Consider the following 72,089-nt stretch of genomic DNA (forward strand, 5'->3'; position numbering starts at 1 on the left):
TGTAGTTTTTTTAAGGAACTTCCATACTGTTCTCCATAGTGGCTGTATCAATTTACATTCCCACCAGCAGCACAAGAGTGTTCCCTTTTCTCCACATCCTCTCCAGAATTATTTTAAAGCAATAGTATACCAGTTGAAGAAAAAAAAAAGTTTTTAATTAGAGATACAGAATACACATATGTAAGTTAAACTTGATCTTCATTCTCCTAGGCAAAGTCAGCTAGGTCTGAGGAACGTTGGTCCTTCAGAGAAGACTAGCCTCACCAGGTGGGCACAGATCTCCTGACTCCAATCTGCCTCATTCAATTGGTGTATTCCTTGGTCTACTGGTACTTAAATTGTGGCACCTGACCCAGATCTATGTATATATTAAATCATGGCACACATATAAGCTACTAGTGAAAAATGTGATTCCTCAAACCTTCTAAGAACTTTTTCCTTTTTTTTTTTTGATATGGACAATTTTTAATTCTTTATTGAATTTGGTACAATATTGCTTCTGTTTTATGAGTTTTTTTGGCCACAAGACATGTGAGACCTTAGCTCCCCAACCAGGGATCGAACCTGCACCCCTGCATTGGAAGGTGAAGTCTTAACCACTGAACCACCAGGGAAGTCTCAAATTTTGTTTTCTTTAGTTTTAATTGTTAAAACGTTTACCAAGTATTAAGGACTAACATCTGTATTAGTGTCTAGATTTTACTCCAGTTTTCAACAAATATGTTAAAGCAGCTGGCCACATGGAATGTATTTATGGGATACCAAATTATTTGTGCTATAAAGGTCAGTGACTTTCTTGTTGCAGCCTTTATGGCACCTCAATATATAATTCAAATCACCCAAAGATTTTTGGCTCCCCCTATTTCTTCTCCTTATGTGTATTACTCTTAACACAAAGTATTTTGTATGCAATTAATAAGTATTTCTGTCTCTCCCATTGTAATGCACATTATGTTAGGGCAGAATTTTTGTCAATTTAATTATTGCTTTAAAGTATCATTAGCATGTATAATAGCATCTAGCACACAGAATTAATTCTGAATATATATTCATGTTGAATACTTATGTTGAATGATTTAATAAGAGGAATGGGTTTGTTACATGAACACACATAATAGTATTTTTTGAGCACTTCCCCTAAGCTAGGTACTATTGATATTTTAATGGCTTGTTAAATACACATATGAAATAACAGTGCAATATAGGAATTATCATGAAACCCATTTGACAGACGGGGAAACCAAGGCATAGTTAAGTTTTTTACCTGAGGTCAGCAATTAAAATGTTAATTCAACCATTCTGGTTTGTTCAGAATCTGCTTCCTCAGTCTCTGTCAGACATTGTCCCTTTAAACGGAGCCAACTTAAGAGGAAGAGCCTTGGATAAGAAAACACTATCATTTCTAAAACCAAAACTGCTTCACAGGGACAGCTTCACAGCATTCCTGTGGCTGGAGACTTCCCAGAGCTTGGAAGAAGCACGATGGAAAGAGGTCAAGAAGTCTCAGTCGACCTCACGCACATTAGGGTGTGTACTAACAAAACAAACAAAAAGCCAGAAAAATAACAGTATTGGAAAGAATGTGGAGAAATTGCAACCATCATGCACTGTTGGTGGGAAAGTAAAATGGTGTAGCCACTTTGGAAAGCAATGTAACTCCTCCTCAAAAAAATTAAAAAGAATCATACTGTGATCTGGCAATTCCACTTCTGGGTATATGTATCCACAAGAATGAAAGCAGAGTTTTGAACAGATATTTGTACACTCATGTTTATAGCAGGATTATTCACAATAGCCAAAATGTAGAAGTGGCTTAAGTACCCATTGATTGATAAATGAATAAGCGAATTGTGTGTGTGTGTTTGTGTGTGTGTATATATATATATTTGTATTATTACATATGTATATATATTGCAAAAATATTGTAATATTATTACATACATATATATTGTAATAATAATGTAATATTATTCAGCCTTAAAAAGAAGGAAATTCTGACATATGCTACAACATGGGTAAACATTGAGGATGTTATGATGAGTTAAATGTCAGTCATAAAAGGAAAAATACAGTATGATTCCACTTATATGAACTAGCTAAAGTAGTCAAATTCATATAAACAGAAAGTAGGATGGTGGTTGCCAGGTGCTGGTAGAAAAGGAAAATAAAGAGTTATTGTATAATGGTACAGTTTCAGTTTTCTAATATGAAAAGAGTTCTAGAGTTATGGTGATGATAGTTGCACAACAGTGTGAATGTATGTACTTAATGCCTCTGAACTGGACACAAAATTGGTTAAGATGGTAAATTTTATGTTATGTGTATTTTGGCCACAATTTAGAAAAAGAAGTGTTGGTACCTGATTTAGGTGGCAAAACTTCCTTATATTCTGGTTTTACCTACTATTTAAACCTCAGTGAATTGAAGATTTTTAATTGCATACATTTAACTGTATATGCTTTCTCATTTGTTCTATATTTTTACTTCTCACTTCCCAAGGAATGGTGAAGCAAATGTCTTATGGGCACAGTACGTGCTACAATCCAAAGTTCAGTGACCCAAAAATGTCTTGGGAAATGACAATAATTAAAAACTTCTTAGGAAATCATAATTATAAACATATATATAGGAAGGTATAATCATTATTTCTCAATCTGTGCACACATCCTACCTAAAAAAATAGGATCACCTTGTTTCCCATTCAACTGCACAACAAAGGTGAATGTAAGGAGCCATGGCTAGTGAGTCTTTCTCAGTTTAAGAGGAAAAGTCATGGGAAAAGAAATAGTTTCTAAAAGGACTACATTCCTCATTAGGTTTGGTGAAGATTTATGTGAACAACCTTGAAGTGAAAGCGGGAATAGGAGGAAGAAAGGACAGAGCTCAGAGAGCCTTTCACAGCATTTCTGAGATAAAAGGTAAAGGCCAGGAAGAATCTGGGACTCTACTGGCCTCCTGCTATTATGATACTAAGCTTATCTGAATTTGTAGCTATGAATCACCTGAGAATTAAATTGGGCACAGGATGGGTATCAGCACTCTTTTTCTTAAAGGAAACAGTCTGTCAATCTCTTTCAGAGTTCAATAATTGGGGTGTGTCAGAGCAGAATGACCTCTGATTTTTCAGGAGGCTAACAGAAAAATCATGAAACCAGTCTCCCAGGTCATCCTTTAGCATTTCTTGTAAGTCAGGTCTAGTAATGGTGAGCTCCTTCATCTTTGGTTTATCTGAGAAAGTTTTTATTTTTCCCTCATTTTTGAAAGACATTTTTGTCTGACAATTATTTTTTTTCAGCACTTTAAATATGTCATTCTACTACCTTCTTGCCTGTAAGGTTTGTGATGAGAAATCCACTGATAATTTTATGGGATCTCCCTGGTACATGATAAGTCAATTTTATCTTGCTGCTTTCAAGATTTTCTACTTGTTTTTGACTTTTGACCATCTGATTATAATGTGTTTTGGTGTGGGTCTCTTTGGATACATCCTAGTTAGAATCCATTGAAATTTTTGAATTTAGATGTCAATTTCCATCTTCAGATATGGAAATGTTCAGCCACATTTCTTCAAATAGACTACCTGCTCCTTCGCTTCTCATTTCTGCTACTCACATAATGTGTATATTGGTCTATTTGATGATTTTTCATAAGTACCTTAGACTTTCTTCATTTTTCTTTTCTTGTCATTGTTTTCCTTTTACTTTGTGCTCCTGTGACTCGAGAATTTCAAATAACTTACCTTTGAGTTTGATGATTCTTTCTTCTCTTTCAAGTCTACTATTAAACCCGTTGAGTGAATTTCTTTATTCAGTTACTGTATTCTTTAGCTTCAGAATTTGTTTTGTTATTTTTAATAGTTTCTATCTGTTGATATTCTCATTATATACATACATCATTTTCCTGATTTTATTTAGTTTTCAATCTGTGTTTGAGTTTCTTTAAGACAGTTATTTTGAATTCTTTATCAGGTAATTTATAGATTTCCTTTTTTTCTAGAGTCAGTTTATGGAGATTTATTTTGTTCCTTTGATTGGGCCACATTTCCTTGTTTCTTTGTACATGTCATTTTCTTTCCCTCAGGATTTGGGCATTTGAAAAAATAGACATTTCTATCACTTTTTCTGGGTTGGGTTTGGATAAGAGAAGACCTTCACCAATAAGCCTCACTAGAAATTCTAGGGGCATCACAACCTCTTCTGGGGTTGTGTTTTCTTTGGGCATATATATATAATTTCCCAGTTAGAGGAGACTACTGGTTTCTTTTTCGAAGTCATAATCTCTTCCTCCCTTTGGTGTCTGTCTGCAATACTGCAGCTTCTTCAGTGCTGAACTTTCCTTTATTCTCAAAGACCCTCAAGCATCCAAAGTATGCTGTTTCCCTGTCAGGTCTCTGAGTCAAATAAGACAGAAAACAGTCCCTTGGGAGTGCCCCCGAAAACCATAATGTTAGATATATGTTCCACTCTTCTCTTTCACATCTGGGAGAGAATCTGATCTGTGAGCTGCGCATTTTCTTCCTATCCCACTGAGGTGTCTCAGCTTGGGGTATGTGACAGTTCCTTGAAATTCTTACCCATTTCAATGTAAAATAGCTCTTCTTAACTTTGCACTTGCCTGGAGTATTATGACTTCTTAACTGATTTCTAGAGATGTCATAAAGTCTTTCTGGTCTCAATAGCTGCAGTTAGCAACTTACATAAACGACCAGAGTACAAGATGCAATTCATGGCAAATTGGTTCCTAATGGACCACCAGTGATATGGCGGTCATAGCATTTAAATTCTGCTTTTTGCTTGTGTGTTCTCCTGACATCTGTTTAAAAAAATAAAGCAAGGATACTTTTGTAATGAAAAGGGAATTATATTCAAATAGTTATTTAGTCATACATAGCCATGTGACAAACCCACGCACATTATTGTTTATCAATGAGAATGAGCAGACTCTGATTTAACAGAGATGGTCAACCATAGAGAAACCAAGTCTTTGATTAACTGAATGCAGAAGTAGCTTTAAGTGACTCTGATCTAAAATCATAGTGAAGTATCCTAGGATATATCTAACTTTGACACTGGTCTGATTGTTTCCCTATTCAAGGATGTTCTCCCAGTGCAGAACACAGGTACTTAAAATACTACCTCATCACTAAATTACTATTCAAACACTTCTCCAACTTCTTATGCTAAGCCAAACCTCTTTGCAGTCAAAATCATTGTTTGAATATGTATGTTAAGTTCAGTCAATTATTCATTTATTCATTTCAAAGGTAGCTATTACATCTAAGAAACTTATGTACATTTTAGTACACTTTGAATTACCAACACTCTTAAAATTTATGTTATGAAATTAACTCAGTATCACAATTAATAAGCCAACTAATATTTGACTCTTAGTACCTGTCATCAGTCACTCAGTCACAGAAATTATCAGCCTAGAAGAACACGCATTATCACTTACGTCAAATTTTTTGACCATTCCTAGTCATTTGAGAGTAATGTTGCTGTGCACCACTACCAATGTCTCTTTGCAGTTTCTTATCGTTCTTCATCAAATAAAAACACACTTGGTGATTGGAGACTAATAGTGGACATGATAAGGCTACTATTATTTCAGGAAATGTCTTAGGGTAGCATTTGCCAAACTGTTCTTCTCTTTCTCTCTCTCTTTTTTTTTTTTTTTTCTTGTAGAAAATGTCAGACAGTCTAGCCTTATGGACTAAAAGAACATTTGCCAGTCCCCCACATTTGTTATTTCTTGTAATATCCCAATAAATCTAAAAATAATTAACTCTTTGTTTTTTGAGTTCATTAATGGGAAATACACTTGACTGTCAATGAGGAAGTAGGTAAGTGGAAATTACTTTGAGAGTAAAGCAAAGGATTTGTTCATTTAAGATTCATTTACTATGAATTTTCTTTAATGAGTAAGCTGTACTTCAACTGAATCCAAATTCAGTGGCTTTGAAATATTTTCAAAATATGATTTCAGTTTAATTTTTTTGCTGCCTGCTCAGAACCTTGGATTGCTGCTGGTAACTTTTCTTGTGTTTATATCTTGTAGTAACTCAGAGAGTTTCAGTGGGAAGAAACATTTAGAGCAATATTTCCAAACTTAAATGCATTCCAAACTTAAACACATTTAAGGTGGTTACCTGGTGATCTTACTACAATGCAAACTCAAATTCAGCAAGTCTGCATAGGAGTGAGATTCTGCATTTCTTATGATCTACAGGTAATTCTAGTATTTATGGAATAAGCACAGACTTTAACTATTAGGGGTCTAGTGAATACTTCAATATTGCTGCATTACTGTCTTACAATTATGGGACAACTGGAGCTTTTCCTAATTTTAAGGACAAACTGAAGATCATCATCTAGGCCTACTGTTGAGTGAGTGCTATGTTGTGTTAGCACAAGGGACATAGAATTTCAAATTTCTTGTTGTCATCCAGTGTTTTTCACTTGACTCAATTGTACTTAGCAGCCTGGTAAAAGTCAAAGAATGTGTTCAGTGCCTCTTGGGACCTTACATTCTTACTGCTTTTATCTTGCTATTAAGTGACTGAGCAACTTGGAGATGAATGTTTAATACAATATTTTATTGCTGAAAAAAGAGGTTTCTTTTTAAATCTGTTTTCAAAGACTTTGGGGCTAAATTGTTTTTTTTTAAGAAGAAGCAAAATATAGATTTCACTATTTGTGTGGGGGGTGGGGGCAGTGTGTTGTGAATGAATGTGTGTGTTCTGTGTGGGTGTGTGAGAGAGAGAGGGAGAGGTGGGGTATAATGATAGAGAGGAAAGGAGGCTATAAGATTAAAAAATATGTTAGAATGACATTTTCTTGATTTTTTTCAGTGACTACTAGCAATAAATGCAATTCTCTCTGTGAAAGAACATACATGGGTGAAGAAATCACTAGAATACCTGGGATTACTTCTTTACTGGACCCAGATAATTCCACTAACAAAGCCCAAGGAAGGAAGATTTTTCTTGCTTTCTACACTTCAATCTCAAGGACATAGTTTTCTAGACATTTTTTATGAGTTGAGCTCACCAATTCCCAGACTTCAATAAATCAAAAAGTGGAGAGAGCAGGTGGCCATGCAATATGCAGACCTAAGTGAAGAAATTTAGACAGCTGAAATACGTCTTAATTTTTATAGTGATTTTTCCATATTGTTTTATGTATTCCTCTCTGTGTTATCTCCAGTTCCACTTATCCATGGAAAATAAGTCTATACATTCCTGCCACATGTAGTTTACCTGTCACTTAATGATCTCTTCAAGGAGTAGTGAAAGAATAACTGAGGGATATGTAGACATTCCTCAGACAAAAACAAAACAAAACTCAAAAAACAGAAAGCTTGTAGTCTGACCAAGCTGACAAGATGAATACTTTAGGGATTATTTAGTGGCTTGCTTTGCCTAAAGTTAGTGAATATATATCCTGGGGAATAAGTCTGGTAAGACACATCAGGAACATAGTTTCAGGCTTTAAAAATTAAGGTAAAAAGATTGATGCACAAGCTATTAAAAATAAATGAACTTAGTACTCTGTTTAGACTGGTTTCAGGGAGTTAAAATAATTTAGATATGCATTCAAATCTAACTTGTTATAAGATGTGTGATTATATGTGTAATTAAACTTAGCTACAGATTTTTATCCAAGAGGAGAGATAATACTACCAATGTCAGTGTAGTAAGAATTACATTAGATGAATATGTAGGAAATTAAGCATGGCACTTTCCACACAGAAAGTGCTCAGTTAAGATGATGTTAACAACAACAAGGGTGATGATGATAATGATGATGATGGTGATGGTGACAGAGATATTTTCTCAATTTGGATGCCCCTGGAAGCAGAGTGGGAAAGGGAGATGAAAGGGAGAAAATCACCTGAAAAAGTTGCATTAATGAATTCATAACTATACTGAGCAACTGGATTTCAATATTCCTTGGGGATCCTCTGGGATCCAGTAGAATCTACCTTCTGAGAACATGAGAAATTGGAGATATTTATCAACTGACTATTGCTGTCCATAAGTTGAAGTTTGCTGGGGGCACACCTTTACTCACACTTAAATTTCTAGGTGTACGTGCTCACAGCTGAGCAGCCCACGGTACTTTGGTGAAAATCTCCAGACAGCAAAACAGAAAAAACCTGATGCACAGTGGCTTGATGTGGGACACTAGCCACATGCAAGGAAATCTCCACCATAAAGGCATTCAAATCAGGTGGGCTAAAGGGCTATGGCATGTGATGATAATATTCTCCTCAAATTCATAATGAAAATTAGTATTGCATACCACATTGCTTATGAAATTTATGTAATACCATTTATGCCTTAAATATTTTTTTGTCTTAATCAATATAATCTCCATGTCTCTTCATACAACCCTCCTCCACCCTTGAAACAGATGCAATTTTTCACTCTTTTGAACTCCTTGCAGAAATATACTGTTTTTCTCTTATGAAAACCTTTGTCTTATGGCCCTTCTCATTTTCTACTAGCATTACAGATATTTGAAGAATTAAGTAAAGGCAATAATTACACTAATGGCTGTCCACTATTCAACAAGTGATATTGGGTTTTGAGCATTAAATTTAATCCACCAACTTCTCCAAGGCAGACATTTTACAGGCAGGGAAATTGAGACTTGAGTAATTATCACACCAATCATTACACCAATGTGAAGTGTTCCTATTATTAAGAATGGCTAAGAGAAGGACATGCTCTCCCTCCCTCTTGTGAGAACACCAGAATCACAACTAACTGCTGAACAATCATCAACAAGAAGACACAGTACTCACCAAAAAAAAATACCCCACATCCAATGACAAAGGAGAAGCCACAATGAGATGGTGGGAAGGGTGCAATTTCAATAAAGTCAAATACAATAACTGCTGGGTGGGTGACTCACAAACTGGAGATCACTTATACCACATAAGTCCACCCACTGGAGTGAAGGTTCTGAGCCCCATGTCAGGCTTCCCAACCCAGGGGTTCGGCAATGGGAGGAGGAATTCTTAAGGATCAGACTTTGAAGGCTAGTGGGATTTGACTGCAAGACTTTGACAAGACTGCAGGAAACAAAGACTCCACTCTTGGAGCGCACAGACAAAATGGTGTGTACATCGGGACCCAGGGCAAGGATCAGTGACCCCATAGGAGACTGAACCAGACCTATATGCTAGGGTTGGAGGGTGTCCTTCAGAGGCAGGGGGTGGTTGTCTCTCACTGTGAGGACAAGAACACTGGCAGCATATGTTTTGGGAAGTACTCCTTGGAGTGAGCCCTCCCAGAGTCTGCCATTTGCCCCACCAAAGAGCACAGGTAGGCTCCAGTGTTGGGTCACCTCAGGTCAAGCAACCAACAGGGAGGGAATCCAGCCCAACCTATCAGCAGACAAGCGGATTAAATTCTTACTGAGCTCTGCCCCCCAGAGCAACAGTCAGCTCTACCCACCACCAGTCTCTCCCATCAAGAAACTTGAAAAAGCCTCTTAGATAGCCTCATCCACCAGAGGGAAGACAGCAGAAGAAGAAGAAATACAATCCTGCAGGCTGTGGAAAAAAATCACATTCACAGAAGGGAGACAAGATGAAAAGGCAGAGGGCTATATACCAGATGAAGGAACAAGATAAAACCCCAGAAAAACAACTCCATGAAGTAGAGACAGGCAACCTTCCAGAGAAAGAATTCAGAATAATGATAGTGAAGATGATCCAGAGCCGTGGAAAAAGAATGGAGGCAAAGATTGAGAAGATGCAAGAAATGTTTAACAAAGACCTAGAAGAATTACAGAACAAACAAACAGAGATGAACAATACAATAACTGAAATGAAAATTACACTAGAAGGAATCAATAGCAGAATAACTGAGGCAGAAGAACGGATAAATGACCTGGAAGACAGAATGGTAGAATTCACTGCTCTGAAATAGAATAAGGAAAAAAGAATGAAAAGAAATGAAGACAGCCTAAGGGACATCTGGGACAACATTAAATGTACCTACATTCACATTACAAGCGTCCCAGAAGGAGAAGAGAGAGAGAAAGGACCCAAAAAAATATTTGAAGTGATTATAGTCGAAAACTTCCCTAACATGGGAAAGGAAATAGTCATCCAAGTCCAGGAAGCACAGAGAGTCCCATACAGGGTAAGCCCAAGGAGAAACACACCAAGACACATAGTAATCAAATTGGCAAAAATTAAAGACAAAGAAAAATTATTGAAAGCAGCAATGCAAAAATGACAAATAACATACAAGGGAACTCCCATAAGGTTAACAACTGCTTTCACAGCAGAAACTCTACAAGCCAGAAGGGAGTGGCATTACATATTTAAAGTGATGAAAGGGAACAACCTGCAACCAAGATTACTCTACCTGGCAAGGATCTCATTCAGCTAAGAGAATTCAGCACCACCAAACCAGCTCTACAGCAAATGCTAAAGGAACTTCTCTAAGTGGGAAAAACAAGAGAAGAAAAGGACCTACAAAAACAAACCCAAAACAATTAAGAAAATGGTAATAAGAACATAAATATCAATAATTGCCTTAAGTGAATGGATTAAATGCTCCAACCAAAAGACACAGGCTCGTTGAATGGATAAAAAACAAGACTCATATATATGCTGTCTACAAGAGATGCACTTCAGACCTAGGGACACATACAGATTGAAAGTGAGAGGATGGAAAAAGGTATTCCATGCAAATGGAAATTGAAAGAAAGCTGGAGTAGCAAGGCTCATATCAGACAAAATAGACCTTAAAAAAAGAATGTGACAAGAGACAAGGAAGGGCACTACATAAAGATCAAGGGATCAATCCAAGAAGAAGACATAACAATTATAAATATATATGAACCCAACATAGGAGCACCACAATAATATAAGGCAACTGCTAACAGCTATAAAAGAGGAAATCAACACTAAGACATTAATAGTGGGGGACTTTAATACCTCATTTACACCAAGGGACAGATAATCCAGACAAATTAATATGGAAACACAAGGCTTAAACACACAATAGACAAGATAGATTTAATTGATATTTATAGGACATTATATCCAAAAACAGCAGATTACACTTTCTTCTCAAGTGCGTACAGAACATTCACCAGGATAGATCACATCTTGGGTCACAAATCAAGCCTCAGTAAATTTAAGAATACTGAAATCATATCAGCATCTTTTCTGACCACAATGCTATGAAATTAGAAACCAGTTACAAGGAAAATACAGTAAAATCTCAAATACATGGAGGCTAAATAATACGTTACTAAATAACCAAAAGATCACCGAAGAAATCAAAGAGGAAATCAAAAAAATATCTAGAGACAAATGACAGTGAAAACATGACTATGCAAAACGTGTGGGATGCAGCAAAAACAGTTCTAAGTGGAAAGTTTACATCAATACAAGCCTACCTCAAGAAACAAGAAAAATCTCAAATGAACAATCTAACTTTATGTCTAAAGGAACTAGAGAATGAAGAAAAACAAAACCCAAAGTTGGCAGAAGGAAAGAAATCATAAAGATCAGAGCAGAAATAAATGAAAAAGAAACAAAGAAAACAACAGCAAAGATCAATAAGACTAAAAGCTGGTTCTTTGAGAAGATAAACAAAATTGATAAACCATTAGCCACACTCATCAAGAAAGAGAGGGAGAGGATTTAAATCAATAATATTAGAAATGAAAAAGGAGAAATTACAACAGACACTGCAGAAATGCAAAGCATCCTAAGAGACTACTACAAGGAACTCTATGCCAATAAAATGGACAACATAGAAGAAATGGACAAATTCTTAGAAAGGTAGAAACTTCCAATAATGAACCAGAAGTATAACCTTCAAATAATGAAACAGAAAGAAATAGAAAATATGAACAGAGCAATCACAAGTAATGAGGGTGTAACTGTGATTAAAAATCTCCCAACAAACAGAAGTCCAGGACCAGATAGCTTCACAGGTGAACTCTATCAAACATTTAGAGAAGAGCTAACATGCATCCTTCTCAAAGTCTTCCAAAAAATTGCCGAGGAAGGAATGCTCCTTTCATAGAATGAGAAAATTCATTCTATGGGGCCACCATCACCCTGTTAACAAAACCAGACAAAGATAGTACAAAAAAACGAAAATTACAGACCAATATCACTGATGAATATAGATGCAAAAGTCCTCAACAAAATATTCGCAAACAGAATCCAAAAACACATTGAAAGGATCATACACCAGGATCAAGTGGGATATACCCCAAGGATGCAAAGATTCTTCAGTATATGCAAATCAATCAATGTGATACACCATATTAACAAATTGAAGAATAAAAACCATATGATCATCTCAATAGATGTAGGAAATTTTTTTGACAAAATTCAACACACATTTATGATAAAAACTCTCCAGAAAGTGGGCATAGAGGGAACATACCTCAACATATTAAAGGCCATATATGACAAACCCACAGCAAACATCATTCTCAATGGTAAAAAACTGAAAGCATTTCCTCTAAGATCAGGAAAAAGCAAAGATTGCCCACTCTCACCACTATTATTCAACATAGTTTTGGAAGTCCTCGCCATGGCAATCGGAGAAGAAAAAGAAATAAAAGGAATACAAATTGGAAAAGAAGAAGTAAAACTGTCACTGTTTGCAGATGACCTGATACTATACAGAGAGTATCCTAAAGATGCCATCAGAAAACTACTAGAGCTAATCAATGAATTTGGTAAAGTTGAAGCATAGAAAGTTAATGCACAGAAATCTCTTGCATTCCTATACACTAATGGTGAAAAATATGAAAGAGAAATTAAGGAAACACTCCCATTTACCATTGCAACAAAAAGAATAAAATACCTAGGAATAAACCTACCTAGGGAGACAAAAGACCTGTATGCAGAAAACTATAAGGCACTGATGAAAGAAATTAAAAATGGTACAAACAGATGGAGAGATCTACCATGTTCTCAGATTAGAAGAATCAATATTGTGAAAATGATTATACTACCCAAAGCAATCTACAGATTCAACGCAATCCCTATCAAATTACCAATGGCATTTTTTACAGAACTAGAACATAAAATCTTAAAATTTGTATGGAGACAAAAAAGGCCCTGAATAGCTAAAGCAGTCTTGAGGGAAAAAAAAATGGAGATGGAGGAATCAGACTCCCTGACTTCAGACTATATATACTACAAAGTTACAGTAATCATAACAATATGGTACCGGCACAAAAACAGAAATATAGAGCAATGGAACAGGATAGAAAGCCCAGAGATAAACTCACGCACTGATAGTCAACTAATCTATGACAAAGGAGGCAAGAATATACAATGGAGAAAAGACAGTCTCTTCAATAAGTGGTGCTGGGAAAACTGGACAGCTACATGTAAAAGAATGAAATTAGAACAGTCCCTAACACCATACACAAAAATAAACTCAAAATGGGTTAAAGACTTAAAGGTAAGGCTGGACACTTTAAAACTCCTAGAGGAGAACATAGGAAAAATGCTCTTTGACATTGATCACAGCAAGATATTTTTTGATCCACCTCCCAGAGTAATGGAAATAAAAACAAAAATCATGAATGGGACCTACTGAAACTTAAACGCTTTTGAAAAGCAAAGGAAACTACAAAGAAGACGAAAAGACAACCCTCGAATCAGAGAAAATATTTGCAAACGAATCAATGGACAAAGGATTAATCTCCAAAATGTATAAACAGCTCATGCAGCTCAGTATTAAAAAAACAAACAACCCAATCTAAAAATTCACAGAAGACCTAAATAGACATTTCTCCAAAGGAGGCATACAGATGACCAAGAAGCACATGAAAAGCTGCTCAACATCACTAATTAATAGAGAAATGCAGATCAATACTACAATGAGGTATCACCTCACACCAGTTAGAATGGGTATCATCAGAAAATCTACAAACAACAAATGCTGGAGAGGGTGTGGAGAAAAGAAAATCCTCTTGCACTGTTGGTGGAAATGTTAATTGATACAGCCACTATGGAGAACAGTATGGAGGTTCCTTAAAAAACTAAGTATAGAATTACCATATGACCCAGCAATCCCACTACTGGGCATATACCGAGAGAAAACCGTAATTCAAAAAGATACATGCACCCCAATGTTCATTGCAGCACTATATACAATAGCCAGGTCATGGAAGCAACCTAAATGTCCATTGACAGATGATTGGATAAAGAAGAAGTGGTACATATATACAATGGAATATTACTCAGCCATAAAAAGGAACAAAATTAGGTCATCTGTAGAAATGTGGATCAATCTAGATACTGTCATACAGAGTGAAGTAAGTTAGAGAAAAACAAATATCGTATATTAATGCATATATGTGGAACCTAGAAAAATGGTACAGATGAACGGGTTTGCAGGGCAGAAATTGAGACACAGATGTAGAGAACAAACGTATGGACACCAAGGAGGGGAAGGGGCGGGGGTGGTAGCAGTGGTGTGATGAATTGGGAGCTTGGGATTGATATATATACACTACTATGTCTAAAATGGATAACTAATAAGAATTTGCTGTATAAAAATAAATAAAATAAAATTCAAAAATTCAAAACAAATTAGTAAGTAAAAATAAAAATATGACAGGGAAAAAAAAAAAGAATGGCTAAGTCCAAAATCTAGCCTTTAATCCCTGAATCAGAGGTCACAAATGTAAACAAGACCATGGGCTTGGCAAGGAACAGAAACTGTGATAATCTGGTTAGGTGGGAACAGGGAAAATAGGAAAGACTATAAATGTAGCTCTATGGATTTGGTTCCAGCTAATTATTGTCATGTGGAAATTCAGGCAAGAGACCGACCACTATAGTCCAAAATTTTATTTGAAATCTCATAACTTTTAACTTCTGTTAAATAATCAGTGCCATAAAATTACATCTGTGAGTGTCAAAAATGTACATGATGCTCATGATGCAGTCTGTGAGGGCCACCAATTTTTGACTTCTGTTTTAACTCATGTGGTCTCTGTTCTACCACTAGATTATAAATCCTTGTGGATGATATCGCCCCTCACTTATGTGACCAAGTAGTTCATCTCTCTGAGACTGTTTTCTCATCTGCAAAATGGAATCAGCAATGTCTTTATTCGTTTCCTAGGGCTGCTATAACAAAGTATCATAAACAGGGAGACTCAAAACTGAAATTTATTCTCTTATACTTCTGGAGCCTAGAAGTCTGAAATCAAGGTTTCAGCAGGGCCATGATATCACTGATAGCTTCCGGTTGTTTCTGACAATCCTTGATGTTCCTTGGTTTACAGGTGCATAACTCTAATCTTTGCATTCAGTATAATATTGCTGCCTTCTTTTTGTGTGTCTGTGTTTTCATATGTTTGTCTCTGTTCCTGAGTCTCTTTCTTTTTTAAAGGTCACTGGTCATATTGAATTAAGGGCCAACCCTACTCTAATATGTCCTCATCTTAACTAATTGCATTTTCAAGAACACTTTTTCCAAATAAGAGCATACTCTGAGTTACTGTGGGTTAGGACTTCAACATATATTTTTGTGGCACACAGTTCAACCCATAAAGATACCTAACTCACAGGGCTGTCATAAAGCAGTCATTTTTTGGATTTATCCTGTTTGGGGTATGTCATTTTTCCTCATTCAGTGGATTCATTTTTCCTTATTTCCAGAAAATTATTTTTAAATTTTGTCTCTCTTCCATTTTCTCAATTATGTCTTTCTAGATTTTAATAAGATATATATTAGAATTTCTCATTCCATCTTTCTTATCTCTGAATCCCTCTTTCAAAATTTCCAGCTCCTCATCTCTGTTTATTGTATTCTAAATAAATTGTTGTATATGTCTCCAGATCATTTATGCTCTCACAAAGTTTGTGTGTCTTCCTTTTTTACCTATCAATTATTAATTACAATTGATGTATGTCCTTTATACATGTTCCATTTTCATTAAATTGTTCTGACTATTCCTTTTTATAAAATAATTGCTTTCTTCCCTTTATTTGAATCCCTCATACACTGACATTATATACCCTATATTTGATTAACCCAACACTTGCATATCCTTGGAGATATAAATTTGTAGCTTCTTGTTTCTGCTGATATATTGACACAGTGGCTTGCATTCTAGTGTGTTTGTATAGTTCTTATTTTGAGTTGAAAATTTGAGGGGCAAAATTGGAAAATAATTCCTTCTGCTTGAGCTGCCATGTGACAACACGAGATTCAAGGCCTACATTCCTCCTCAAGGATTTGGCCCCAGTGTGATTCCAAGGTCAGCCTTTCCACTTTGTGGAGGTTCCATAGGTCAGTATTTTCATAGTACTGTTGGAATAGAAACAAGGAGAACACACTCCTCCTGACTGCTGCCAGTCCATTCAAGCTCTGCGCTGTTCCACTCCAGCCCACAACCTCTGCAGCTTCTTTTCCCAGCCAACCCTAAATCCCAGGTGCTGCCATCCCATATCTTGGTCTGAATGCCCTGGTTTCTCAAGGCCCAGCTCCTGATTCATATGTGACCAGCAATGCCTCAGTGAATATGTGCTATTAAATTCTCAATGCTGTGGAGCATGGGTGTCTCAGAGAGCTCTTATTTATCCCTGATGCTACTAGATTAGGACATTCAGCAATGATATTCATAGAGGATATATATCCAAAATACCTAAGATTATTTTTATATAGTCATAACCCTCACTCTTGGAGATTCTGGTTCAATAATCTGGAGTAAACTTGAATATTAGTTTTTTCAAAAGTTTCCACAAGCAGAACAAATATAGATTAAGTACTCATTCCAATGTCTATTTCTCCTTAAACCCTCAATACAAAATAGCTACTTTAGAGGCATGTTCATGTGACTCTCCTACTCAAGAAGCTACATTGGCTCCCTATTACCTGTCACATCAGTTAAAATTCCACACTGAGGCTGATTACTGTAAATCATCATAATCTAGATCCAGTCTATCTCTCAAAACATGCCTTTGACTGATCTCAAACAAATGTCCTTTGATTCAAACAAAATTAAAAAAAAAATTCCCTCCTTCCTTGATTTTGGCCTTGAAATTTTGTTTATATTATTCTCCCCATCAGATTGCTCTGGTCTCACATTTCTATGCTCTGTAGTTTTTTAAATTTTTATTTATTTATTTATTTATTTATTTATTTATTTTTAAATCATGGACTTTAGAGTTAAGCAATCAAATTAAATTTTGTACTCATGGACTCTGCTATTGACAAAGAGATGTATCCACTCAGAACCTCAATTTCTGATCTTTAAAATTGGGATACTAGTAATAAGTTTCCAGTATTGTTCAATGGGTGAAGGGACTTATCTCAGTACCTAGAACACAGAAATATCTCAATAAATTAGTTACATTCTCTCTCCTCCATTATCAATATGAAAACTATCTTTCCTGCCGGCATGTGCACTCTTCCCTGATTGTTCCAGGTCATAAGTCATATTTAATTGACCCTTTGCTGATATATCCAATGCCCTCACTTATCATCACTATAATTCTTATCAGTGTTTATATTTTATCTCCTCAAATTATCTTCAGTTCCATAAGAACAAGTGCATAGTTCTATCCTCTGCTTTTACACTCCATATTTCCTGAGGAGTCCAGGCTGAAGCATAGCACATCACATAGAGCAAGTATTGGATGGGGAGGAAAGCTGTCTTCTCACTCAAATTCTGCAACTTGTGCTTGCCAAGCCTCTGAACCAACTGTTTACCTGGTTTTCTTCTTCATAGGATATAATTAGTGCTTATTTAACCTAACTTACACAGTTGTTATGACAGGCCATAAAATATGGCATATGAAAAATTTAGAAGTACTTTACAAAATATATTTTGACATTGCCTTGCTTTTGGAATATAGCTCATGACTACTATAGCTGGGAGGCATTGTGGCATGGTCTTTACACATACTATGCCATCTTACAAATAAGAATAATTATGAGCTCCCCCATACAGATGAGAAAACAGAAGCTTAGAGACATTAAATAAATATCCAATATCGAGTGTTAATAAATGGAAGTTGATGCCAAGGCTATTGAATCTCAAAATCCATCTTGATAAGCTGTACAGAAGGGAAGGTTTTAGATGAAAAAAAAAGATAAAATAACATGTTAGTTGTCTTACTAAGATTTATTAATCACAATGTCCTAAAAATATAAAGAAGAATAAGAGATAGATAAACTTAGAGGGTGAGTGGATTTCTAAGGGTTGAAAATGGCACAACCCGAACACAAGCACAGGATCTTCTGCCTTCTGTGTAAAAGCTTCTCATATTACCTTTATTAAAAGATGATACTTTTGCACAAACAGACTATCACAGACAATTCTGACAGGAGGATTTTTAAATCATTATGCTTCCTTTAAAACACTTACAATTGGACTGCTACTTTATTTTACAACAATCTTATCTATGTAATATTCTATCTATATATTACTACTTTCTAGGTACATATCTTATTTGATAAACTGGTCATCTCTATAAATTATCCCTATAAATTATTTTCATTCTGTCTACAAATCCCCATCCAACTGTAGATAATTCCATTTCTGTCACTATAGGAACCTCTTCCTTTTACCAGAGTTTTGACTGATTTGTGCAGCTTGATCGAGAATGTCCAGAAAAACAAGAAAAGAAAATCCTTTCCAGTCTATCATTACAACAATTGATTTTAGTTTTTAACATGCAATATTATTGTGGTATAATTTACATAAAAAATAAAGTGGATCTCTGTTAAGTGTACAATCTGATTATTAATGACAAATGTATATTGTAGTATAACATCACCCCAATCAAGATGCAGAACATTTCCATCCATCAACCCAGAAAGTCACCTTGTGCCTTTTGTACTCAATTTCCTTCCATCTTCCCCTCAGGCAATTAGTGACTTGATTTCTATCACAATGCATTTGTTTTTCTTATTTTAGAACTTCATATAATTGAAATCATAAGGTATGTATTTATTGTATATGGGTTCTTTTGGTTATAATAAAAACATAATATTTTCATCCATGTTTCTGCATGTTTCAGTAATTTGTTACTTTTTCAATTGTTTTTATTTTTATTATTTTATTTATTATTATTTTTTTTTGTGGTACACGGGTCTCTCACTGTTGTGGCCTCTCCCATTGTGGAACACAGGCTCCAGACACGCAGGCTCAGGGACCATGGCTCACAGGCACAGCCACTCTGTGGCATGTGGGATCTTCCCGGACTGGAGCACAAACCCACGTCCCCTGCATCGGCAGGTGGACTCTCAACCACTGCATCACCAGGGTAGCCCTGTTACTTTTTTATTGTTGAGTAGTATGCCAGTGTATGCATATAATACAGTTTGTTTACTCCAGCACCTATAATGGGCATTTGGGATGTTTCCAGTTTTTAGCATCTTCACTTTTGTGGAAACAGTGGAACCATACTATGCAGTGCCTCTCTGTTTAGCTTCCAGAGATCAATGGGATAATCAATTGATCATGTCCTTAGAGTTCTACATCCCCAAGTATACTGCCTAGCCATCCTTCTGTGGCTTGGATGCCACATCAGCATGCTTCAACTCAGTGCTATGTGGCCCTGGCTGGTGGAGAAACCCTCATGTGAAATCCTTAAGGTATTTGGGAAATAACTAACTAAACAAATAATTATAAAAATGGAAAGGAAAAAAGTACATGTAATTTCTGCTTTCTTACCTGCAGCAAGTCTCCCTGTGGCAAGGAGCACAGGATTGTGCTGCAAACTTGATTGGATAATTAAGCAAAGTAGTAAAGATTAAAAAAAAAAAAAAACACCCTGAGAAAACCCTTGGATTAAAATCTACACAGTGAATTTTCTAAGTAAAATAAATTTAACACTTAGCCTAGAGTGCAGGGAGCAAAACTGGTGCCCACATGCAAAACAAGTTTGTTTGTAATTGTACAGAATTTTAAAACAATAGTAATAGAGCTATCAATATTTAATTTAGATATTTCATGCATGTGTGAATGTACACACACAGACACACACACACAGAACATTTTAGTAACTCTGGATCCTTATTGTCTTAAGATAATAAGGCCCAAAGTGTTTTATTTTTTATTTTATTTTTAAAATTTTTTAAATTTAATTTTTATTTTATATTGGAGTATAGTTGATTTACAATGTTCTGTTAGATTCAGGTGTACAGCAAAGTGATTCAGTTATACATATACATATATCCATTCTTTTTCAGCTTCTTTTTCCATATAGGTTATTACAGAATACTGAGTAGAGTTTCCCATGGACAGTAAGCCCTTACTGATTATCTATTTTATATATAGTAGTATGTATATGTTAATCCCAAACTCCTAATTTATCCCTCCCTCTCACGTTTTCCCTTTGGTAACCATAAGTTTGTTTTCAAAGTCTGTGAGCCTGCTTGTGTTTTGGAAATAAGTTCATTTTATTAGATTCCACATATAAGTGATATCATATGATATTTGTCTTTGTCTGATTTACTTAACTTTGTATGATAATCTCTAGGTCCATCCATGTTGCTGCAAATGGCATTATTTCATTCTTTTGCATGGCTGAGTAATATTCCATTGTATGTATGTAACATATCTTCTTTATCCATTCCTCTGTTGATGGACATTTATGTTGCATCCATGCCTTGGCTGTTGTAAATAGTGCTGCAGTGAATTTTGAAGTGCATGTATCTTTTCAAATTATGTTTTTTTTCTGTATATATGTCCAGGAGTGGGATTGCTGGATCACATGGTAGTTCTATTTTTAGTTTTTTAAGGAACCCCCATACTGTTCTCCATAGTGGTTGTACCAATTTACATTCCCCAAAACTATTTTCAGTAAATAAATTGATAAGCATGAAGGCCTAATATCTGCATTTTTTTACTAGCCCATTTTTCATCAAATATATCAAATATATGTAAAATAAATTGACCACATTGAGTTTATTTCTGGGATAATTAATTGTACATGTGTTTACAAAAAGCAATGACTTCTTGTGTCTTCCTGGACTCCTCTATTTTCAGTATTAATGAGTCTTCCAACATTCATAACCTGCTTCCTTAATTAATTTCTCCTCCATAGCACTTACCACATCTAATATTCTGAATATCCTAGTTACACATATTAGGTTTCATGTTTGTCTTTCCATTTTGGATGTGAGGCCATGGTGGGTAGGGGACCATTGTTTGTTTTGGCTAAACCCTGGCACCTAGAACAGTGTCTGGTATGGAGTAGGTCATCCATATATATTTGCTAAATGAATGAATAAATGAGATGCACAAAAGATAAAAGGAAAATCTTCAGGTAATTAACCTTGGCTATTTTTCTAGTGTACAATATTTATATTATAAATAATAACACCACTTATTGTGTGTTTATCATGTGTCAGGAAATATTCTATGGAGTTTCCACGTTTTCACCTACTTAATGCTCAAAACTGTGTATGTATGTACTATTAATGAAAGCATTTTACAGATAGAGGATGCAAAGCATAGGAAAATTCTATACCTTGCCCAAGAACAGATAGTTAAAATGTTAAAAGTCCAACATTCTGAGTCTGGAGCCTGTGCTTTTATCTCTGCATTGCCCCTCAAAACAGCGTCACTTGAAATAGAAGAGTGTTAGATTTTATTCTGGTTAGAAATGTTTCTTTCCTAAAAATAGAAAATGTAGGAAGTTCTTTCAGTAGAAATTTTAGGAAGTTCCCTTCCTAAAAGCTTCACAGGGACACACAGCTCCTAGGACACAGCCCAGAGTCATTAGGTGGGACCATGGATTACAGTGGTTCATCTTCTCCCAGTACTGTAGATTGAATGTCTGTTCCAAATTCACATGTTCAAAACCTAATGCCCAAGGTGATGGTATTAGGAGGTGGGGCCTTTGGGTGTTGAATTGATCATGAGGGCAGAACCCTTATAACAGAGATTCCCAGAGAGATACCTTGTCCTTTCAGCCATGTGAGGACAATGGTGAGAGGTTGGCAGTCTGCAACTCATAAAAGGAACTTCACCACAACTCAACCATACTGGCACCCTGATCTTAGACTTTCAGCCTCTGGAACTGTGAGGAATACATTTCTCTTGTTTATAAGCCATACAGTCTGTGGTATTTTGTTACAGCAGCCTGAATGAATGAAAATACCAAAGAATGAGTTGCTCTTGCAGATCACACTTCATTATTATGTGAGTTTAATTGTATATATACTTTCTCACTCTTTTCTTATTCCGTAAGCCCCATTCCCTTCCTACCCTGACCTGAGTCAAGTTCTGGTGAAGGATACACTCCCTGATGTTGTCTCAGTTTCAGTAATCTGATAATTTCTTTGGAACAACAACAAAAAATGCATATATATGCATGTGTCATGGGTATTTTGCAATGTGTACACGCCCTGCTGAAAAGGAAGGTGGAACATGCTTTCAGTTTCATACCACACACCAAGGCTAAGAGAGAAAAACCATGGCCGGTGAGTTTCTTTCTTGAAAGAATAGTTTTGGAGGGGCTGGCTTTTTCAGAAGCCATAATTAAGTTCTGTGAATGTTTAGGTGAGCAGAACAGAGGGAGTGCAAAGAGAGGGAGGGGTGGGGGCAAAGGGAAGGAGAGAAGGGGTCCAGAGGCCGCACAGTCTTTAAAAAGGGAAGACAAGGTCCAGAAAGGAACCAGGCTTTACTGGCTGGTATCCTGCTGTCATTTTGCAATCTTAACTGAATTCTTAAATGTCATAGTCTGACAGATGATGCAGAATTGGCCTAGAATGGGTACAAGCAGTTGTTGTCCCCAAGGGAAATGGACAATCACTATTTCATTATTTTATTATGCACAGTTGAATAAACATGAGGCATGTTATGATGACCCCTGGTTTTCAGGTACTAACTTGGAGGTAGTAAATATCAGTCTTCAGGCCACTCAGTGAGCATATATGGGTAATACTGAGGGAAGAATAAGAGATGTGGGTGTCCTCAGGATTACCACACTGTGTGGGGAGGGACATTTTATTGATTAAATCTAAAGGAGGCTATTCTCCGTTGCTGAGATGAAAGGAAAATGAGGCTGTTTCTGTGACTTGAGGCATCCTTATGTTTCCAACAGACAAGGTCCTGAAGGAGAAGAGAAAGCTGTTTGTCCATTCAGTGGGCATGGGTACAATAAATGGCTTGCTGGATGAACTATTAGAGAAAAGAGTGCTGAACCAGGAGGAGATGGAGAAAGTAAGAGATGAAAATGCTACAGTTATGGATAAGGCCCGAGCTTTGATAGACTCTGTTATTCGGAAAGGGCCCCAGGCATGCCAAATTTGCATCAGTCATATTAGTGAAGATGACTCCTTCCTTGCAGGAACACTGGGGCTCTCCTCAGGTAAGGGTCAATAATTCAGACTGAAGTTCATGTAGACCATGTTTCTTTATGCCTAACATCTGATTTCTTCATTGGTCATGTTAGTTTGCAAACAACTTCCCTACCTCTGGCTTCAGGGCCCCATTTCTATATCAGTGGTCATTTTGCATCCCCTCTGTCTCTTTTCTTCTTTGTTCCTGTTGTTTTGGTCTTAATGGCCTTCTTTTTTTTTTTTTTTTCTTCAGTACGTGGGCCTCTCACTGCTGTGGCCTCTCCCGTTGCAGAGCACAGGCTCCAGACACGCAGGCTCAGTGGCCATGGCTCACGGGCCCAGCCACTCCGTGGCATGTGGGATCTTCCCGGACCAGGGCACAAACCTGTGTCCCCTGCATCAGCAGGTGGACTCTCAACCAGTGCTCCACCAGGGAAGCCCTTAGTTGCCTTCTTTTGATTAAAGCTCATTTCCTATCCTGAGTATGTTGTAGCTCATTTGTTGAAGGTCATGAGAACAGTCTTGAAAAGCTCCATGCTGTATCCTCTATTCCTCCTAGCAAGGCACTATTGATGTATCTAGTTAGTTAAAATAGTTAAAGCCTAGAGGTCCCTAGGAACTTATGTAGTCATCAGACACAAAGGTTTAAGGTCTGTAATCAAATACTTTGTCTAACTTCTCTCCAAAATTTTGCTCTCCAGGTGGAATAAAATATATTTCAGGGATAGTGGAACACTCAGAGAATAAATTCAACTTTTACAGAAAAGTAAGGATTTTAAGCAGACTCTTTAACTTGCCCCCTTGCATTTTCTTTTGAATAAGATTGTGCACTAGCATGGTACTCTGCTGGGGACCATTCTGGGAAGCCCAGCTCCCCTACTCTAGTCTCCTGAGGGCCCAATACAGTTTCAGCCATCTGAGCTGCCACTTCTGTGGTTCTCTAGTTCCTCCATAAAAAAAAAAAAAAAAAAAAAAAAAAAGGAGCTCTGATGGACTTACAGTTACTGGTTTCTTTTGTGCTTCTGGAAGTCATTCAGGGGAAGAAGATGTTATTTGAAAGCAAGAAGCCATTTTTTTCCTAGGGATTGAGAGAAGCCTGTGCCCCTCTGAGTGACACAGCAAATGTTTTTTTGTGTTCAATTTTTTTGTTTTGTTTTGTTTTGTTTTTGATACATCATTTACATTAACCCCTGCCTTAAGAAATAAAGACAATCAATCAATGACAATAATGTTCTAGAATATTTGTATAATAGCCAAAGTGTCTTCTTCCTTGTCATGTTTCTTTCAACTCATAGTTCTTGAACCATAGAGGCACTTATACAACTCGCGATAACGCTAATTCCTGGAGTCTGCCTCCCTAGTTGTCAGATGATGCCCCCTCTGTCAGGGTTGTCATCACTTTTTTCCTCCTCATCTATTTGCCAGTTGTTTCAGGGTGCTAGTATATGATAATTGGATGTAATATTTAAATGTACTGTAAAGGAAGAGATCTAAAAAAATTCTTAGCAGACACAATACTGCGATAGCAAGGCCTCCTCCAGAAAATGTTCTTGAATTTATTGATGGTTAATTTAGTCCAGCAGTCTACATGGGAAATACGGGACAAACTGCAGCCTTCTTCCTCGGACTTGAAGTTTTGTGAGATGTCCTATGGGCTCTCCTCCATTCACAACAGAGACATGAACCATATTTTGCCTATGGAAATCTTGTCTTCAATAGGTACTATGAGAGAAAAACTTGCAGTATTTTTCAGTTGTTGGCTCATGCCAATTATTAAGTTTCTGGAATAAGTTTCTCAGGTGGGTGTTGCTACATTGAGATCTTTATAAAACCTTAAATAAATTTAATCTCAATTCCTGTCCTTGAAATTGACAATCACAATGTATAGTGACGCCAGAGAAGATATTAATAGATTTGAGTGAGTAAGGCAAATGCAGATTACAGAGGCTGTGTGTCTAACACATTGGGGTAAGAATCTTCACAGACTGACTATTTTAATGTCCTTCATCTTTCCTCAGGTTCACAATCTGGAAATTATTTTAATACACAAGAATCCCAAGCGGTGGTTCCTCCTTTCCCAGGTAATGGTATTTTCAAAGCAATGACATTCTTTGAACCCCACCTTCCCTGACATTAACTACAGATTAATGGGATGAATCCAGGGTAAGGGGGGATATGAGTAATTCTCACAGATTTATTCTATATCCTTTTCTCTTCTTAATCTATTCTGCTTTAGTAGGAGCTGTTCCTACAGCTTCACTATCATGTTTATACCAACAAATCCTGAATCTGTATCTCAAATCCTGACTAACCACTTGAGTGCCACACTTCACTAAGTGTCTACTGAACATATGCACTCATATCTCCTGCAGACACATTTACTCTACATGGGCCCAGAGATAGCTTGCCATCCTTCCCCCACCTTGCTTCCCTTCCACTTTCCTCTATCTTGATTAATGGTGACACCATCACCCAGTTATTCAAACCAGAAACCTGAAATTATCGTAGACACTTTCTTCTTCCTCACTTCCTACATTCAAGCAGCAGCCAGATTTTATTGATTTCTCTCTCAAATTCAGATCTGTCTCTGCATTTCTACTTCTACAACTAGATTTCAGAGCCCCCATTGTTACAGTGTTCCAGAATTCTCCAGTCATAACTCTCAATATATTTTTCTTGCATTTTTTTTGGTAAATACATCCTTTTCCCTCACAGAACTTTAAGTTTAATGAGGAAATTGAACATATCTGATTTATTTATAGATAACATCTAATAGAAGTTGACCTGTAATGTGTATGAACATATATTTGTTAAGACTATTTCACTAAATAATGTGGGCAGAATCACTACTATTTGCTATGCCATTAGAAAATATTTAGCACATGCCAACTGTGTTACAGACCGTATTCTATAAACTATTTAGAGAGTAATGAATGAAACAAGAAAGGGTCTTGCTTTTATTGAACTTACATTAATATATGAATAGTGAGTGAATAGGCATTTAAGAAGCTCCACCATCAAAGTAAAGCCAGCCATAAATTTAGGGATGGAAACGACACTACACATACCTGTATCAGTTAAGATGATATGGAATGTTATAACACAGACATATTTTTATAATGGCTCAGATATAATAGAAATGTTTTTCCCAAATCACGAAAATTCTAAAATGGGCATTTTTCATCAGAAGGCAGCTTTCTTCCAGGTGCTAATTAAGATACCTAGGCCTCTTCCATCATATGGCTCTGATATCTGCAACATATGATGTCAGAATAAGTGTGGTAACAACAGTCAAGTTAATGACATTGGAAAGAGTATGTGGGATCATTTGTGAGAGATTTTGCTAGGTTTGACCTGGATGAATCACACAGTATTTCAGCTTGCATCCCATTGTCTAGAACTTAGTTATATTGTCACACCAAGTCACTGGATTGGTTAGCAGTATAGATCAGATATGTGTCCAGGAATAAAGAATAAATTGTCTTGTTGAACAGCTAGCTAGTCTCTGCCACAAAACTTAAATGAAAATCTTTTCATTCTACACAATATCGAAGGTAGCACAAGAAATACCTAGGTCCCAAATCACAAAGAAGTTCTTAAAAATATTTCATTTCTCTACCCTGAAAATGGTGGTCTCAGCTTTATTGAATCAAGGTCAATATGCATTAGATTTCTTATTAGCAAACCTTATATTTGTCTGAATCCAGCCTCTTGCTTACCAAATAATCACTGCTTTACTTGTCCTGGAACAGTATTTCATCCACAGTTGTAGACAGATTTCATCACAAAGTGACCTTTTTCTCTTAAAATAAAAATACCTTTAATTTGGAAGAAATTTAGAGGCCACAGAAGCAAATATTTCACCAAGTTTAGAAATTACCCTAGTGAAGCAATTAAGGGTGCATATTTTCTTAGCTATTTCATGGGATGGGTCACTCACTATATAACCAAATGCCATAAGAAAAATTAGTTCTAATAAAATCCAAATATTTATCTTTAATATTTTCTACTGTTCTTCAGACTCCTTTATGAAGGAATACATTTCTTCCACATAATAATGATTTCTATAGTTTTCTCGGATATATCCATTCTAATTATCTCTTACTTTCTCCACAGTCAACACACTTCATGCTACCTTGGCTTACCTGAATTTACAATAGTTTCTTCAAATTCCCCTTCAAATTGAATATGTTTCTTGCTTGAATAGTTTAGTTTCTAAAGGATCTTCCAAATATCAAGAAAACATTTCTATTTTGAAACAAAGATTATGTTAATTTCTTTAGAAAATACATCACATTATTGGATGGTGTTGAACTTGTGATCAAAGAAACCCCCAAGGCTTTTTTCAAATGAACTACTGTGAAAACTATTCCTCATATATTTGTGCAATCAATGTTTAGTGCTATAAATCTCTCTAAGAGTACACCTTGATTTTAGTATTTATCATTCTATTTCATATTCATTCTAGTTCATGTATTCAATATCTTCTCCTTCTCACTATATGTACGCACAGTAGAGAGATCTTAAAGTTTAGGACAAAAGTTCACTTTCTTTCTTTCTTATTTTTTTTCTCTCTTTCTTTCTTTCTTTCTTTCCTTCAAATCTCTAATGTCTACTATCATGCCTGTTAAGCAAATAAATAACTAAATAAATAGATACATAAACATATTTTTTAAAAAAACATCATTGAAATAGATTCATTAAGGTCTACCTCCACTATCCTAATCTTTCAATTATTTGAAATAGATTTATATCTTAACTATTATATCTAACATATTGTTTTCTGAGAATTTTATCATGCATGGCCTTAAAAAACTTCCTTTCAATTATTTTAATGAAAAAGATTTGTGAAATGCTGATTCTAAGACATGAAGGGATGTGATAACTGTATCACACCACTGGAAATCTCTGGCTTGGAATATATTTCTTTAGCAGAGGTGCATTTAATGATGCTAAGGACTAGCCCAGGATTGTCTTCTTAAAGATTAATTTCCTCCTCCATGGCTTCACACACAGATGATTCTAGGAGGAGCAGCAAATGGGACAGTCAGGAATGCCATTATTCATAATGTTTCTTGTCTCTTGCAGCTCCTCAGGCAATGCAGGACAACCCAGTTGAGCGTGCATCTTCAGGGCCAGGAGGGAACCTCAAGCTTTGCCCCCTAGAAATAGCCCAAAGGATATGGAAAGAAAAGTCAGCAGAGGTGCTGTGTTCAGAACATAAGGATCCGGGTGAAATATACATGGAAGACCATTCTAAACTGCAGTGTTCTGCCTTAGAGCTAATTTCCTTGAGAGGTTCTGGAAAACCATTCTGCTCTTCCCTTACATAAAGGATTCCTATTTCCCAGGTTTATGTAGAGATTTCCAAGTTTGGTCCAATCCCCTGAGTAAATAATTATAATAATAACAACAATAGTATCTATTTAATGCTTAATATGAATCAGACACTGTTCTAAGGAAGTTGCAAGTAATAACACCTTGAACCCTCAAAATAGCCCATTTTAGAGATCAGGAAGCTGAGACATGGATTGTTAACTATTTTGGCTAAACCAGTAAGTCAAGGAATACATTTTAAAATTGAGTCATTATGACTCCAAGCCAGTTCATCTCACACAGCCCTACCTCTCAAAAGTAATTAAATCAAGTGCTCAGCTGCCATCTGGGCATTTGCAAATTTCATTCCACTCCTATGGTAGGACTCATTCTCCCTCCCTGTTTTTATCTATGTTTCAAGAGATTAGGTTTCTAGGTAGGACTAAGGGAAGAGAAGCTGTCTTATACATTCAAGATGAATATTTAATTAGAGAGAACAAGACTGTTCATCCAACCTACATTTCTTACAGATTTACCCAATAATGGAAAGGTCAATCCGCACACGTATTGCCCTCATTATCTGCAACACAGAGTTTGAAAATCTTCCCAGGAGAGATGGAGCTGATGTTGATATCAGAAACATGAAGATGCTACTAGAAGGTCTGGGGTACAGTGTGGATGTGAAAGAAAATCTCACTGCTTCGGTAAAGTCTGTCATAATGTAGAGACAATGGTCATGCCCTTTATATTCCTAAATAATATTAGAAAGATTGGTTGTAGAACCAGAAACTTAAACTCTTGACAGTCTAAAATCTAAATTTGTTCTTGTAGGGTACTTCATGCTTCTAACCTAGAGTCTTTTAGCAAGGGTCTGGTAAAACTTTTAACTGGGAAGTGTTCTATTAATTCAGTAATGTCCACAGCCAAATGAATAAATAAATAAATAAATAAATAAATAAATAAATAAACAGCCCTTACATTCTACTAGAAATCCCTGAATGGCATCCCATAACACTTTCTTCACCTTTCTGTGAATTGAAACTTAAATTTTCTTTTTGTATTTCATTGATTTTCATATCATCCAGGAATTCCTTAATGTCTCTTTATTGGATTCCAAGGTGCCATGATAACCAATCACATAGTTCAAAATCAGTGGTATGTCTCTTTCAGGATATGACTGTAGAGCTGAAGGCATTTGCTGCTCGCCCAGAGCACCGGACCTCTGATAGTACTTTTCTGGTTCTCATGTCTCATGGAATCCGGACTGGAGTTTGTGGGAAGAAATACTCTGAAGAAGTCCCAGATGTATTAAAAGTCAACACCATCTTTCAAATTTTGAACACCTGGAATTGTCCAAGTTTGAAAGACAAACCCAAGGTGATCATTATCCAGGCCTGCCGTGGTGGTGAGTGCTGATGTCTGTTAGAACACAGACGCTGAAGTTTTGATTTCATCATCTGTATGTATCCAGTATTTTTCAGTTCCTTTGAGTCTACTCAAAAAAGGCTACAATCTTTTTTGGTGACAGTAGATGTTCTTTGACATTACAAACAAGATTGTAGCTTCTATGAATTGTATGACTGGTTGGAAGATATTTGATCCATTTTCAACTGAGGTATCACTTTTAATCTTAAAACTGATACTTGGTTGGGATACTTGGATGGGATATATTCATTTGAGGGCTAGGAGAGATAAGATAAGCCTCTTAAGATAAGAGTTGTTGAAAAGATAGTTTTTGAAATGTATGTGTGGATCTGCATGTGAATTAAAGCTAATGACAAATAGATTAGTAAATATGGTTGTACAGATGTTTAGGGGAGAAAGTTCTCTTGACTATTGATAGTAACAAGAGACCAAATCTTGTCTTTCCAGAGAACCATGGGATGGTATGGCTAAAAGATTCAGTAGAAGCTTCTGGAAACTGTTCCTTATTGGCTCCAGAAGATTTTGAGGATGATGCCATTAAGAAAGCCCACATAGAGAAGGATTTTATTGCTTTCTGCTCTTCGACACCAGGTAATGGATATCTGTGTAAGACACGTTTGTGGGCATTACCAATGCAGAAACTCACAACCATCCTTTAGAGTGTGGATATCTGTGTTGAACTTTTCATGAGACTCTTGAGGACTAACTCAAGCCTTCCTCTCAGTGACACCTTCAATTCCCCTTATCCATGGAGACCAAATAAATATACATATATTTTTACTAAATTAGTAACTAGTAAACTCCCATGGTGCAAAATATTTTCCTGGACTGTGAGAAATAAATAGAAACATATCTACACTGAAGTAAATTAGAATCTGACTCCACATACAAAAAGTTCTACATGTTGGGATCACTCAGCAGTTCAATTTGCCTAGACAATATTATAAAACTGTAGTATTTATAAAGGGGGTAGGGAGAAGGAGAAAAGCAGACAAAGCATATTGAGTCCCTAAGTTAAAGTTGTTTCAACCAGAAATATGGAGTTTATGAAACAGAAACAACCTGAATGATTCTAAACCTCTAAAACCTAGAGGTTTTAGATTAAGAGTACTGCCAATTATATTTTCACTCTGTCATTTAGTACTCTGTATGTAGCTTCTCTGGGCTTTCTTTGAATTCCTCACTAATATATGCAAATACAAATATCATTGTTGTAAGGATTAAATGAGATAATAAATATGAAATATTGAGCATGACAGAGTAAAGTACACATTAAATGATGGCTACTATTAAAGATGTTTTTATGGTGTAACTTAATTCAAGGTTTTACCTTGAGTTACTTTCCATATAAAGGCTTAAATAAAAGTCATCCACTATGTTTTGGAATTTCTTGGACATTGACATTCTCTTGATTACTTCCAACCTTAAAGACTTGCCTCTGATCAAATAGTTTAATTTCCAGATTATTTTCTATAAGATGGTGCCATCTCTCCAGAGATAGCCTGCTTTTTGCATTGTGTTGATCATAACTTTTTTTAAAAATCTTTATTGGAGTATAATTTCTTTACAATGGTGTGTTAGTTTCTGCTTTATAACAAAGTGAATCAGCTGTACGTGTACATATATCCCCATATCTCCTCCATCTTGCGTGTCCCTCCCACCCTCCCTATCCCACACTTCTAGGTGGAAACAAAGTACCGAGTTTATCTCCCTGTGCCATGTGGCTGCTTCCCACTAGCTATCTATTCTACATTTGGTAGTGTATATATGGCCATGCCACTCTCTCACTTCTTGTGTTGACTATATCTTGATGTAGAAATCAATTTTTTTCAACAATTGAAAACAATGAAACTAGGCAAAACCTCCACACATTTACAGTTTGTGTATATTTAGCAGACTTAATATTAGACATAACTATTTTTTAAAAGTCCTTTGATCCCAGCCTTCCACAAGAGACTTACCTCTGGCAATTATAGGCTTTGTAGCCCCTTGTCTTCTTGTCATCCATCTGGGTGATTTCTGTCTCCTTTTCATTCACTTTCTTTACCCTCCTTTCCAGATGATTCATAGAAACTCCAGTTCAGTTGTCTTCAGTTTCCACAAGTAAACCTAGCTTCACATTCTCTGGTATTAATCCCAATTACATTGTACGTAGTGCTCTTCTGAAGAAAAGTGACAGTCCCCTACCTAATTTCACAAAGAACTTACAGGGATACCAGACTGCAACTCTCTCCCACCTACTTCCTTTAACTGGAACCAGCTTTGTAAGACTGTTGTAGTTTTAGATAGGATATTAATCCATTACTATTTTACATTTTATTACCATGTTTATTGGCAAAAAGGTTTTTAAAGCATATATCCATGTTAAAGGCACAGCTATTGATACTTTTCTTATATATTCCTTTGCATAATTTTGAAATGGCTTATAACATCTATGTTCCTACTATTTTGTATAATTATTATTTTTCAATGTCTTTTCCATAAGACTGTTTTGTCCTCCAATAGAATATGATATTTCCCTCTTAAATTTTTTTCTAGGTATGTATTTCTTTTCTGTTGGTACCATTTTCATATTTAGTTAATGTTTTCTTTGTCTAAATACCTTATGGTCAGTATTATTTGATTTTAATTAAACTATAAAGTAGATAAACTGAAATATTATTAATATGATTACCTTGTATAGACTGGGTATTACATATCCTATATTCTCCCAGATCCTTGTGATACATTACATCTAATATGAAAATATATCTTTGTGGCAGAAATTATTACCCTACCCATTGCTGTCAAAGCCATTGCCTTTCAGAACATATAATTAACTATCAAGTCACTAAATAGTACTCCTGGGATCCATACTCAGGTATTTCTTTCTCAAAACCCAGTCACTCCCCTCCACCTCATTATGCCTTTCTCTCCTTGTCTACTAGACTTGTGTTTCCTTGAACTCAGAGACTGTGCTGCCCTAACATCTGTACTTATATAGCATACTTCACATGACTTTAACTATTGTCAAGTATCAGTGAAAATATACACACAAAATGATGAATATATTCACTTAAAAATGACATACAGTCTGTAGGAAACAACATAAACTCAACAGCCTGCCTCAGCTGGAAGAGAAATCCTGGGACTCCATTTTTGTGGCCAGGCAAGACCTTGCATGAAATTTGGAATGTGTTTTCTTCACAGATAATGTTTCTTGGCGACATCCCGTATTGGGTTCTCTTTTTATTATTAAACTCATTGAAAATTTGCAAGAATATGCCTGGTTTTGTGACCTGGAAGAAATTTTCCGAAAGGTAGGTTCTAGATACTTCTTACACTCTACTTACCTGTTTGTTCTAATTGGAAACCTAGGGAGCAGCTCTGGACATGTTTTTCTACTAAAAACTGTTCTGCATTTCAAATGAGTTTTGAGGGTCTTTGGTGAGTCAGCCAACCTGGAAGCCAGTTCCAAGTTTTATGACCTAGAAACCCCCTAGAAGACAATCAATTATTTGAACTCCCCTCTTTTCTGAATAAACAAATGAGTGGACTTTAATTTGCTTGTGTCCATATCTATTAGATTCAGTAGATTTTAAAAGCTTGGTCATTCCATCCTTAGATATATATATATTGCTGATCTGTACAGAGGCACAATCTTTTTTGTTTTTATCACTTATTTTGCTATACTTTTTGCAATTTTTCCAGCATAAGTGAAAATCCTTCTACTCAGAAAAAAAAAAAATTCTACAGACCTTCTTTTACTTTTAGGTTCGATTTTCATTTGAGCTGCCAGATGGTAAGGCACAGATGCCCACCGCTGAAAGAGTGACTTTGACAAGATGTTTCTACCTCTTTCCAGGATATTAAAAAAGTAAGTTGTAGGGACAGATGTGTGTGTGCAGTAGGGGTGGGGTGAGGTTGGAGGAAGAGTGCTGAACTACATCCTGGTCAAGATCTCAAGGTCTAATATAATAAACAGAGGATAATGAAAAGGATGTTTTTCTGTTGTTTAGTGCAGAGCACATTGCACTCCTCTCAAAGTTCTTCAGAGATAGATGGCCCTTTCTCAAGGTTAGCTGAAATAGATTGAGAGGTGGCCAGAGATGATGAAAGCTCAGTTTTAGATGTTCCTCCCCTTTACCTCAGCAGGGCAATATTTAGACATAACATGGGCTCTTCCCTCTTATGAGTCTGTGTGACCCCTTGGTGGAGTGATTCTATAACTTGAATTTCTTTTAGCAGGATTCATTTTTTTTCTTTTATTTCCTCTTCCTTTTCTTTAGGAAGCCAGGAGTTCTGCCACTCTATACATGCTTTGGGATCCTGTCAGCAGAAAAGAGACATTTCTTTAAACATTCCAATAAATCTGAAATAAAAATGAAAGGCTGTCTTTTTTTTTTTTTTTTTCCACCACTCTTAGAAGGCAGGGGATGGAATTTGGAGCAAGTAATGGCTTTGGAGTCTTTAGACTTCATAAGAACTGAACTGGCTAACTCCATTATTTCCTTCTAGAAACGATTTGCTAGACTTTCTTCTTTAGGAATACAGAAAAAATTACAGTAGGTACCTGACTTCAAAGAATTTAGAGCTCAACAAGAGATTCAGAGAAGGTAATATGATAAGAAACATCCCAAATCCCAGAATTTGGGATGAAAAAGTCACGACTACTGTTTACATAATTCTAACCCTTCCTTAAGGAATTTCAGGAATACAAAGTATTTTTTTTTCTTTTTTTATTTGGGTATAGTCAGTTTACAATGTTGTGTTAGGTTCTGCTGTACAAAGAAGTGAATCAGCTATATGTATACATATATTTCCTCCCTCTTGGATCTACCTCCTACCCCCCACCCCCTTCCCACCCATCTAGGTCACACAGTGCAGGAGCTCCCTGCACTGTACAGCAGGTTTCCACTAGCTATCTGTTTTGCACATGGCAGTACATGTACATCAATCTTAATCTCCAAATTCATCTCACGCCCCCTTCCCTCACCATGTCCACATGTCCATTCTCTATGTCTGCATCCTTATTCCTGACCTGCAAATAGGTTCATCTGTACCACTTTTCTAGATTCCACATATATGCATTAATATATGATATTTGTTTTTCTCTTTCTGACTTACTTCACTCTTCATGACAGTCTCTAGGTACATCCACATCTCTAAAAATGACCCAATTCTGTTCCTATTTATGACTGAGTGATATGCCATTATGTATATGTACCACATCTTCTTTATCCATTCATGTGCCGATGGACATTTAGGTTGCTTCCATGTCCTGGCTACTGTAAATAGTGCTTCAGTGAACACTGGGATGCAGGTGTCTTTTTAAATTACGGGTTTCTCATGGTATATGCTCAGTAGTGGGACTACTGGGTCATATGGTAGTTATATTTTTTTTGGTTTTTTAATGAGCCTCCATACTTTTCTCCAAAGTGGCTGCATCAATTTACATTCCCATCAACAGTGTAAGAGGGTTCCCTTTTTTCCACACCTCCGCCATCATTTATTGTTTGTAGATTTTTTGATGATGGCCATTCTGACAAGTGTGAGGTGATATCTCATTGTAGTTTTGATCTAAATTTCTCTAATAATTAGTGATGTTGAGCATCTTTTCATTTGCTCTTTTGGATATTGAGCTGCAGGAGCTGTTTGTATATTTTGAAGATTAATCCCTTGTCAGTTGCTTTGTTTACAAATATTTTCTCCTATTCTGAGGGTTGTCTTTTTGTCTCATTTATGGTTTTCTTTGCTGTGCAAAAGCTTTAAGTTTTATTAGGTCCCATTTGTTGTTTTCCTGTGTGTTTTTATTTTCATTACTCTAGGAAGTGAGTCAAAAATGATCTTGCTGTGATTTATGTCAAAGAGTGTTCTTCCTATGTTTTCCTCTAAGAGTTTTATAGTTTCCCATCTTACATGTAGGTCTTTAATCCATTTTGAGTTTATTTTTGTGTATGGTGTTAGGGAATATTCTAAGTTCATCCTTTTACATGTAGCTGTCCAGTTTTCCAGGCACCACTTATTGAAGAGACTCTTTTCTCTATTATATATTCTTGCCTACTTTGTTGTGGAGTAGGTGGCCATAGGTGTGTGGGTTTGTCTCTGGGTTTTCTATCCTGTTACTCTGATCTGTATTTCTGTTTCTCTGTCAGTGCCATACTCTCTTGATTACTGTAAATTTGTAATACAGTTTGAAGACAGGGAACCTCATTCCTCCAGCTCTCTTTTACTTTCTCAACATTGCTTTGGCTATTCAGGATCTTCGTGATTCCATATAAATTGTGAATTTTTTTATTCTAATTCTGTGAAAAATGTCATTGGTGGTTTGATAGGGATTGCATTGAATCTGTAGGTTGTTTGGGGTAGTATAGTCATTTTCACAATATTGATTCTTCCAATCCAAGAACATAGTATATCTCTCCATCTGTTTGTGTCATCTTTGATTTCTTTCATCAATGTCTTATAGTTTTCTGCATACTGGTCTTTTACTTCCTTAGTCAGCTTTATTCCTGAGTATTTTATTGTTTTTGTTGCAATGGTAAATGAGATTGTTTCCTTACCTTCTCTTTCTGATTTTTCATTGTTAGTGTATAGGAATGCAAGATATTTCTGTGTATTAATTTTGTGTCCTGAAACTTTTCTAAATTCATTGATTAGCTCTAGTAGTTTTCTGGTGGCATCTTTAGGATTTTCTATGAATAATGTCATGTCATCTGTAAACAGTGACAGTTTTACTTCTTTTCCAATTTGGATTCCTTTTATTTATTTTTCTTCTGTGATTGCCATGGCTAGGACTTCCAAAATTATCTTGAATAAGAGTGGTGAGATAGGACATCCTTGTCTTTTTCCTGATCTTAGAGGAAATGCTTTCAGTGTTTCACCATTGAGAATGATTTTTGCTATGGGTTTGTTGTATATGACCTTTATTATGTTAAGGTAGGTTCCCTCTATGCCCACTTTCTGGAGAGTTTTTATTATGGGTGTTGGATTCTGTCAAAAGTTTTTTCTGCATCTATTAAGATGATTGTATGATTTTTCTTCTTTATTTTGTCAATATGGTGTATCACATTGATTGATTTGAGACAGAAGAATGAATAAGTGAGCTGGAACATACAATGGAAATAAATGCCAAGACACAGAATAAAGAAAAAAAAAAGAATGGAAAGCAATAAGCACAGTCTCAGAGTCTCAGAGTCATCTACACCAACACTAAATGCACCGACATTCAAATTATACTGGTCCCAGAAGAAGAAGAGAAAAAGAAACAGTCTGAGAAAATATTTTAAAAGATTAGAGTAGAATTCTTCCCTAATATGGGAAAGGAAATATCCAACGAAGTTCAGGAAGTGCAGAGTCCCATGCAGGATAAACCCAAAGAGAAACATGCTGAGACACACATTAATCAAAATAACAAAAATAAAATTCAAAGAAAAATATATTTAAAGAAACAAGGGAAAAACAAACAAAAAAATAACATATAAAGGAATCCCAATAAGGTTATCAGCTGATTTTTCAGCAGAAACTCTACAGTCCAGAAGGAAGTGGCAGGATATACTTAAAGTGATGAAACAGAAAACATACAACCAAAAATACTCTACCCAGCAAGGCTGTCACTCAGAGTTGACAGAGAAATCAAAAGTTTTACAGATAAGCAGAAGCTAAGAATATTCAGCACCACCAAACCAGCTTTAAAACAAATGCTAAAGAAACTTCTCTAGGCTGGAAACACAAGAGAAGAAGAAGAAAAAGACCTACAGAAACAAAAACCCCAAAGCAAAAAACAAAAGGCAATCGGAACATACATATCGATAATACCTTAAATGTAAATGGATTAAATGCTCCAACCAAAAGGCACATACTGGATGAATGGATACCAAAATAAGACCCATTTATATGCTGTGTACAAGAATCCCACTTTGGGGCTTCCCTGGTGGCGCAGAGGTTGAGAGCCCGCCTGCTGATTCAGGGGACACAGATTCGTGCCCCAGTCTAGGAAGATCCCACATGCTGCAGAGCAGCTGGGCCTGTGAGCCATGGCCACTGAGCCTGCATGTCCGGAGTTTGTGCTCCACAATGAGAGAGGCCACAACAGTGAGAGGCCTGCATACCACAAAAAAAAAAAAAAAAAAAAAAAGAATCTCACTTTGGACCCAGAGACACATACAGACTGAAACTGAGGGGATGAAAAAATATTTTCCATGCAAATAGAAATCAAAATAAACCTGGAGTAGCAATACTCAAATCAAATAAACTAGACTTTAAAATAAAAACTGTTATAAGAGACAGGGAAGGACACTACATAATGATCAAAGGATCAATCCAAGAAGAAGACATAACAATTATAAATATTTATGCACCCAACATAGGAACACCTCAATACACAAGGCAAATGCTAAATGCCATTAAAGGGGAAATCTACAGTAACACAATACTAGTGGGGGTCTCTAACATGTGACTTACACCAATGGATAGATCATGCAGACAGAAAATAAATAAGGAAGGAAAAACTTTAAATTACACCATAGAGCAGATAGGCTTAATTGATATTTATAAGACATTCCATCCAAAAGCAACAGAATACACATTCTTCTGAAAGGCACATGGAATGTTCTCCAGGACTGATCACATGCTGGGCCGCAGAGTGAGCCTCAGTATATTTAAGGAAATTAAAAGCATATCAAGCATCTTTTATGACCAAAACACAAGGAACTTAGGAATCCAGTACAAGAAAAAAACTTTAATAAACAAAACACAAGGAGGGTAAACAATATGCTACTAATCAATCAAAGGATCAATGAAGAAATCAAAGAGGAAATCAAATCAAAAAGTACCTAGAGACAAATTAAAATGAAAGCATACCCACCCAAAACCTATTGGATGTGACAAAAGCATTTCTAACAGGGAAGTTTATAGCAATATAATCTTACTTCAGAGAACAAGAAAAATCAAAATAAACAAACTATCTTTACACCTGAAGCAACTAGAAGAAGAAGAACAAACAAAACCCAAAGTTAGTAGAAAGAAAGAACTCATAAAAATCAGAGCAGAAATAAATGAAATAGAAACTAAGAACACAATAGAAAATATCAATGAAACTAAAAGCTGGTTCTTTGAAAAGATAAAGAAAATTGATAAACCTTTAGCCAGACTCATCAAGAAAAAAAATAAGGGAGAGGGCTCAAATCAATAAAATTAGAAATGAAAGAGGAGAAATTACAACTGACACTGCAGAAATACAAAGGATCATAAGAGACCACTACAAGCAACCGTAAGTCAATAAAATGGACAACCTGGAAGAAATGGACAAATTCTTAGAAAGGTACAACCTTCTGAGACTGAGCCAGGAAGAAACAGAAAATATAAAGAGACTGATTACAAGTAATGAAATTGAAACTGCAATTAAAAACCTTCCAAGAAACAAAAGTCCAGGACCAGATGGATTCACAGGTAAATTCTATCAAACATTTGGAGAAGAGCTGACACCCATCCTTCTCAAACTTTTCCAAAAAAATTGCAGAGGAAGGAACACTGCCAAACTCATTCTACAAGGCCACTATCACCCTGATACCAAAACCAGACAAAGATATCACACTAAAAAGAAAATTACAGACCAATATCACTGATGAACATAGATGCAAAAGTCCTCAACAAAATACTAGCAAACAGAATCTAACAACACATTAAAAGGATCATACACCATGATCAAGTGAGATTTATCCCAGGGATACAATGATTCTTCAATATACAAAGTAATTTGATTCAACTCTAGGTACATAGTAGTTTACAGTCTCATTGATAAGATGGGACAGTCAACAAACATAAAACAATCAGCAGACAGTACATGACACTTTATGAATAAATGCTAGGGTGACTTGTATGCAAAACAATGTCCCTGTGTGGTGCACAGATAATGAGTTTGGGGTGAAATTTTCACTTAGCAAGGTTAGACTTAGGAAGAACTGGAAAAACTACTATTGTACTTGCAAATATGAGCCTTTTCTAATCCTAACCCTTTAACAGTGAAGGTGAATTTCTGTCCTTTTTTTTAAATTTATTTTTTGGACTTGTCAAAAATACACCTTCTTTTTTTTTTTTTAATTGGAGTATATATATATATATATATATATTTTGGAGCATAGTTGATTTACGATGTTGTGTTAGTGTCAGGGGTACAGCAAAGAGAATCAGGTGTACATATACATATATCCACTCTTTTTTAGATATTTTCCCATTTAGGTTATTACAGAATATTGGCTAGGGTCCCCTGTGCTATTCAGTAGGTCCTTAATAGTTATCTATTTTATCTATAGTAGTGTGTATATGTTAATCTCAATCTCCTAATTTATCCCTCCCAACCCCCTTCACCTTTGGTAACCATAAGTTTGTTTACTACTTCTGTGACTATTTCTGTTTTGTAAATAAGTTCATTTGTACCATTTTTTTTCAATTTCACATATAAGTGATACCATATGGTATTTCTTTCTTGTCTGACTTACTTCACTTAGTATGATTTACAGCAACATGGATGGATCTAGAATTTCTGACCTTTTCAAGACCTTCAAGTTGAGCATTTCATAGTCTTTTTTTTTTCCTTTCACTAACAATTCTTCTGGATATATATATTTTGTACTATCACACAATCATTCTACTATAGCCTGAGACTGCTTCTATGGTCAGTCTTTGTTCAGAATATAACAAAAAGGGGAGGTGAATAGTTACCCTCAGTAAAAATTAAATGTTAAGGGAAGCTTAGGCAGTTAAAGAAAATCATGAAACGAATGGAGACAAGGGTTCAGAGCTTATTTCCAATAAAAGTGTAAGATGATAGGGAGATGGAGAGGGGATAATACCGCCATGATCAGCACAGTTAAAACAGGAAACTAAAGTCATTTGGGTAATCCTTATCAAGAAATGAAAGGGAACCTGTTAGTTTTAACTTCTTCTTGATTTGCACTTGTAGCTGAGCAAAGGAGAAATACTGAGAGATAAGAAGTAGAAGGACAGAGAGAAAGGTGTGGAGCAATGAGGAAAGAAAAAGAAAAGGAGGGAAAAAAACAGTCAGAGGTTCCAACATAGGCTGGAAAATATTTTGTCAATTCAATTTTTTGCTTCCAAAAGGAAGAAAAAATTCCTCCCAAAGGATTGGGAAATCCATTTGCTGACTACAGGGGACTTCCTGACAGTGAACGCAGAAGTTCTGAGCAGCAGTTTTCCCAATCTATGATTAGGAGTCCCCGCCCCCTGAATGGAGGAAGTGTCCAGTAACTTTCATTTTCAAGGCTGTGCTCTTCTCAAGGCATCAAGAAGGGACTACGGTTGTTACATATGGCTGGTGAGTAAGGGTCCTTTCCTCGCTGAGGGTCAGGAACTTGGGTCTTAGAAAACACTTATTAATTGCTTTGTGACAGGAAGAAATATACAAAAAGGATGTGAGCCAATCCTGTGCAAGGTAAATTCTCCTTATTAGCTCTGTGTAACTTGAACTGGGGGACACTGCCTCAGAGACGCTGAAGGAGAGTATGGTGTCCAGATTATCTCAGAGCCAGGAAGAAGTTATTTCCGTTTTTGCAGTTCCTGGTAATCAAAGTGAAGGGTGGATAAAGACAAATAAAGTAAGTTATTTATGTGTGAGAAAACTCTGCAAATTCCTAAATGCACTCTGAAATCTTCTCAGATTCCTCTTGGTTCCATAAAATTGTCCCCGTAATCAGATAAGTGAGTCTTTGAATTCCCACCCCCCTTACTATATCCTATACTGAATTATGCTCTTTGTCTTTATAAAGTAACTACATTTCCCCCCCCCCCCTTTCTAGCTGTGGTGCTAACTACTCTAGCACAGTATTTCTTGGATTGCTATCACAGTTTTTAACTGGTCTCCCTTTCTCCAGGATTTAACCCTCCTATCCATACTGCATACTGCTTTCAGGTCACATACCTTACACACAGAAAGCATAAGAGATGGAATCATTGGCTATTTATACAGCTAGTATTCAGGTATATCATATCACTTCTTTTTGAATTTAGAATTTTATTTAATTTATTTATTTATTTATTTATTTATTTATTTATTTTATTTTTTTTTTTTTTTCTTTTTGCGGTATGCGGGCCTCTCACTGTTGTGGCCTCTCCCGTTGCGGAGCACAGGCTCCGGACGCGCAGGCCCAGCGGCCATGGCTCACGGGCCCAGCCGCTCCGCGGCATATGGGATCCTCCCAGACCGGGGCACGAACCCGTATCCCCTGCATCGGCAGGCGGACTCTCCACCACTGCGCCACCAGGGAGGCCCTAATTTATTTTTTTATGTAGCATGTTCTTATTAGTTATCCATTTTATACATATAAGTGTGTATATCACTTCTTTTGCTTCATTTTCTTCATTTGAAAAAGAAGAGGTTCAACTACATCAGTGGTTTCTAAACCTTACAACAAATCTAAATAATCTGTAGACATTAACAAATTTAGATTATTTTCCCCTTCATAACCCCGAATTACTCAACCATGGATAGACGGTAAGCATTTATAATCTTTTAAAGATCTACAAATGATTCTTATTTAGCTGGACTAGGTTCGTCTGCAGATTAGCAATGATAGGAAAGATGATCAGATCCTTATCTTTCAGTTTTTACCTTCTAGGTATTTACAAATGCAATTTTCTTACTCAGGAACATACAATGGCTCTGTATTGCCTTTTAAAACATGTCTGAACTTGTCAGACAGATTTTCCTACCTTTCAAAATATATTTATTCACTTTACCATTAATCTCTCTAAAGCATGATTTCAGCTTCATTAACAAACATTCACTTGCATTCCCCCCACTCATACTTTCTTGCTATTGTGTTTCTTTATTTCTTTCATAAGAACTGACTGTTTTCTTATCTTCTTCATGATGCTCATACAGCATTTGACTGGGGAGTAGTATGTTAAATTCACACTCATGGCTGCCTCTTTAACTAGGCAGGATGACCTTACTTGTTATTGAACTGGAATCAGGACATCATTAAATAATAGATATAATAAACTGAAAAGCAGTAGACAAAACACATAAAGTGACTCAATAAACATAAACTAATGAGTTTGATTGCCATTGTTAACTAGTTAACAGCTATAAGGAAAAAAATGCTAGCTTGGGAGAAACAAGTTTCTCTGGGAGCATAATGCTCTGACACTCAGTCTAGTCTTAAGCACCAGGGAGAATTGCCTAAAGAAAATGCCGTGTCATCTGAGACCAGGAAGCAGTTGAGAAATAGAAAGGAATGTTGGGTGTGAGAAACTGTACACATAAGGATCCCTAAGTAAAGGCTTCGTAGAACCTGAAAGAAAGGCAAAGTGTTTAATATGTAATGAGCAAGGTGGGTATAGTAGCAGAGGATGAGGCTGAATGAGAAGATATAGATTAGATTAAGTTGAGACATTTCATGGTTATGTCTAGATTTTTAGAACACTGACTTTGCTTCATTGAGAAAAACAGATTAGAAGGGGACAAGAGTAGATTTATCAGATTCTTAGAGTAATTAAACAAGAAAGGATGTTGGCCTGAACTAGAGTATCAAACAGTTAGAAAGGGAGAAGTAGTCAGATTCTGTAAACATTTAGCAGATAAAATCAATACAGTTTGAAGTGAGATGGAAAATAAGATATAAACAAAGCAGAAGAGTTTCAGTATCACCAGCTTTTACTGATTTGGTGCACTTGACTGTAAGATACCATTAACTAGTACACATAGGGAATGAAGCAGGTGATGAAAAATGAGCAGTTCACGTTTTAAAAGTTGAGTGTAATGAGTTTGTGGGATACAGAGAAGGGATGAATATATGAGCCTCAATTTTGGGATCCACCTTTGTGCTAAATCTATAAATTTAGAGACAATTTAGTTATTATTTAAAGCTAATAACTGGAGACATGAGAATGTGTAGATAATAAGAGGATGTAAAGTAAAAACTCTTTGGTTTTATTGTTTACCATATTTCTCCCAGTACCACTTATTCAGTCAACACTCAACCTTGTTGAAGGCAGAAATAAATAAAATAGAAACCCAGAATTCAGTCTGAGTAAACATTTCATAGATTAACCTGCATGTTGTTCATAATTCTTCAATCTCTCTGTTGTGACATGTGTATACTCTAGTGTAAGACCAGTGTTTCTGCCACCTTTTCTAAGAAGAAGCATTTTGTGACCTCATCTGCAGAAATTTACTCAGTCTTTTCTGAGTCCCTGAATCACTTTCTATTCTCTTAAGTAACTCTTTACCAAGTATCATGTAAAGTAGTCTGATGATTTGAGTGGGGACTCAATTCTGAACCCCTGAGTTTGAATCCCTTCCTACCCTCTTACTAAACACGGTGTACTATTCACACAATTTGGATCAAATATTTAACTAACTTCTCTGTGTCTGTTTCCTTTACTATATAATAGAAATATTAATATATATGTTACATGGAATTTTTATTAACTTTAACTTATAAGATTCATATGAAGCACTTGAGACCAATGGGGCCTCAATGAATATCAACTATTATTACTGAAGCTGTGTTATGTTTAACTTTATAGAATATGGTGTAAGAACAGAATTTGAATCCTAATTTGTGTGATCTGGGCATTTTATTTAAATGATCTGTAAAATAGGGAAAATATTAACCATCTCATTGGATTATTGTGAGGGTCCATCATATTAATATTTATAAAGTATTTAGTACAGAGACTTTTAAATAATAATAATATTGTATATTGCTTTAAATGTATTTATTTTTTAATCCTAAATGCATAATAGATGTTAGCTGTTATTAAATGAACTGATATTGGGTAACTTTTTATTCATGCTTTGTAATGTCCATGTTTCTTTCTCATAATAGTTGCCCAATAAACATTTATTGAAAGAATACTTCAAGATAACATGAATAGGGCTTCCCTGGTGGCGCAGTAGTTGAGAGTCCGCCTGCCGATTCAGGGCACACGGGTTCGTGCCCTGGTCCGGGAAGATCCCACATGTCGCAGAGCGGCTCGGCCCGTGAGCCATGGCAGCTGTGCCTGCGTGTCTGGAGCCTGTGTTCCACAATGGGAGAGGCCACACAGTGAGAGGCTCGCGTACCGAAAAAAAAAAAAAAAAAAAAAAAAAAAGATAACATGAACAATGAGGCTGGTGCTTCTGGGGCGAAGTTCTCATTCAATCTCTTGGTGCATTTTTTTTTTTTTTTAGAATATGTCATTTTGTGTCAAGACTATCTTTATATCTAGATGAACTTTATAACTGTCTTTATACATTTAATTAAGTATTGATGAGATACCCTGCCTGCCCATGCACTATCCATTCCAATAATACCTGTGGTATAACAATAAAATACTTATTAATTTGACTTCCTTAATCACCCACAAAAATTCTAATTATCCCAGACAGTAATATATTAACCTGGCGTCATATTGATCTACCATATTGAAAGATCAGTCATCAGATTATTTTCAATTCTGAATTTTTTATTGAGACAAGATCAAGTAAAAGGAAGCTTTGTATTTCTGACAGAAGACACACGCAACAAAAACCCACTTAAGATTTTGGAATCTGTGGGCAAAGAACTCATTACTGGTGTTTTGGATGACTTAGTGGGAAAAAATGTCCTGAAATTGGAGGAAGAGGAGAAGAAAAAACTTTATGATGCCAAGCTTGAAGACAAGGCACGGGTCTTGGTGGACTCTATACGAAAGAAACGTCATGAGGCAGGTCAAATCTTTGTTCAAACCTTCCTAAACATAGACAAAAATTCCACCAGTATAAAAGGTAAGACTGAAATTATTTTCAAGGGATATCTTAAATTTTTCAGATCTACTTGGCTCCAAGGCTGCTCCACTGTCCTCTAAGTTTCCCATCCTCCTATTACTAAAGTATAATTTTCACTAAACCTATCATTGTCCTTTTAGAGGCCAGTTTGTCATTTGTGGGAGGGCATCTAATTTCCAATTAGCTTAGAAGTTGAGTCCTTGTGTTTAGGTTGATCATAGAGATAGCTAATTGCAGATACTTTCTAGTAAGGGATACCTGGAGTTGAACTAAGGTTTCTGTCACTTTGGACACTATGTGACTTCATTCAAATTTCTTAACCTCCCTAAGCATCAGTATGAGCATCTGTGAAATGGGAACAATTTCAGATACTTCATCACAGGCTTTGTAAAGCTAGGAACATAATGGCAGGCACAGATTGACAATTCCTAATATTTTAGCTCCCATCTGGAACTCTCCTCTGAACTCCAGATATATTTAGCTTTAGCTGCATATTCAACATTTCCACTTGAATGATCCACTGGCTTCACAAAGCTAAGATATATAAAATGAAACACTTTATTCTCCGCATCAAATCTATTACACTTCTACCCCTTGTCTATCTCATTAGACAGAACTATAATCCACTGAATTCCTTAATCCAGATCACAACTGTTTTCTTCACCAATGAATAATAGCTCTTAGCAGAGTGCCAGAGACATAGCAGGCATGTAATGAATATAGAATGAATAGGCAAATGAAGAACATGCATGTAATAAATATTAGTTATCAGAATTATTCTTTAGCTTATAATATTTAAATGTTTACTGTGCTTATTCATTTCTGTGAGTTATAAAATATGATCAGGAGAATACTTATTCAATATAAGCTGTCTGATATGTTAACATCTTTCAAAACTTCACTTTAATTGAATTATGAATATTAATAGAGTCTAAATATCCTCAGATCCAAGCTCACCAGTGATGGACTCAATTTGGTATAGAGTTTAACCTAAAATTCCAGCCTGAATACTAGAGTTTATCAATAATAATAAGCAATAATAAACAAAATGCAACATAACTGTAGAGACCTCATTATAGCAAATAAGTTTTTTCAATAATCTCTTCTCTATGGACAAGGGACACTCCCACCAGCAGGAAGTACACGCTAGTCTAATAGATATACAAGATTGTGGCCTAGGCTATGTTATCATTAACATTTAAGTTGGTCCTTGTGCAGGTTTATTACTTTCTTTTAAACCTGGGATGGGATAAAAACAATTTGGATTTAAAAACAAAATAAGAGAACAAACTTGTGGTTGCCAAGGGGGAGGGCTGTGGGGAAGGGATAGATTGGGAGTTTGGGGTTAGCAGATGCACACTATTACATATATAATGGATAAACAACAAGGCCCTACTGTATAGCGCAGGGAACTATATTCAATATCCTAAAATAAGCCATAAAGGAATCGAATCAAATAGAATAAATAAAATAAATAAAAACAAGATCAGAGATAATTCAACAAATGGGGATCAGAATTGAAATAAGGGGAACTTCAAAATGATTTTAGCAACCCCAGGAGCCAGAATAAGCCTTAAACTGAAATAACCTATCCCATCAGTAGAGTCTGTGTCAGGCAGGAGGCAGGTATAGACAGTTTCATGAAGTATCCAGTAGGCCCCTGAGTTCTACTGTACATGGAACATCCAGAGGAATCTCAGGACACCTAGAGTATACTGGCCCAGAAGACCAGGAAGCTTGGTGAGTGGGGCTATTAGAATATGTAAAAGCCCTAGCCAGGCCTTTTGGGCATGGATATAATTCAGAGGTTTCTTAACGAGATACTGAGGAAATGGAGTGGGGGATAGGAAGAATCTAAGCTATTTGTTTCAATTAGTTAGCAGTATATGTACATACTATGTGCCAAGCACTGTTATTTAGTCAGAGAGATAATTACTCAAATTCCTACTTGCCAAGGGAGAAGGACTTGTCTTATCTAATATCAGTATCTTTAGTTTTGTTTCAGTTTAAGGGGTTTCTTGAGTATTTCATTAGGTAACTGATAAAACTCAGATATTAAAGTTTTTATCTAATCTGCTAATTTTCTTATTTCTTTTTGCTGTGTTGTCAGGCCCATGGGTACTCCTTTTGAATAGCAGGCTACACTATATTACACTGTAATGAAATGATTCAGTTTCATGCTAATTTTACTATTAGACATAAGATAGTTTAATTTTCAGTTTTATCTGTAAATACTGTATCTATATATAGACATATAATGGTCATTAGGAGATGACATTTATTAAATTCAAGAGTACACCAAACCTGTAAATGACCTGGAAACAGGAGACTTTCAATGACAAAACATACCCTCTGACCAGGGACTATCCCAAGACCCTGAACTTCTTCACATTGGCAGAATCTTCTGGAGTAGGAAAGGAGAGTATGTGTCTGTACTTTATCTACAGAAATAAATGTTAAGACAGTTTGGTAGCCTTAAAGACATACCATTTGCTGCATCTCCAGAGCTTACATTTTTAGCATACTTTTTAGAAAGACATTTATAAAAAAATATATATTTAAAAACTAATGGAAACAAATAAATGAAATGGAAAAAGATTATAAAGTTTAAAAACTGAAAAATTTACAGAAGATAATATTACCTTTCTAATTAAAGTAAAATAAAATAAGAGACTGTCTTTGTTCATTCATGTAAATGAACATAAAGGTTTATTCCTTTCATAGAAAAAAAACTTGTTATGTTAGGCCTTGATAAACCTCTTCTGAGTTTTGTTTATGAGGAATCTCTTCCTTCCCTCTCCAAGGGAGATCTCTGGACTTTCCCAGTCTCTTGCACAATCTTAGTCAAATGAGGCCAAACAGTTTCAGAAAATATTACATTTCTCATTTCCAACAAGGAGAAGTTATTTCCTCACATTTTAAAACATGGGTTGAAAATTTAGGGCTGGTTATTCAGCACTTTGGAGACAAAGACATTCAGAGTAATGTAGAATCTCTGACAAAAAAAAATGTCCCTTCAACACTGGATGCAATACTATGATTAATGCATAGCATTTCTCCTTTAAATAGCTGATTTCACAACTTGGTGAATCATTGAATCCTATCTCCTCTGGAAAGGTTAAGAATTCACGCTGAGGTTGCTGAAAAAATAATACCTGGATGGTACAGGATTTAGGATTCTATTAAGTATTTGAGTGTGCATGTGTCTGTGTTTGTTGTGTGAATTGGGAGTGGACTTGGGATGTAACATTACCCAATATGATAGCTACTGGGCACACGTGGCTTTTAAGTGCATAAATTGTGGCTAGAAACAGGTTAAAATGATACTCTTTTGGATATATTATGTTAAACAAAATATATTATTAAATTAATTGATTCTGTCTGTTTTTATTCAATGTGGACAGTAGAAAATTTTAAATTGCAGTGCCCTACCCACCTGCGGCTGAGGTCAAGTCAGGAAAGAGCAACAGGCATCTAAAAGCACAAAAAGGCAGAACCTGTGAGATCTGACCTCAGCTTCATCCCCAAGAAGTCAAGTGGTCCACCCCCTGAGGGACAGACCCCCGCCCACCAGTTTTTCCTCCCATGTGCATAGATCAGATCAGGATGAAGGGAGGAGGCAAGACTCTATCACAACCTATGTGTTTGGGGTCAGGTGTCCCCCAACAGGTTTGTCTGTGTTTGCACCTTGTCCTCTGTCTGAGGTGCTGTGGCTGTATCCTCCTCCTGCCCTGGTATATTTGTATCTTTTGGCTTTGTAATAAGTGCTGCATACTCTCAAAAAAAAAAAAAAAGTGACTCAGTTCTATTTCTAGTAGATAGCATGCTGGTAAATATTTACTAAATGTATTCTTGCTCAGAGACAATAGAAAGTCCACACAGATGAGCAATACCCTAGAGTAAAACCACTGGAAAAAATCAAACTGTTTTCGTGAGTAAGGGAAGGCTAACTTTGACCCTAAATCATTAAGGTGTTTTCCTCATAATGTCAAAATCTATTATTGCATTTTTGAGTGGATCTGCTTTTACTACCAAGGATTTCTCCCTTCTTTCCCAGTCATAATACATCTGTCTCCTCATACACAGGTTAGATACAACAATAACCCAACGTGTTAAAAATGTTTTTCCCAGGATATCCCATTTCTGTCAGTTTTCTTAGGTGATAACTGGGTCACAGAGTCAGATATCACAATTTATATTATGCGATGTATCCTGCAGCTCCTGAGGAAATCGTGACTGGACCAGATGAGTCAGCAGAAACTACAGATACCCTCAAGCTTTGCCCTCATGAAGAATTTCTTAAACTGTGTAAAGAAAGGGCTGAAGAGGTACTGTGCTCTGTACATGAAAGAGAGGAAGAGAGAAAAACAATTGCTTTCACTAATTACACAATTTCTTCAAGCACTAGTTACAGAGTGGTAGTGTGGGACAGTGGATTCCTTTTTCATAGATGCTTTGAGCAGGAGGAAATCACATGGCTTCACACAGATTCCAATTCTCTTTCAACCCTATAATAAAATACAAGTCTCTCACATTTTTCATTTATTTATTGCCCTATATATTTGGGATTTATTAGAATTTTAGCTGTAGTCATAGAATCAAAGTATTTATAACATGGCTGAGTAGTAATTGTTTGAATTCCAGTTAAAAATTATTAACACCTGCAAAACATTATAAATTAAAATAGTACCAGAATGGGCTTCCCTGGTGGCACAGTGGTTGAGAGTCCGCCTGCCGATTCAGGGGCCACAGGTTCGTGCCCCAGTCCGGGAAGATCCCACATGCTGCGGAGCGGCTGGGCCCGTGAGCCATGGCGGGTGAGCCTGCACGTCCGGAGCCTGTGCTCCACAACAGGAGAGGCCACAGCAGTGAGAGGCCCATGTACCAGAAAAAAAAAAAATAGTACCAGAATAATGTTACCCAAGGCAAAGCATCTTTGGTATATTTATTTTTAGCTGGAGTCAATGGCAAATATCTCCTGGTTTTTACATAATTTGATCTGAACCTTGATTGTTAAGAAAGAATTGACTAAGTGGAGAAGAAAGAGGAGAAGGAGAGGGTAGGAATTTTTCTAGTCTCCTGAAGATTCTCGAGTAACTATCACAAATATAATCTTGATCATTGTCTGGGCTTTTGAAAAATAATTCCCTTCCAATTTGTACTTCTTTCTATTGTCAATTCAATCCATTACTAAAAGAGAGAAGACAGTGTCTTCTTGTACAGGGTAGGAGAGAGGACAGCTATGCAAGCCCTTAAAAACAACAGTGATTGGTGTATGAGGGTTTAAGAGAGATTTAGGTAAATCAAACTCACTGCATATCAATTTCCTGCAGATCTATCCAATAAAGGAGATAAAGGTCCGCACTCGTCTGGCTCTCATCATATGCAATACAGAGTTTGATCATCTCCCTCTCAGGCATGGGGCTGCACAAGACATAATGGGAATGAAGGGGCTGCTTGAGGGCCTTGGCTACAGTGTGGATGTGGAAGAGAAACTCACAGCCAGGGTAAGGGCCCCTCACCCACCCCAAACACATACATATTCAACACATATCTTCCTACTAACAAGTGAACTTTATATTAAGCAAATAACTTTAACAACCATAGGTCGCATTTGTGTGGTGTGTGTGTGTGTGTGTGTATCTAAGTGTGTGAATGTGTGTTATAAAATAAAAGTATTAAGACAGGTGAAATCTACGTCTCTTTAGAGCTTCAAATATCCTCAGTTCCATAAAACTGTTCAAAAAGTGATTGGCATATGTACCCACATAATTCTTAATTCTGAAGTGGGATGATTGAGATTCAGCCCCAATATTTCCCAGAAAATTCTGGAGTAATGAATGTTAGCAGGAGTGTGATCACCATATAAATACTGAATCCTGACTGTCCCAGGGGCTATTTTGGCATTGGGGATGGGTCTGTAAATGAGACAGAAGATTCCCAGCTCACATTGATCTAGGTTTACTTGGGGGGGGGGATCAAACTATAAGCAAAACAGAACATTTCAGAGATTTGATGTATCTGTGTGTCTCTACGATTGAAAAGAAGTGAAAAGGAAATGAAAAGGAAAAAGGAAACATAAGAACAAATCGGTGAGTGGGGAGTAATAATGTTTGATGGGATGGCCAAGAAAGACATTTTGAGGAGGTAATATGGGATCTGACACATGACTATCAGAGACAAGATAGCTCTGGAAAGATGTGAATGAAATATATTCCAAGCAGGCATGACTACAAGTGAAAAGTCTGAACCTATATGAAACTGGCACTTGAAAAGTATGAAAGACCAGTGTGACTAGAGCCTAGAGGAGGAGGAAGAATGTCAGAAGTGAGAAGTATACTTATGTCAGAAGTTTTATTTTATTCTAAGTATGGTGGGGAGTGCCTTAGAAGGGAAGTGGTATGATACATTTATTATTCAAGGTTTTTATTAAGTAATGAGAGAAAATACAGAGATGAAAATGAAAGTATATAGTGACAATAAGCAATGTAAAATGTATTAAGAGGACAAGTTATATAATGTCAGAAGGAACAAAAAGTTGAAGCCATTGATCCATTATAGAAATAAAAATAAAACTATCATCAAGCAACCACTATATAAAGCTACCATGACTGGAACGTTACAGAAGTTTCTTATACTGATCATGATAAATAGGACGTCAGTTTAATTTTAATGCTTGTTCTGTTAAAGTAAGACTTTGCAGTATTTTTCAGGATATGGAATCAGTGCTGTGCAGATTTGCTGCCTGTGAAGAGCACAAATCTTCAGACAGCACATTCTTGGTGTTCATGTCTCATGGCATCCTGGATGGGATCTGTGGGACTACGCATAGTGATGAAAAACCAGATGTGCTACCTTATGACACCATCTTCCGGATATTCAACAACCGCAATTGCCTCAGTCTAAAGGACAAACCTAAGGTCATCATTGTTCAGGCCTGCAGAGGTGGTGAGTTCTGAGATGAAAAATCCAAAAGTCATAAAGTTGTTTGCAGAGGATTGTAGTATGTTTTGTTTGTAGGGGAAAACATCTTAAACCCCATCCAGTGCAAATAAACTAAATTGAATTATTAGGAAATTCCATTTAGGGGGCTGGCATCATGAGACTTTGTTTTGTTAGCTGAGAAATTTCTGTTCAATTTGATTCAAGGTAAGTGGTGAAGGAGATCACAAGAATTCTCAAATCAAAGTTAAACAAATGTATTCCAACCTTGGAATGAAATCATTTTAATGACAACTTTACTTGTAAATGTTTTACAGACATTTTGACATTCTCTGGCTTGAGAATAATTTCATTTGAAAGTCAGACTATTATGTAATAGTATCTTTTTCTTTCTCATATATTATTGAAAGGGAAATGAATAAGGAGATGAGGGAAACTGGGATTGCAGTGACATTTTTCTTTGCTTTTTTTTTCTTGACTCCCAGTTACATTTTAGCTTTTTGGAACAGTGTTTGAAGATGAAAAGCCAAAATAATTTAGCTATAAAATGATAACTATGCTCTGAAATTATGCAGATAAGGCTTTAACTTCTTTGTTATTCTCAGCAAGTGGGTTCTTCCAGTTCTACCATGCTGTCACTATTAACTGGCATGTTACTCAACAACACAAGAAAAAGGCAAACTGTTGTATGTGGGGCGGAGATGCACCTGTATGTGTGTATGCACATGTGAATGTGAAACTGGTTAGAATAAATATTGTAAAAGAATGAGGTGGGCAATTGTAATAGTCATACTGAGGGAGACACACAGTATGTAGGAAATTGATGTCTCTACAGCAAATCGTGGGGAATTGTGGGTCAGTGACTCTCCAGCAGCCTTGGCAGACAGCTCTTCACAGTCACCTGAGAACCTGGAGGAGGATGCCATTTACAAGACCCATGTGGAGAAGGACTTCATTGCTTTCTGCTCCTCAACCCCACGTATGTGTCTTTCAATTGCAGACATGGATTTGTGGGTCTGAGGCTACCTCTGAATGATTCTAAAAAATGAAAATAAGCTCCGGGCAGCAATTATTTGATGAAATTTTTGAATGTTGTCAATATATTTTACTTATTCTTCACTTTTAAAAATTGACTTTTATTATATGTTGCTCTTTACAGACAAAGGTATAGTAGCCATTAAAACAACCTAATACAAGAAAATCCCTTTACCATCACACAAGTTAAAAACAAATGATTGATTCAGTTTTCTATTAAATCCATTTAACATTTTGAGTAGAGTTTTTATGGATCTAGGGACTGACGGCCATTTCTCAAAAATTATCTACTCCAAGCCATTTTCTCCATATTTCCCATCTGGTACTATTTAGAGTGGTATCCCAGCAAGAAGGTGGATACCCTTTTAAAGGGAGAAGAAAATGATACAATGGGATTTATTAGGCCTACTATCAGGGGAACAGTATCTAGTCCTTGAACTCTAGGTAATCATCTTGAGAAGCCTTGTATCTGAGGGTTTCTAATTTACATATTTTAAAGTACTTTTACCACTTTATGGAGGTATAATTAACATACAAAAAGCTGCACATATTTAATGTATACAGTTTAATCAGTTTGGAAATAAGTATATACCTGTGAACTTATTACCACTATCTATACCAAAAACATTTCCCTTCCCTCCAAAAGTTTCATTAGATCTTTTCATTTATTTTGCTCACTATATTGTGAAAGACATCATGTTATATAATCTGTAAACAATCACCTGTGTGAACATGAGGAAATTCTTTAATCCTTCTGAGCTTCTATTTTTCCTCTGTAAAATGGGATAATTACAATTATCTCTCAAGCCTCCTTTAAAAGCCAAATGAATAAGCATAAGTCACATAGTAGAAAGGCAATCCCCAAAATACAAGGTAATCACTATGCAATGACCTGCAGTTTTGATGAGCTGCTTCTTTAGTTCAACTTCTTTATGGAAAATGAGTTAATGAAACGTTGTAAGTTCTTCCCCTAAACATGTCAAGATAATTCTCAAGCTATGTTTTAAAAGACAAAAAATGTAAAAAAAAAAAAAAAAAAAAAAATGGTGAAGGCCACAGCCCAAGGCTTACCTCTCCTTATTGTCATAGATAATGTGGCCTGGAGAGACATCACAAAAGGTTCTCTCTTCATTACTCAACTCATCAAATGCTTCCAAAAATATTCTTGGCGCTGTCATCTAGAGGAAGTATTTAGGAAGGTAAGCTCCTCTCTCCTTTTCTAATCATGTATTTGTTCAGGAAGACTTTACTATTATTTGTCTTTCAAGTGACAATGACAGATTTTTGTCAGGCAAACAAAAGTAGAGTGGTACTGCTTTCTGTAATCCATGTGTTTAAAATCTGATTTACAAAAAGACTATGTCAATGCACCACAGCAGAAGATCAAAATAGAACAAAATATTTTAACATGTGAGCTTGTATGTTATGGGCTATACGTTCTTAAAATTCAAAGAATGGAAAGTATTTTGGATTAATTTTCACTGCTTCACTTATTAAATAAATATATATTGGGTGGTCTACTTGGTAATGGGTTATATCTTCATGACACAGGGGTAAATGAGACATATGTGACATAAGGCTACCTAGAACTAACATTCTTGTGAGAGAGATGGGTACTGAATAAGTAGTCCAACAACAACAATAAAAAATGTGTGATACAGGTTGTGTTAGGATCCAAAAGAGAAAGTCCTAGGACACATGAAAGAGAAAGTAGGAGAGAAATTCTTTGAATAGAGTGGCTCAGAAAGGAAGACTTGATACTTCTTCCCCAGCTCAGGACATTCCTTATTTGCCCCTTCTTCCTAATTTATTTTCCTCCAATAGCTCTTACTACCACCCACTCAGTATATATTTTGTTTGTTTATTATCTGTATTTACTCACTTGCATGCAAGCTCATGAAGGCAGGGATTTGTTCAACTCTCAACAGGCTGGAAGGGAGTAATTAATATTCACTGAATGAATAAATGTATGAATAAGTGAATAAATGTCCCTCCTTTTTTAGGGAGAAAATTATTGGTATTAAGAACATGGGAAAATGTGGTTATTTTTAAACTAAAACCATAAAGAACAGTAGCACTCCCATGGGAAAAGAAGGATATACCTTTAGTGAATTGGAGAAGATTGCATTGTAACCTGAGTCACAGTCTCTGTGAATAGGAACTTAGGAAGTTAAGTACTATTGGATGAATAGGATTTAGACATTATACTTTCAAGGGAATTCCTCAGAATAGATTAGAAATAGTGGATCTAGGTAAGTAGGATCTCATTGATCAGTCTATGGAAAAAGAATTCAGAGCTCATCTTGATGGTGAATGTGAATATTTCTCATCATTCAGGCTTTAAGGACAAAATCCTGGGATTTTAACCTCATTGAATTGAGGAGCTAACCTTATTAGAGTTTGAAGATAGAGGATCTCTGAGGTCCACTTCTCATGAACGAACATCAAGGGATAATTAATCATCAGATCTGTAGATCAGAAGTGGAAACTAGAAAAAAAAATGCAGTTTGAAAAGACCTGAATTAGGCATGAGGTGTGTATTTTGAGATAAAGAACATATTCTGACATTAGGTGTCATTTCTAAGAGGTAGGGTAGCAGTGACGGGGAATTAGAATGTCCAAGGGCTTGGTTCCATCGATCCTAGGAGCACCCTTCATTCCAAGAATTTTTTGGCTCATTGTGCAAAACATTTTTTGAGAATGCATAAGAGGTATGTATCAGCCAGAACCTCTTTCTGTTTTTAGGTACAAAAATCATTTGAAAAACCAACTGTTAAAGCCCAGATGCCCACCATTGAACGACTCTCCATGACAAGATATTTCTACCTCTTTCCTGGCAATTGAAAATAGTAAGTATCAAGAGTTTTTGTTGGCAGGCAAAATAAGTAGGACAGTGATATTAGTAGTGAGGTCCAATGACCAATGACAGCCTGTTGCTTTAGTGGTCAAATTAGTAAATTAGTATTCCTTGTTAATGTAGTTTGTTGATTAGTTGCTAATTTTTACTTTATTTATATACATCTGCGTCCACCCCTCCATCTCTACAATCATCAATCAATAAATCAATCAAGGGCTCCCCTGGTGGCACAGTGGTTGAGAGTCCGTCTGCCGATGCAGGGGACACGGGTTCGTGCCCCGGTCTGGGAAGATCCCACATTCTGCGGAGCAGCTGGGCCCATGAGCCATGGCTGCTGAGCCTGCGCATCCAGAGCCTGTGCATCCGGAGCCTGTGCTCCGCAACGGGAGAGGCCACAGCAGTGGGAGGCCTGCATACCGAAAAAATAAATAAATAAATAAATTAATTAAATTAAATAAATCAATCAACCAAGAAGGTAAGCCAAATCAAGACAGAAAGTAATAAACAGTGAAAGACACAGGGTAACAATTATTAGCATAGACATGTACTCATTCTTCCATTATTACCTATATTCATGTCTCTCTCTCTCTTTCTTTCTCTCTCTCTGCCTCTCTCTGACACACACACACACACACACACACACACATTATTAGTTGCCAAATATTGCCTCAGATTAAAAAAAAAAGAAAAAAGAGGTGACTGTAGAGAAAGCAGGACTGTGGTCCTCTGAGTGCAGGTGTCATATTACTGATACTGAGCTACCATTACCATACAGTATAAAATGCACCCTGGAAAAGTTTGTGTCAATGAAGACTCTGGTTCTCTGACTGTTCTCACAGTGTAGATCACAGAACATTCAGAGTCAGTTCTCAGATTCTTAATTACTGCTCAGAAACCCCTTCAATCACCCATATTAACACTTAAACAAAAAATTTTTGTCAAATTATTTTAGAATGAGTTTATTGAGTTTAGACCCAACAATCATTTACTCACTCATAACAGCTTTATATCACACTATATTATAAGCATATTATTAATCTCCCTCTCAGAAACATAATTAAGATTATATTTTATAGTAAATTTTATCTCAATTCTTGAAATATTTACCCAGTATCTTCTACCCCTGGTTTCTGACACCCTGGCTATATAAATGCATAGATACTTCAGCAGAATAGCTTTTACTGCTTAATTAGTCCAATAGAACCATATTTGGGGATTGAATTATTTATTTGACTAATACTTATCAAGCACTTACTATGTTCCAAGTTCTGTTCTAGATGCTTGGAATGTACCAGTGAACAAAATTAATGGAGTCCTTGCTCTCAGAAAGCTCATACACTAGTGAGTGGAGACAGACTCTAATTACACAAGCAAGTAAATATACCTTAGAGAGTGGTAAGAGCTAAGAAATAAAAATGAAAAGGACTAAAGAAACACAAAAAATGGATACCGGGCTTCCCTGGTGGCACAGTGGTTGAGAGTCCACCTGCCGATGCAGGGGACACGGGTTCATGCCCCGGTCTGGTAAGATCCCACATGCTGTGAAGTGGCTAGGACCGTGAGCCATGGCTGCTGAGCCTGCACGTCCAGAGCCTGTGCTCTGCAACGGGAGAGGCCACAACAGTGAGAGGCCCACATACCGAAAAAAAAAAAAAAAAAAAAAGGTGGATACCATACTGTTATAAATAGATTACTCAGTAAAGGCTGCTTTGAAGTAATGGAATGATTTGAAATCAGAACAAAGAATGGATAGAGTAAGGGAGTGAACCTTATGGTTCTAGTGGGAAATGCATCCCAACACCAGAAATAGGAAGTACGGGTGCCCTGAATCAGATGTGTGCTTAAGACGTTTAAAGTACTGCAAGAAGGCAGCTGGCTAGAGAATAAAAGTGGGAAAAATGTTAGAGTAAAATTCAGAAAAATGGTGAGAAGCTTGATCCCATGGGCCTTGATGATCACATGGTAAATGTTTTAAAATCTTTTATCCTAAGTGAGATAGGAAACCCTTCAAGAGCTTTTGAACAGAGAAATGATATAATCTAACTTAGATTTTGCAAAGATCACTCTGAGTACTTTTTGATGAATAGACTACAAAGGTCACAGATAGAAGCCAAGGGAAATGGCAAAAGCATATGGAAGAAAATCAAAGAAGAATTACAGTAAGGGTTGGATTGAAGGCTTCCAGGGATTACTATCTTAACCTTCTGTTCTTTTTCTCTTCTTCAGAAAATCACAGGAAGTTCAGCTGTTTCAACTTCAAGAAGCACTTTTACCAGTACAGAACACATGTTTAACCTTTTGTCTTTCAGTGAAAATGAAAACAAATGAACAGTTTTTTGGGAGGTCTTCTAATAGAGAATAGAATTTCAGTTAAAATGGTGGATGTATGGAAATGAAGTGGAAGAAGCAAACTGGATTTTCTAGTTTTATTGCATATAATATCTGCACTTCATTGAGTGAAGGGAACTGGTCATGACTTGCCCTCAGCAATAGGGTGAAAGGAGATGGTGCCCATCTGGAGACAAGAGCTGTAAACTGGTCAGCTCCTCCTTTATATACTCATCAAACCCCAGGCCTAGAATTGTGTAGAAGAAGTTTCCTAATATATTATTTAACCAACATCATAACTTGAGTTCATTTTTTTCTTCAGTAAGTTATTTTAGCAAATTACATGGATGTATCTTTCTTCCCATCTATAAGTTAATTTGCTTTCTTGTTGATTATTTTCTTTCCAGATTTCTGCATATTTCCAAGCTTCAGGAAAATTTTATTATTTAGAAAACATTTGGTTATTGTCTAAAATAAATTGTGCCTTTGATTCAAGATTGTGTAACTGAGTATGTTTGTATGGAAAGACAAATATTATTAGATAAAGAACAGCAAAGAGAGTGGGGAGTGTCAACAATGGAAGAGGAGAATGTTAAAATTTCTGGAAGGGTGAATCTTGGTAGAAGAATTTTGACAACATGGTCATCTGAGCTACTAAGTAAGGAGATGTACCACTTCTGTTACATACACACAGAATGCTGAATAAATATTTTAGTGCATTATGAACTGCATTAAAAAAATAAAAACATTATCTAGATGTCAAATACAACCATAATAGGTAATATTTATTATTGTATGTCAGGATTATTTTAAGAATTTTGATTGTTATAAGGGATTTTGTGTATATAAGTAGCTACTTTAACCCTCATAACAGCCCTATAAAGTAATCATTATCAATATTCCCATTTTACAGGTAAGGAAACAAAAGAAAATAGAGCTTAAGTGATGTGCCCAAAGTCACACAGTCAGTAGGTGGCTGCACCAGGATTTGAAGGCAATCTGGCTTGCTCTGGAATATGAATTATTAACCACTGTACCACCTTACATCTCCAAAGCAAGGAGAGACTGAAAGTGTATGGGTTTGAATTGTATTTCAAACTTCAATTTAACTGAAGTTTGAATTGTAAGGTTAACTAACACTACAAAGATTCATGATGTTTAGGTTTCTCGACTTCATTTGTCCATGTGGAGACATGAGACACATCACAAAGGTTCAAAAATATACAGGGAGAGACTTCATTCTCTGACTACTGCATGATAATATTAGAAACCTAATAACATAAAGACTGCTACACATTTCCACATAGTTGGAAATAAAAACACACGCAGATAGCATATACATATACAAACATAAATTATGAAATATACATAAACACATATAAAAAGAAGAAAGGAAAAAAGTATAAACTAAGCATTCAACTTGAGAAGTCAGAAAAATACTGAACCACTTAGAAAATAGAAGAGAGCAAATAATAAAGATTTAAAAGAAAAAAATATGAGATGGTAACAAAACAAAAAATTGAACAGATCACTTAAGAAAAAAACCTGGTCCTTTAAAAAAGACTGGTCAGATAGCAGACGTTCAGCAAGATTGAGCATGAAAAAATAGAATTAGCACAAAGACAATATTAGAGATAAAAAGGTACAATAAATAGAGATAAACATAAATTAAAAAAATAAGAGAATACAATACATAACATAGATGGAATTCTAGAAAAAGTGAATTAACAAGATTAATATATAAAGAAATGAAAAGCCAAATGGATCAATAAACATTAAATTAAGTATTTTTGTCATATCTATGGCAAAAATAACTAACAGACCCAAGTGATTGTAGACAAATGTCTTACAAAACGTTTAAGAAATTGATAAACTCAATTTTACATAAATGCTTCCATAAAATGAAAAGAGAAGTAAACTCCAATTCTTTTACAGATCTAGTACAAAATTGATATGAAACTAGAGAAGTAGAAGCAAAGTTAGAAAAATACAGGCTGATTTTTCAGGAACATTGATGTAAACATTCTAAAAAACATGTTAACAAAGCAATTCTAGCCATATATGAAACATTACTAGTATTTTTTAACCAGTTAGTATTTATTCTGGGAATGCAGTTATAGTTTGATAATAAAAATAATTATGATAGCATTCCTCAAAATAAGAGATTAAAGGGAAAATTGTGATATTTTTAAGAAGTTTAGAAGGCATTCAATAGTATTCAGAATTTGTTCATAATAAAAAAGAAAAACAAAGAGAAAAGCAATCCCTTAATCTAAGAGCATGTATCTAATAAAAGCCTATCAGGAAAATAGGAACAGAGGAATAACACTTTTTTTTTTTTTTTTTTTTTTTTTTTTTTGCGGTACGTGGGCCTCTCACTGTTGTGGCCTCTCCCGTTGCGGAGCGCAGGCTCAGTAGCCATGGCTCACGGGCCCAGCCGCTCTGTGGCATGTGGGATCTCCCCAGACCGGGGCACGAACCTGCGTCCCCTGCATTGGCAGGTGGACTTTCAACCACTGCGCCACCAGGGAAGCCCAGGAATAACACTTAAAATGAGAAAATCTATAGCTTTCTTGTACAGAAATATTAAAGTATTATCTTTAGATAAAATAATATTTTTTAAAAATTCAATTTTGCACTAGATTTCCAAGACAATAAAACCAAAAGCAAAAATATTTGGAAGCCAAGAAACAAAACCATCACTATTCCTGAAAAATATAACATTATTTATTGAAAATTTCTTTCAATTAATAATATAGTTCCCACATTTGCAAGAATTGAGTCAATATACAACATTTAATACAATAATTTAATAACAAATAATACAACATTTTAATATACAACATTTAATAACATTTAATAACAACCAATTAGGAAGTACTTTTTGCTTTTCTAAAGCCTCTCTTTGCAAAAGCAACAAATATAACATACTTCTAGAAAATTCTAAACAAATAGTTGCAAAGTATATGTGGGAAAATATTTTTTAAAAACATTGAGTGATGTAAAAGAAGATTGACTAGAATGAGGGATAGATCACCATCATCAATAAGACAAATAAATGTAAAAATTTCAATTTTTTACCCAAATTAATCTATAAACCCAACAGAATCCCATAGAAACTCTAACAGAGTATTTTCTTGAACTTGACAGATTGTTTATCCTGTTTGTTTGGAAGGTGAGATAGTAAGAATAGATAAGAGGAGAAGTGACGGTCATGAGCAAAATTCATGTTTTGAATGTAAAGCCAACATATTGGATAAAGTTTGAGAAAGAAGAAAAGAATTACATGTTCCACTCTGAATAACTGGAACAATGAAATTGGCTTTAATAACTGTAAGAATAAAATGGGAAACACTCTCAGAGGAGGTAGATGGGAGGTGGGGGTTGAAATGTCAAGATTGAGATATCTACCAGACATTCAAATAGATGCCCGTTGACATTGGCTATATGAATATGGTATTCAGGGAACAGGCATAGGCTGAATGTTAAAATATTGGGTGGCTTCCTATATATAAACAGTATTGAAAACCAAGATACTGGATGAGGCTGCTAAATAAGTGAGGAAAAACAGAGCAGAGACCAAAGCTATGAATTAACTGGCAAGCATTACTAGAAGAAGCAGCCAGCTGAAGTAGCAGGAGAATCAACACAGGGTTGTTATTTGGAAGGCTAATTAATGAAGGGTTTCAGGAAAAGGTGAAAACATCACTGTGAAATGCTTCTATAGGTCAAAAACGCTATTGGGGATTAAATATTTAATTTGACAATGTGGAAGTCACTGGTTACCTTAACAAGTGTCATTTTGGTAGGGGGCTAGAGACAAAAGGGTGATTGGAGCTGATTCAAGACAGAATAAAAAACATTTGGAGACAGCAAGGATAGACACTGATTTTGAGGAGTTATGGGGAAGTGGGATCAAGGGAGGGTTTTTTAATATGGGGTATTATAATGTATTTTTATGGTTATAGTGTTGATATGAGTAAGTGGGGAAATCAATGATGTAAGAGAGCAATGTGACTATTGTGAAACAATGTCCTTGAGTAGGTGAGAGTGAGTGAATAGAATGAAGAAAGTGATGGCTTGGCCTTAGATAGAATTACAGGAGTGAAGACCAAGTATAGGAGACCAGGTAATTGTGAGTTAGTATATCTTGAGACTAGAAATATCCTTTGTGATAAAATTATTTGGGAGATTGGGCCCAAAGAGAAGGAAGTATAGTCCCAACATATCACTTTTCCAGACAGATGGCAATATGTACATAGCCAAAAATAAAATAAATTTTCTTCATTAGTTCTTTAACATTTAGTTATTATAACAGACAAAGCACAGAAGGCTTGGTTGTGGATACACAAGTGAATGAAAATCTTAATAAGTTGGCAATGTAAAATAAAAATATAGGTTAAAAAGATTGGTATAATTGGAGGTGAGAAAAGACAGAGGAGACTGTATGAGGGCAAATTTTTCAATTTACATAGAAGAAAAGTAAGCTACTGAGCAACACTGATGGAAGAGGAAATGAGGGTTAAATATATTATTTAATATTTAAAAATTGTGATATCAAATATTAGGTAGAATAGGATGTAAATGAGGTGGTGTAAATGAACTGCATCTCATTTTTCAAGGTAATCAATGGCATTGTTTGTATTTGATATATAAGAAAATAGGGGGATAAAATAGGCAAGTTATAGAGAATTCTGAAGATTACCACCAGAAAATAAAAATAGAAATCATTTAGGGAAGTGACATGTGGGATACGGGATCGAAGATGGGGAGAGATACTGGAGAATATGGTTTTTATTAAACACTTTGCTGTACTACTGGATTAGTTGCCTTAAGTGTGCATAATTTGACAAAATATTTTTAAATTATAATCTATCAACACTTTAATACTGTATAGTCATCAAAAATGAGATAGTTCTTAATGTGTTGACTTTTTTAGAGGTTTGTCATACATTGTCAATTTTTTTAAAAGCAAATTATTGATAATATGGGAAAGAAGTTATAGGTAAATATGTGTTTGTCTGTTATCTATTGCTGAGTAACAAACTACCCCAAACTGCAGTGGCTTAAAACAATAAACATTTACTATTGTTCACAAGTTGACCAGTTCACTGAGTGGCTCTTGTCTTTGGATTTATTCATGTGTCTGAGATCACCTGCATGTAGGGTAAGCATCTATACTGACATTGTTGGGACCTCCTATATTTTTGGAAAGCATCTGGCTTTTGAAAGTGTAAATACAGAGTGAAGTAAGTCAGAAAGAGAAAAACAAATATCATATATTAATGCATATATGTGGAATCTAGAAAAATGTTACAGGTGAACCGGTTTGCAAGGCAGAAACAGAGACACAGTTGTAGAGAACAAACGTATGGACACCAAGGGGGGGAAGTTGGGGGGGTATGAATTGGAAGATTGGGATTGACATATATATACTAATATGTATAAAATAGATAACTAATAAGAACGTGCTGTATAGCACAGGGAGCTCTACTTCACTGTATGGTAAAAAATAATACAACATTGTAAAACAACTATACCCCGATTTAAAAAAAAAAAAAAAAAAAAAAGCTGGTCTAGCATGACCTTGGCTGAGACAACTGGGCTTTCCTCTACGTGATGTCTCTTATTCTCTAGTAAACTAGGCCAGGCTTATTCACATGAAGGTTCAGGTGTCCAAGAGGGTAAAGTGTACAATGCTTCTGAATATCTGTGCTCAGAACTACACAATGTCCCTCTACTGTATCATGTTGGCCAAAACCAAGTTACAAGCCCAGTCTGTAGTCAGAGCAAAGGGCATGGATACAAGTAAGCCAATGATTATGGCCATCAATAAAATCAGTATTGTATTATGTGTTTTTTATAAGCATAGAAAAAGATTCACAAAGATGCAAGCTAAACATATAATTGCATTATATATTTATAGTGTTGTATGTTTGTAATGTGAAATTAAAGAAGCTGGATGATCTTACTCTGTTTCACAAAATTTTCTATTGTTTCATTTTCATGGAAAACATCTATGTATTATTTTAAGAAAATTTTTAAGAGTTCCTTGTGCATTTAACAGATAAAAGTATACACATGAATCTCATGGATAAACAATACCCAGAGTTGACAAAATAGCAGATGAGGAGAGAAGAAAAGAGATCATTTATCTGGGTTTTTAGAACTGTTTGGCACATCAATTTCTCACTCCGCTTCCCCCAAGGCTTCTAAGTTCACACTTCATTTCCGGGGTTGAGGAGACATCAGTCAAGTGAGGCACCCCTACCATTTAGTGGCTAAGGGGTGGCACAGAGACAATAAGGGTCAATTTGACTTATTAATTGTGTTAAAAATAGTCTGGAAAACAGAACATAGAAATTTATGTTTGTGCCCCTGTGTGTGTGTGTGTTTGTGTGTATGTATTTCATTCTGGTGACTTTGTTACAGTAAGGAGAAAAGTCAGTATTCACTTCCTGTGTTCTAAAAGAGAGAAGCTACATATCAGAGGGGGAGTCAAATTCTATCCTGTCAAAGTATGAGAGAATTTGAGAAACTGCAGTTTCTCTTTTAGGTAATGCTGGTCCACTGAGAACAAAGAAAGAAAACTGCTTTCATTTTCACCACTTTTCCTGCCCAGGGAGCTGGAGCAGCAATGGCTGGTGAGTCGCTCTAGGTTTTCTGTCGTTTATGGTTATGTTTTGTGGGGAGAAAGAGCTCAGGAGGAAGGAACGGGTGAGAGGAGAAGGAGCAATGAAGGGGGCACACACGAGACACAACTATTTTACTCTGAGACTGTAAGGGATGGAAGATTGGGACACAGTAATGAGTATGCTAACAAAGTGTTTTAGACAATACATTACAACTTCTTGGAAAAATGGAAAATTTAGAAAATCTGTACCTATGTTCTTAAAACTTTCTTGTTGATTTTAGGCTTTTCTTTGGACTTCTGTACTTGACCCAGAGTTCTCACCCAAGTGTTACCTTGTCACAGTGAAAGGCCATGCAGTAAAAATACAGAGTAACTCGAGTTTCCTCCATATTTCTGCTCTCTGTGTGAATTTTAGTTGATAACAATGAGCAAACCAGATGCAGTTTGAGCTCTCATTCTCTGCACAGAGAGTCGCCCTGTCAGCCTTGCCCATGGAAACAAAAATGCATTCTTTTACAGATGTAATATGTTTTACTGCTATACATATTGAATATAATGTTTTTTTTTTTTTTTTTTTTTTTTTTTTTTTTTTTTTTTTATGGTAGGCGGGCCTCTCACTGTTGTGGCCTCTCCCCTTGCGGAGCACAGGCTCCGGACGCGCAGGCTCAGCAGCCATGGCTCACGGGCCTAGCCGCTCTGCGGCATGTGGGATCTTCCCAGACCGGGGCACGAACCCGTGTCCCCTGCACCGGCAGGCGGACTCTCAACCACTGCGCCACCAGGGAAGCCCTATAATGTGTTTTTAAATTAGGTATTGATAAAAATGACAGGAAGTGAAGGCATCATGGGTGATACAAAGACTAAACTGAGTCAGACAACTCTCACTGACTTACAGTGAAGTTGCTTCACTTCTCTGGACCTCAGTTTCCCCATCCAAAAAAAAAAATTAGATAATTGAACTTCCATAGGTATTAGTCTAAGTGTTGTCCTCAGACTAGCAGCTTTGGGACCACCTCAGAAATTGTTAGAAATGTAAATTTATGGGCTCCACCCTGATCTATCAAAAAATAATTTCTAGGAATGGAGTGCAAAAAGCTCTGCTTATCAAACTTTTTCTGGAGATTCTTTTTTAAAATCGAGAACCACTGGACTGGAATCAGATATCTAAGCTCCTTTCCGTATCTAAAATCCTATCATCCTCACAGAGAGGAGACTACCAAAAGAAGAACCAGTCAACATGGTGAAGTTAATGGTCAGGAACGTGCTTGATGGCATTTTTGATGATTTGATGGAAAATAAAATGTTAAATAGATGTGAGTTACAAAGATTAGGGGAAGAAGTGGACCACATTGTGAACAGGGCTGGAGACCTGGTTGATGATCTCATTGAGAAAACGCAAATGGCAGGCAAAATATTTAAGGACCATTTCTTCAACCTCAAGAAAAAACTGAGTTTAAGTGAGTATATTAGTAAAGGGCTAGTAACTTGTTCTTTATCTACTATCCTTATGCAGTTTTTGTCTTTGTATTTCTTTTTGCAAGTGGATAATATACTATTCACATTTCTAACACCTTCTTTGCCTGACTGTCTATCTTATTTAATGCCACAAAATACCCTGATATACCCAGTCCCTGTTCCATCATCCCCAGTCTGACACAGATTAGGTGCTGAGTAATTATTTGTTAAAGGAATAAAGGGTGATGGTGCTGTATTAAATTAAATGATAGTCTTTAACTAATCTGTGTTACTCTGGCCATACACTGTGGCCTTTAGAGTCGTTCCCAGATATAGAATGATCAGTAGAACAAAATCCACCATCTTCTTCTTAGATGTGGATTACCCAAGGAACAAATCTCTGAGATCCTGTATTTCTCCTTGTTAAAGGAAGACAAAGGGAAATTGAAAGTTTGAGGAACATAGATGTGTCCTTCTCTCTAGAGCATGTATTGGCACACTTTTTCTTTGATGAGCCAGAGATTAAATATTTCAAGCTTTTCGGACCATATGGCTTCTACAATAATTACTCAAGCCTACTGTTGTTGTATAGAATCAGCGATAGAAAGTAAGTACAAAATAAGTGTGAATGTGTTCCAATAAAACTTTATTTACAAAAACAGGTGTCAGGCTGAATTTGGACAGTGGGCCATAGTTTACTGGCCCCTAGTTCAGAGTAAAATTATACATGAGTATATCCCCAATTCTTGGAATACCCTCTGGGACTATTTTGCTATTGTTGAAAGACTAACTTTTGTACAACAATGTATTTTTCTTCCTCATAATGAAAAGTGCTATTTCAGAAAACCTTGATTAATGAATTTGAATATCCCTTGAATTACAGAAGATGAAGATAAATGAGCTCTTCTTTGTTTCAGAGAAAATCTGCCTCCTCTTTCACTTGGCACAAAGTTACAGTTTTCTAAAACAAACCTGGCACTTAGAGAATGGGGCAAATCTCCATGCTTCATGGAGTAGTCAGTCCCATGAGGAGCATAGTCATTTCTTAGTCAGTGCAAGGGAAAGAGTTTGAAGTGTATAGTTTCTATAAACTGAGTTCTGCTAACAAATTTTATTTTACTATTATTTCAGGATCTCATCCGGAAACTGAGAATGATGAATCTGAGAGCACTGAGTCAGTCATCTTCTTCTTTGAGAGGTAACTGCCTCCAATTCTCACATCCCAAGTGAAAACTCTTAGACCTCTAGTGCTGTTAGAAGGTATTTCCTTAAAAACCTAGAAATTCTATGTTCTCAGTCAGTTTTCAACTTTGGAAATAACCTTCAGAATAGAGCATTGATCCTTAAATTTTTTCATTCCACCTCAGAATCTGAAGATGAAAGTGAAAAAAAGTAGAGATGAGGAAAAGTTGAATCAGCCCAGGCATTGGCTCTCCCTCCAACAGGTAACTGCCCCAAACCCAGTGGCTCATGGGAACCCTCATTCATTACTTGGATTAAGGCAGCTGTACAATATCCCTACATTATAGTGGAAAGACCACTGAACTGAGGCTCAGAAAATCTGGCTTATTTCTCTCCTCTGCACCTAACAAAGTCCCTTAAAAGTAAGGTTAGCATTTACATCCCTGATATTCAATTCTCCTAAGAATGTAGAAGTTGAAAGTGAAGATTATGAAACTGAGAAGAATGCTAGATTGTCCCAGGTATCTGTTCTAACTATGATAGGTAATATCATGGACACATAATGACATTATTAGAGCAAAGACAGATAAAGAAACTCCTTATGGTGTAGTGGAAAGAGAACTGAAGTAAAACCCAAGAAATGTGTAATACTGAGCCCATCACTGTCACTGATTAACCATATTTGCTGGTATAACCAACGTTTCTGAGACTCACATTTTTAAATGGAGTTGATAACATCTTTGAAAGGATTCATAAAACATCAAAGATATAGGCAACTACCAACTGCACAAAACAGAATAAGGAGGTGATTAAGAAAAACACATTAAAAAAATAAGACAGCATGAGTCACACATACTATGTGGTCACCAAAGAATCTGATGAATTATTGGGCCACATTAAAGAACCATAGCATCCAGAAAAAGGGTAATGATAGTATTGTCTTCTGAGTGCTATATTTTCAAGAGTTACAGAAAAACTTACAAAAGGAATAAAAACTTTGTCATCTTTATTCATTGTTATATCCATTCATACATTATATATTCATATACTAATTGAAAATCTACAGTATGCTACTTTAATTACTGTGTGTATAGTAGTGAGAAAGATAAAGTTACTGTTTTCATACAGTGTAGTGAGGGCAGATATATAGTAAACTCTCAAAAAATAAACAGTATAATTTCAGGGGATGTACACAAGAAAGAGGATTAAGCCATAGAAAGCAATATTGTTGTTGATGGGAGGGGTACACATGAGTCAGGGTGAACAGTTATGAGAACTCTTTTGAGATTATATTTCAGTATATACCTGAACAATAGGGAGAGAATTGTGCCAAACTTTAAGGCAAAAATATTCCATGGAAAGGGAAATAAGAGCAAGGGCTGTGAGTCAGGAATGGTCTTGTCATATAAAAGGGTAATAGAGAAGGCTGGTCTGGCTGGGGAGTAGGAAATGAGGGGAATATGGGTACAGGAGCTGTCAGATAGACTGGGAGGGCCATAGCATGTGGGGCCTCTGAGAGAATGCAAAACAATTCAGATTTTATTGGCAGTGCAAAGCCTTTAGAAGTTTTTGAACAGAGGAGTGATAAACATAGAATAGAAAATCTACTTTTAAGCTATTTAAATGTTTCAGTTAAGAGATAATAGCTTTTAAGCTGGGGTTGCAGTAATAGAGATGATAACAAGTGGTTATATTTGGGATCTATTTTGGAGATAGAGTCAACAGAAACTACAGATGGATTGGATATGGGCTAATGAAAGAGATGAAGGATTTGTGGAGACATGAATAGACCTAGAGGCTGTCATACAGAGTGAAGTAAGTCAGAAAGAGAAAAACAAATACCATATGCTAACACATATATATGGAATCTAAGAAAAAAAAAAAGGTCATGAAGAACCTAGGAGTAAGACGGGAATAAAGACACAGACCTACTAGAGCATGGACTTGAGGCTATGTGGAGGAGGAAGGGTAAGCTGTGACAAAGTGAGAGAGTGGCATGGACATATATACACTACAAAATGTAAAATAGATAGCTAGTTGGAAGCAGCCGCATAGCACAGGGAGATCAGCTTGATGGTTGTGACCACCTAGAGGGGTGGGATAGGGAGGGTGGGAGGGAGGGAGATGGAAGAGGGAAGAGATAAGAGAACATATGTATATGTATAACTGATTCACTTTGTTATAAAGCAGAAACTAACACACCATTGTAAAGCAATTATACTCCAATAAAGATGTTAAAAAAAAAAAAGATGTTCACTCAATAAAATAGTGAGTGCAAAAAATTATAGTATTAAAACAGTATGGATGAAGAGGAGGCCCAGAGTCAAGGACTGTCAAGACCTGGCTTCTTTTATTCTATTATGTAGTAAATGCTCAAAGGATTTATGTTCTTTTCTACTACTTGCAGTCCTAAAGGCTGTAATGTTGGCCCTGCCTACTAAGAAAGTCAAAGGAATTTATAATTGAGGGTCTATAATGGTTTCTCTGGGCCTGTTATGGAAACATCTCAACATTATCCAGATTTGACCTCCTTCCTTCTTACGAAGCAACAGAATCAAACTTTGTTCAAAAGCTATGGCTCTAAGAGTCTTGTTCACTTATATAGTGGCTGAATTCCCCCATCATTTTAAAACCGTTTATTTTCAGGTAATGTTTCTTGGATACTTGACACAAATGGCTCTCTCTTCATTTCCCAACTTATCTACTACTTCAATGAATATTCTTGGTGTTATCATTTGGAGGAGATTTTTTGAAAGGTAGGAATCTCCATGTATTTTCAATTTATGTCCCAGAAAACTTTGTAGAACTGTTTGCAAAGCTTTTCTGTGAATCCTGAAGCTCTTAAGTCATCTTGATGCTCCTTCCTGTACTCCAAGTTTATTTAAAGAGGAAGTTTTTGGAAGCACACTACGTAGAACCAGAGTGAGTTTTTCTGATTCTGATAGGCTTGCTTATTTAATGAGTGCTTTTGAGAGTACAATTTCATTTGTGTAGGTACAATATCCAAGGAAAAGCTAAAAAGTTCTTCTGTTTATATTGTACTATCTGACCACAGCCTTAATACAAACTATATACTATATACTCACTTCTGAGAAGTCCAGAATTCCCTTTTAAATTTTTTTAAAAAGATTTCTTTACTATTTTAGGTTCAACATACATTTGAGACCCCAAATGTACTGACCCAGATGCCCATGATTGAAAGACTATCCATGACACGATATTTCTACCTCTTCCCTGGAACTAAAATCATGCAAAGCATCCAGGTAAATGTACCCAAGAAGTGGATTTGGGTGCTCCCTGCTCAGAGTCTATACAAAAATTTTGGACAGAATGGAAAACAATGACAGACTGCTGCAGCACCATAGTCACTGAGGCTCGTCTTATCTGCCTTTTCTTACTGGCTGCTGGTGAAACTGTAGTTTTATTTGACTTTGGCCATTGTATAATGACTGTGCATGAAATGAAAAGTCCAATGGTAGCTTGCTAGAAAACATTTCAGTCCTCATTTCTCTCAAGGATCTACTCAGTGAATATAAAATATTTAGTTTTGATGCATGCACGAAACCAAATAATCAGACATGTTATGTAGAGCAGGTGTTTAGCTTCCTGACTTCCGAGATGTCAGTTTTGCTGAGTCACACCCCTTCTCTGTTTGTGATGAGGGCTGCCTGGACCACAGTGTCAACTGTTATTGCTGGATCTATGCTGAGGCAATGAGCAACTAGTGTAGATCTTCCTATTTGGGGATGACAGGTCCATAGCCCTTTTGTGAAGATATATCTGACAGGAGAGATGAGTTCTATTTATATCTTATCTCTAGGAGCCCAATTACTCATGTTGTCTTCTC

At 36.1% G+C, this 72,089-nt stretch overlaps 2 protein-coding genes across 2 annotated transcripts in view; both read left to right on the forward strand.

Moving 5' to 3' along the window:
* Positions 1–23,066: 23,066 nt before the first annotated feature.
* LOC308620746 (uncharacterized protein) lies at positions 23,067–59,466 on the forward strand (the record flags this gene model as incomplete). Its single annotated transcript, XM_081240663.1, has 18 exons — positions 23,067–23,346; positions 25,336–25,398; positions 28,406–28,521; positions 29,164–29,337; positions 29,804–30,038; positions 30,506–30,649; positions 33,248–33,357; positions 33,812–33,905; positions 34,057–34,114; positions 41,320–41,372; positions 45,558–45,809; positions 50,028–50,137; positions 51,143–51,316; positions 52,523–52,757; positions 53,587–53,730; positions 54,876–54,985; positions 56,532–56,635; positions 58,870–59,466. 17 exons carry the CDS (start codon positions 23,067–23,069, stop codon positions 56,628–56,630), a joined length of 2,451 nt encoding a protein of 816 aa, XP_081096789.1. The 3' UTR covers positions 56,631–56,635; positions 58,870–59,466.
* Positions 59,467–65,404: 5,938 nt separating this feature from the next.
* LOC308620418 (inactive caspase-12-like) overlaps positions 65,405–72,089 on the forward strand; it is a 6,993-nt gene continuing 308 nt past the window's right edge. The window contains 5 exon segments of the mRNA XM_081239955.1: positions 65,405–65,615; positions 68,192–68,258; positions 70,889–70,992; positions 70,996–70,998; positions 71,389–71,505. Of these exon segments, the coding sequence (XP_081096081.1) occupies positions 68,213–68,258; positions 70,889–70,992; positions 70,996–70,998; positions 71,389–71,505 (270 nt within the window). The 5' untranslated portion in view covers positions 65,405–65,615; positions 68,192–68,212.

The sequence above is a fragment of the Mesoplodon bidens genome (genome assembly GCF_964165515.1).
Source record: "Mesoplodon bidens genome assembly, chromosome: 7".
Taxonomy (NCBI): Eukaryota; Metazoa; Chordata; class Mammalia; order Artiodactyla; family Ziphiidae; genus Mesoplodon; species Mesoplodon bidens.